At 35.6% G+C, this 72,089-nt stretch overlaps 1 protein-coding gene across 1 annotated transcript; it reads left to right on the plus strand.

Annotated features, from left to right (window-relative positions):
• Positions 1-1,684: 1,684 nt before the first annotated feature.
• On the plus strand, positions 1,685-42,811 carry LOC138709295 (facilitated trehalose transporter Tret1-like). Its single transcript, XM_069839964.1, has 6 exons — positions 1,685-1,742; positions 18,760-18,910; positions 23,170-23,308; positions 33,818-34,026; positions 36,589-36,861; positions 38,727-42,811. The coding sequence occupies exons 1-6, from the start codon at positions 1,723-1,725 to the stop codon at positions 39,588-39,590; spliced, it is 1,656 nt and encodes a 551-aa protein (XP_069696065.1). The 5' UTR covers positions 1,685-1,722; the 3' UTR covers positions 39,591-42,811.
• Positions 42,812-72,089: the final 29,278 nt, after the last annotated feature.

The raw sequence follows: 72,089 nt of genomic DNA on the forward strand, positions 1-72,089 counted from the left end.
TGTTCGCTTCTAAGAGGGATGAAATTATAGGAGAATGGAGAAAATTACACAACGCAGAACTGCACACATTGTATTCTTCATCTAACATAATTACGAACATTACATTCAGACGTTTGAGATCGCCAGGCCATGTAGCACGTACGGACGAATCCAGAAATGCATATAGAGCAGCCGTGGCGAAAATGCGACTCACGAGCACATTGTGGCTCGCAATGATAGCTGTGCATTTCTCTTGCTTCCTAATTCCCCCAACCCCCACCCTCTCACTCACTGGAGTCAAACTCCGTTCCATTTGCATTTGTCTCTGACCTGCGATTGGCGTATCGTCGCAATGTTTCTCTCGAAACCACGTACCTCTATAACAACGAAAGTTTCAAGTAGGATGGGAGGATGCAATTTTTTGCTGCCAATATGGTGAGAATATTAAATGTATGATTTGTTCACAAGTATTACGAGGAAAACGGTTGTATAACATAAAACAGCATTATACTACATGTTACTCATGAAACATTAAAAGGTTAAATATTATTATTATTATTATTATTATTATTATTATTATTATTATTATTATTATTATTATTATTTCGAACCTTTTTCAGCAGATGTACGAATAATGCGGTTAGGTCTCCGATTTAAACTCACAGATTTGCAATGTAGCCCTAATGTTACAATGAAAGCTAGATGTAAGGACTTGACAAATGTTGAAGTTATCAAATCTTTGCCAAAAAATAAATATCCTAAGCTTCGTTCTTTCGCTTGCTCAGTTGAAGCCATGTTGGCTACAAGTTACGTTTGTGAAAAATTATTTTCAACAATGTAAATAGTAAAAACCAAATTTAGATTATGACTGACAGACAAATACCTTCGTGATCAACTACGACTGGCAGTAAATGACATAATTCCTGATTTTGAGACTCTGTCGCAGAGACATTCTGAAGACAGTTAATTTTAGGTTGTGATAATGTGTCCTATGTTTTATTTCTAATTTCTTTCTTCGTTACACGTACTAAACATTAGTTTGTAACCTTATACACTATAAAATTATATTTAAGTGAAGGAAAATGAAAATCCGTTAATAAGTTATACAGTTACTTCACTTCCCCTTCGGGTGTCCGCCTCCTTCCATAGGTGCTATGCACGTTGCAGGTTACACAGGAGCTCGGCGCACGATTACATTTTCGCCACGGCTGATATAGAGTGTTAGTCGGGAGGCAGAGGGAAAAAGACCTTTGGGGAGGTCGAGATGTAGATGGGAGGATAATATAAAATAGACTTGAGGGAGGTGGGATATGATGGTAGAGACAGGATTAATCTTGTTCAGGATAGGGACCGATGGCGGGCTTATGTGAGGGCGGCAATGAACTTCCGGGTTCTCTAAAAGTCATACGTAAGTAGCCTACTCACTACCCGTTCCGCTTAAAGAACAGAGTGAGGACAAAATGGCGTAACACGAGATACGAACCCTTCCCTTTCTCAACAGCATACTGCATACAAACGAAAACAACGTCGCTGTTCGATATCTAGTTGGAAATCCATGAGGAAATATTGCATAAGAATCTAGCAGTAAATCCGCAATTAAATGGCTCTGTTTTGTGATAAGAACTAAACCTCCCACAGTGACCACGTCGTAATTCGGAGTACGTCGTATTATATAAATGCCAACAACCGAAGCAACGGTTTGAGAGCTCCAGAAACCATAAACCCACAGAGGACGTTACAGCCATGTCTCCGCCTGTATGCAGGTAAGAACAGTGGGACAGTGCCTAAGAAACAGAGGAAGTGCAATGCAATTTTAACATATTTTTCTATTGCATTATCATCGAAGTGATTAAAACGTTTACTGTAGAGAAAATTTTTGTCTATTTTTTATTTATTCAACCTGGTAGAGATAAGGCCATCAGGCCTTCTCTTCCCTTCTACCAGGCGATTACATCTACAATATTAAGAATAAAATTACAATTATAATTACAATTAATATTACATTTACAAATACAATAAAGATCAAAGTACTAAAAGATTAACTGATTAATAAAAGCTAGACAGTTTATTGTAAAAGTTAAGAAGAGAGGAGCATTTATTTTATTGATTAAGGAAAAATTAAACCTACTCTATGCAGTAAGAAAATGCTTAATAAGTTTGCTTTTGAACGCTACTAAATTCCGACAGTCTCTGATGTCACTGGGTAGGGTACTCCACAAGCGCGAGAGCAAGATTGTGTATGATGATGAATACGATGATGTCTTATGTGTTGGTATGGATAGTACGCGGCTATGATGACAGGTAACTGAAGCGGGAGGCAAGGTAGGTAGGTGTAGAGGTATGATGGACTTGGAAAAGGAGAACAAGAGAATGAACATTTATAAGTTCGTTAAGCCGTACCCAGTTTAGAGTTTGGAAGGATGGGGTAATGTGGTCAGCGCGACGGATATCACAGACGAAGCGAACACAAGAATTATGAACACGTTGTAATTTTTGCGACTGGTTGACATTGAGGTCAGTTAGTAGAAAATCACAATAATCGAAGTGGGGCATTACTAGTGTTTCCACTAGTATTTTCTTGAGTGATAGCGGAAGGAATTTTCGAATGCTGTTTAAGGAATGTAGTATGGAAAGCACATTTTTGGTAATATGGGTTACTTGGTTATTCCAGTTTAAATGCGTATCAAAGTAAAATCCAAGATTTTTAACACAGGAAGCAAAAGGGATTATTGTGTCGTTCAACTTGACTGAAAGAGCAGGAGTAATGTTGCATAATAGACGTTGATGTCCCACTAGGATTGCTTGTGATTTTCTTGCATTGAGAGTCAAACCAAACTTTCTGGCCCATGCAGATATAGATTCAAGGTCCTCGTTAAGATTGTGTATTGCGTCATTGAGTGAGTCAGGGGTTTTATGGATATAGATTTGTAAATCGTCTGCATAAAGATGATGCTTACAGCGCTGTAGAGTCGAGGGGATGTCATTTACGTAAATAGTGAATAGTAGTGGTGATAGAACAGATCCATGCGGGATTCCAGAATCAACGATACGCCATGAGGAAGTTCGGCTTCCAATGCAAACACACTGCTGACGTTCGCTGAGGGAACACTGTGCGTATTGGCTAACAGCAAATCGTTCAAAGAAAAATCATTGACCATAAAGTTTGAATAATTTTGGAATTATTGAATAGTAATCTATATATTTAATTCTCTAATACGATTCCAGTGAACGAAATTGTGACCACATTAAAGCTTGGCATATGATGTTTTACCATTCATTTTATAGCTTAATTTACGTTCTCAATATTGTGGGGATAATAATCAAATGAAATACATAGCACAGGAAAATGGATACAACCTCAAAATAATAGACAACATCATAAGGAAGACTAAACGCAATACAAGAACAAAACAAATACATCACATTAATATAGAAAAACAGGAACACATACAAGATTACATCATCTCTCAACGAACTAAAATACAACATTGCATAAAGAACAATGAACACACTACAAAAAAATCTTAACATACAGACAAGACACACAAATAAATGCAACATATCTAGAGTATACAAATTATCATGCTGTAGTTGCAACGACTTCTACATTGGACAGCTGGAAGATCATTTGAAACACGTTACAAGGAACAAGCCATAATCAAACTACACAAGAATTCAACCAACGCAGAACACATCTCAAACTCCAATCACAACTACAGCAACATAGACACAAACATGAAAATAGTAAACATCCAGCCAATAAAACAGAATCTTGACACTATAGAACAATATTAAATGTACAAACATACAAAAACACATCCTCAGCACATCCTGAACACGAAACTCAATTTCAAAACACACAACGTTTTCGACACAATCATGGACACACCCCACTAAGACAGGAAACCAGAAGATAGCGCGGGACCTTCACTACGCATTGCACACAGAAGGATATCAGCCAAGTAAGTTCCTAAAAATTTAACACAGTAAAGAAGCTGTAAAGTTACTGTGAATACTAAAAATTCAAACTTGCACATTGAGAAAAATTGTCGGTAAGAATTCTGGACATGCACTTTTTCCGCAATCCGTTATTTGATGGTCTCACTTCGGTTACTCTGAACGAAAGAGTTATCTTCGCTGCAGGCCTGTGGGTTTCCAACTGCTTGAAGAATGTGTGTGTTTAATGCACGAGGCCATGCATCAGTTTGCTACATAGGAAATGCTTATTTGGACAGTTGAACATATTTTCATATATCCTACTTTTTATTAGCATATTTTGCTCACTTTTTAACATTGCTCTAGACTATGCCATTAGGAAAGTTCAGGATAACAGGCAGGGTTTGGAATTGAACGGGTTACATCAGCTTCTTGTCTATGCGGACGACGTGAAAATGTGTGGAGAAAATCCACAATCGATTAGGGAAAACGCGGAAATTCTACTTGAAGCAAGTAAAGAATAGGGTTGGAAGTAAATCCCGAAAAGACTATATGATTATGTTCCGTGATCAGAATATTGTACGAAATAGAACTATACAAGTTGGAGATTTATCCTTCGAAGAGGTGGAAAAATTCAAATATCTTGGAGCAACAGTACCAAATATAAATGACACTCGGGAGGAAATTAAACGCAGAATAAATATGGGAAATGCGTGTTATTATTCGGCTGAGTAGCTTTTGTCATCTAGTCTGTTGTCAAAAAATCTTAAAGTTAGAATTTATGAAACAGTTATACGAGTATTACCGGATGTTCTGTATGGCTGTGAAACTTGGACTCTCACTTTGAGAGAGGAACAGAGATTAAGGGTGTCTGAGAATAAAGTTCTTGGGAAAGTACTTGGGGCTAAGAAGGATGAAGTTACAGGAGAATACAGAAAGTTACACAACACAGAACTGAATGCATTGTATTCTTCACCTGACATAAATAGGAACATTAAATCCCGACGTTTGAGCTGGGCAGGGCATGTAGCACGTATGAGGGAATCCAGAAATGCATATAGATTTTTAGTTGGGTGACCGGAGGGAAAAAGACCTTTGAGGAGGCCGAGACGTAGATGGGAAGATAATATTAAAATGGATTTGAGGGAGGTGGGAAATGTTGATAGAGACTGGATTAATCTTGCACAAGATAGGGACCTATGGCGGGCTTATGTGAGGGCGGCAATAAAGCTCTGGGTTCCTTATAAGCCAGTAAGTAAGTAAGTAAGTAAGTAAGTAAGTAAGTAAGTAAGTAAGTAAGTAAGTAAGTAAGTAAGTAAGTAAGTAAGTAAGTAATCTATATATTGAATTCTGTAAGTACGATTCTCGTGAAAGAAATTGTGACCGCATGAAAGCTTGGCATGTGATGTTTTACCATTCATTTTGTAGCTTAATTTACGTTCTCAATATTGTGGGGATATTAATCAAATGAAATACATAGCACCGGAAAATGGATACAACCGCAAAATATTAGACATCATAAGAAAGACTAAACGCAATAATAGAACAAAACAAATACATCACACTAACATAGAAAAACGGGAACACATACAAGATTACATCATCTCTCAACGAACTAAAATACAACATTGCGTAAAGAACACAGAACACACTACAAAAACATCTTAACACACAGACAAGACACACAAATAAATACAACTTATCAAGAGTATACAAATTATTGTTGTAACGATTTCTACATTGGACAGCTGGAAGATAATTTGAAATATGTTACAAGGAAGATATCACAGCCATAATCAAATTACACAAGAATTCAACCTACGCAGAACATATCTCAAACTCTAATCACAACTACAGCAACATAGACATCAACATGAAAATACTAAACATCCAGCCAATAAAACAGAATCTTGACACTCTAGAACAATATTAAATGTACAAACGTACAAAAACACATCCCCAGCACATCCTGAACACTAAACTCAATTTCAAAACACACATATTTTTCGACACAATCATGGACACACCCCACTATAACAGGAAACCAGAAGATAGGGCGGGACCTTCACTAGGCATTGGACAATGAAGAATAACACTTCGAAACTAGTCAGCCAACTAATTTCCCAAAAATTTAACACATTAAAGAAGTTGTAAAGTTAATGTGAATACTAAAAATTCAAACTTGCTCATTGAGGAACGAGGTCGGTAAGAATTATGGACGTGCACTTCTTCCGTAATCCATTATTTGATGGTCATACTTCCGGACTTTGAACGAAAGAGTTTTCTTCGCTACAGGCCTGTGGGTTTCCAACTGCTTGAAGAATGTGTGTGTTTATTGCACGAGGCCATGCATCAGTTTGCTAGGTAGGAAATGCTTATTTGGACAGTTGAACATATTTTAGTATATCCTACTTTTTTATTAGCATATTCTTCTCACTTCAAGCTTTATGCTTTCATATCAACAAAAGTTAAAAGGCTAGATATTAACTCTCAAATTTAAATTTCAATATCCATGGACGAATGTATGTTTAGATTAGATACTTCCATGAAGTACGTATATGGCAATTCCAATCATAGGAAGTTTGATTTTGACAAGAGAAGTCAAGAGTTCCGGAATATAAACATTCTGCAATACCAAGATTGTGCATGTGAAATAGTTTTGTGTAACAAGTGCGATAGGGCATGGATAAATAAATTGAAAGCAAGTTTGTTGCATTGTGCTGCGATTAAAACGACAGGTAGGCCTCGGAGACGCTGCCGAATAGTAATTGCGAGGAATGAACATTTTCGTAATCATATGATTTTTTCTTAGAATGGATGATGTCAGTGTAGAATGGGTAAACTATCCAGAAAATAATTATTTTCCGTCACACCATAGGGCTGATGGACATGGTGACCACTGTTAGGCTGCTACAATGATTGAGTTTACTTTCAAAATCCAAGGGTTAACGAAGAACTTAGAGAATTAATGTTACGTGATGGGAACTTCATGTTAAACACACGATATTGTAATAGTGCTATGTCATTTTCCTCATTATCACCGCACCGAACTCAGATTCCCGATAATGATCCACAGTATTCCAAAATTCAAGACCGGATTCATCGCTACGTATCGGATATTATTTATTAGTTGGTTATTTAACGACTCTGTATCATTTAGTCGGGTATTAGAGTCGATAGCATTGATGATAGCGAGATGGTATTTGTGAGATGAGGCATGAGATTTGTCATAGATTACGTGACGTTCCCCTTACGGTTTGGAAAAAACTTCGGAAAAAATTATCAGGTATTCAGTACAATCGGGAATCAAACTCACGACGAGCGAAACTTTGGATCGGCAGACAAGCGCTTCAGCCGACTGAGTTACGCCGGTGGTCCATACCGCATTTACTTCCAATAAGCAATACTTAACCAAAACATAATGCGGATGAGTTTCCCACTTCAACTATGATAAGCAAAGAAAGATTTTTCTCTAAATTTTCTAATATTTTTAGGATTCAAATATATGCCGTCACTGCAGGGTATAATAATCCATGTTTCTATATTCAGGGCCCTCTGGATAACATCACACGTTTCATATTACAATATGTTATCAAATTAAGATTCAATTTACATAATGTTATTGAAGTGGTTATCTCTGATTTAATTGAGTCGTTCAGAGCAGAAGTGGTATAAGTAAAAATTGGGTAATGAGGTTTAAAGTAAAAATACACAAAAATACAGCGCAAAGTAGCAATTAATATGTCCTTCTTGCTATCCACTGACTACTAATAGTTTAAATAAATTCAATATTAATTGCTACTTTGAGCAGTATTTTACAGAATGTTTACTTTAACCCTCATTACCCATTTTTTACTTACAACACTTCTGCTCTGAACACCTCAATTATTAGGCTATACTTAAAAACTAAACATGAAATAAAATCAAGTGAGTGTCTAACATTGCAGCTTCAGCTGCAGAAGCCAATAACAGTAACTATTTTAGTGGGTGTTAGTATGGACTATTCTGAATGAAAAGTTCGTAAACATATGTCTAATTTTCAATTTGGTGTGGAGTTGCTTCAGTGTTAGGTGTAACAAGTCTTACAATTGGTATGAAGGAACGAAAAATGCCTACGTACCATTGACTACGTAAAAAGTATCGCTCTTTTAAGATCATCTTAAGGCAGCAGTGTTCATTATGGGTGTAAAGAAACAGCCGTTTTTAGTTCTTTTGGCTACAAGGATGGGCAAGTTCTTCCAGCAAGACGTCGTACTTTATCCATCAGCTGAGACATAATCTAAATGTCACATACCTCGAACGATGGTTCGCAAGCGATGTTCACTGCATTGGCCACCAAGGTCACCAGATTTTTATTCCTGTCGGTTTTGTCTGTAGAGGAGAATGAAAGAAAGTAAACACAAGAAATGAATATTGGTCGTCGCATTATGAATAGTAGTGCCATCATAAAAGAACGACAAAGCGATTTCAGAATAGCAATACTTAATGTTGACAACAGATTGAAGAAGTGCATTGAACTATCGATATCATATAAATGTTTTTTCTTCTTGCCACTTCTAACGCATGTTTTGAGTAACATTCAAATAGCTGTATCTTCATACCCATTGAAAATTTGACACCCGTTACCCGTCTTTACTGAAATAGTTCACACTACCACCCATTAAATATTTAATATCCCTTCTAAATAACTCTATATATTAATTAGGTCCTATAGCATACTGCACAGAGTCCAGATGTAAGTTTATGCTAGCATTATGAACTTGTGGAAAGTTTTCCTATAATGTCGTATTCTTTGGCATTTGAAGTTCCTATTTTGTCTCAACTGCAGTATTGTTACTTTAAAAACGAGATCAATACCATACATCGAAGTCACAGTTTAGAGCAGAGGTCTCCAAAAAGCGTATCGTCATTCGTGCTCTCGGTGCTACCCGCCGAACACAGTGTGCTGTAAGACTAGAGAAGGGGAAGAGACTCGTACCTAACAGATGGGAGCGGTCAGTGGGGGGATCTTATGTTTACAAATAATAACATCAAAAGAATAAGAAATATCATACGTTTGTATATTATTTTGACATACTATGAAGTTGGAGCCCCGTCCGTTGCTATAGACACAAGCCATTGCAAATTCAACCTCTTCTGTTCTATGGTGCCTTTCAGTGCCTGGAAAAGATCTTCTCCAGTTATATTTTGTAATTACATCTAGAGGACATTCAGAAACAGTAAAATTTCATTAACTCCTCGGATGAAAATGGCTAGGTGAGTTTCGTCATTTCTATCTGTGTTTTCGTCCAATGCATGTGAGTAAGCTACGAACTGGTTAATTGTGGTTTCGACTTCAGATTTAATTACATTTGCAATCTTGAAGTTCCTTCTCTGAACTGTAATGAGAAACAATTTAATTTTCTTAAACTTTGACTTTGTTCTGGACACAATATTTTAGTAGCGTTCTGTATGCACGATTTTACAAATGATGCTTCTGTAAAGGGCTTGATTGATTTTCCAATATTACAAGCTAGAACATGGCTAGCAAGAAGGTTTTTTTTGTTTAAGACTGAGAACACATGTATGATTTGTGTTTGTATTTTCTTGTTTTATATTTATCAAAATATCAAAAATAAAATTAAACAAAAAACTATAAGTATGTAATGCGGAACTGAGTATAAACGTAGTGTAATATATTGATTATTATGTACGAGTATAACCAACAGTTATACAGATAGCCCTAAAATAAATTATTTTCACATGTCCAACATGCCTGTAATTATATAATTTTCTTTGTGAAGAGTCGAGTATTGTCGTCGCATGTTGAATTTTAACACACCCTTAAGAATTTTCGAACAAATTAAGCATTTCACATTCTCTCCACTAACACAAAAAATTTCTCTTCCTCTTCATCCTTGAATGTACTACGTCAATGATTAGAAGACATTGAATCGTTGGAACACGCCGACCAATACAGTTATAATGGCAGTCCGCCCTGCTCTTAGTTTGCGCATAAACATTGAGTACAGTACAGGTGGGGATGGGTGAGGTGGAGCGCGCTCATTACGTACTGGCTTCGGTTCCGTTCAGGGGCTTACTCGCGAGTATGGTTTTGGAGACGTCTGGTCTAGAGCCTACCTTCCATGAGCTACAATAAATGTCCTCGAGAGCCGGGCCGCGTAATGATTACCGCAGTTCTATATGTTCAGTATCCCCCAAACAAATATAAATATAAATGGAAACATGCTAAAGATCATCGAGATATTAATATGCACTCTCTCTTACACACTCATTCCCGACTACATCTTCCCTACATTTTCCCAGAGAAATAAACAAGCATTTCATTTTCTTTTTAATACTTTATTTAAACTTATTACTCATAAAAGTTTACTTCCACAAATTAGGAAACTTTTAATAAAACTATACATTTTGTGGAATATTTATTGGATGCATTTTTCGCAAATGTTAAAATCATTTGGCTCATTATTAGCGGATATTATGAATGATAGTATTTATAACCTGCACACTTTTGTTCTATTCTATCACTGTAATGTTTAATTTGTAGCCCCTTTCGACTTCACAAATGTGAGATCGAATACAATTTTTTACTGACCTCTGGGTATTCTGATAAGTTGATAACAGAAAATTTACGTTACTTCCTCCAGTCATGAAATCCCGACAGTTTGTTTTCCAGTGCTTGGTGTACCGAATTTATTCACAACGCTTGCATAGCTATTATTAACAACCACCTACCTGTAAAACTTTGTTACGTAAGATATGCGTTATCAGTCTAAAAGTCACGATTATTGAGCACGATTGCGCTGTAATGCACATAATTAATACAAAAAGTGCACGTGTACCATCACAGCGAAGTGAATGATAGCGACTGTCAAATTCAGGCGTAATACTGTATGTAGAGTTCACTGAATTAAAAAATGTCCAGATAAGAAAACAGATTCATTATGCTACTAAACACACTACGATGCACTCTTTAGAGCAGGCCTGCACAAGGTTTGCGCTCTCCGAGCCGGCTCACAGATCATGAGCGGAATGCAGATATTAGCTGCGCTGTGATCTCGTGCAAAATATGCACAAAATATACAAAAGGAAGTACTATTACGAGTGCTTATGAAATGGATTCCCTTTCAGTGTTTGCAAAACTATCTTAGACTATTATTCATTAATAAAGAAATATTTATTTTACAGAAATAATAGAAATTCTATAGCTACTTAAATGTATAATATCATTTTGTTATATTTTTATTTATCAGTATATCAAAACGGGGTTTTATGCTGTTGGCAGTTGAAAGGAACAGTAGCCTACTGATCGTAATGAAACATCAGTTACAGATGTTCGATGTCTGCCTTGATTAAAGTTGATTATAGAAAACAGTTGCTCACAAATATGTATAAATGTTGAGCCAAACATAGCAATCATTTTCACAGCCAACCTGTGTAGTCGTGGATATTATTGCTAATGTTTAGTCTTGTAAAACTCAACCTGGCTAGTAGTATTATTCAAACGATCTTTAGCCCTTAGATCACAATGAAGATCAATAAGTTCGAGCTGTAAATCGTTAAATGTTAAATGTTATGTTCCGTCTTTTAGATTCCTCCATACTGTACGAGTACTGTAGCAGTAGGTAAGCAACGTGAAACAGTTACTGAGAATAGGCCTACACACTGCACTCCACTAGATAGCTGAGTGGTCGTTTCCCTCTCCTCTACCTATAGCAAATCTATGTCATTCTGGCGTATCTTCCTCTCCGTTTCGGCGAGCGGTAAACACCGCTCTCCTGCTCCGAAGGAGCGCGCGATCTCGTTGAGGGCTGTTTGTGCAGGCCTGCTTTAGAGATTTACATTGGTATTGTCCCTCACGACTAACATTCTCATGGAGGCAGAAAAAAAAAGTTATTTCTTTTCTTATTCCTCCATGTTAATAATGTCAAAAGAAGTGCTCATACAAATTTTGGCCACTCGAGCGCAATTACGAGGGCCGTAAAAATAAGTTTCCCTGGGACCGCTTACAGAAAAAAACACAATTTCTTGGAAAAATTTATTGGAACAGATACAGCAATTTTTGAGCTATTTTTCAACACATTCCCCACTGTAATTGAAACTTTTGTCATAATGTGGGATCAAATTTTGTATCCCTGTGTCGTAGACGTCTGCCGCCTGAGATCGGAACCAGTGTATGACAGCCGTCTGCAACTTGTTGATGTATTTTTTTTTTAAAGAAATTGGGTAATTAAAATATTCTTATTAAAACCTACTGATTAGCATTCTAATATCATCTATTCTGAAATTAAAATATAGAACATTGAACATTTACACAAGTGTACATTATTGAAGTATTATCACTAGAGACCGGATTTTAAAGGGAAAATTTTTCATCAAAAAAGGACAAATAAAAGGGAAAGTTATATAAAAAAAGGACTTGAAAAAGGATTATATTACTCCCCAAAAGACACTTCGACACATTCATGGATATACATGGCACACACAATCTTACATTTATCTCTTTACAACATAAGGAAAGTGTTGTATTTAGTATAGTAAAAAAAAAGACTTCAAAAAGGACTATATTACTCCCTCAAAACGGTGCTATTTTAATTGAAAACACACTTCAGCACATTCAAGAATACACATAGCACACACAAGCTTATATTTAAGCTTCTATTTATCGCTTCACAACATAAAGAATGTGTTGTATTTGATCACATTCAACATTTCAATATGATTCTGCATCTTTGAATGCAGAATGTCTTTAAAAACAGAAAATGACCGCTCAACATCAACTGAAACCAGAGGTGAAGATTTTCTTTTTATCCTGAACTCTAAATCAGCACACTTTGTTAGTTTTTCAATGCCTGGAACAGAAGAAGAACGATATATATTTTGTGCGAGATCGTGCGTATTTGCTTGCTTTCCGCACAAAACCAATACGCAGTAAGTGTGAAATACCACATTCAGGATTCCCAACGTAACACACATAACAATTTCCCTATTCTTACCGCTTAAGCGTCATATTCATTTTACTGCTTTAGGCTTTTAACATATTATTTTTAAAGACGTTCAATATAGTAATAATTATAAATTGGAAACTTACCACTGCAATTTCACCTAAATTGCACTGTTAATTATTGTTTTTAAATATTTGTAAAAATTAAGTAAACTCTACAACACCACAAAAGTTACTGCATTTGTAATGCAAGTAACATTAAGGAAGCCGTGAAAAAATCAACAAGATTCCAGACTCATCATAGACTGGGGGAAAAAAAGACAGACGTATATCACGGCCTGTTGCAGTATAATAAACACAGAAAACATTTTATTGGAACAATGATGAAGATAGATATATTTGTTTTCCAAAGTTGCCGTCATTGAACAGAAACCAGGATGGAGATTTCATTGCAACTAATTAGAAATTCCTCTTTCAGATATGTAATAAACGATCTTCGCACAAAATAATGTACGATACACGTGCGGTATGTTTGTTTTCATGTTCTCGGAAATTAAAAAAGCTCAACTACGTTTCGCTTTTTCAATCTTTTCTTCGAACATGAAAACGTCAACATACCACTCTTGTAACGCATATTACTATTTGCTTGCTCAGGAAATTATAGGCCTATCGGAAAAATATAGGGAAATTATCTAAATATTTGCGATATTCTGTCAAAAAGGACCAAAATAAGAGATGTTTTAAAAAAGGAAAAAAAAGGGACTAAGGACTAAAAAGAGAAGAAAGGGAAGTCAAAACCACACAATTTGGTTGGTGGAAGATAGTTTTGAACATCGGAATTAATTATTTCATGTTTCGTGTTGAAATCAAAAAAGGGATTCCCTTTAAAATCCGGTCTCTAATTATCGCAAAAATATTAATTTTCTGCGGACTGGAAAAAAAAGGACTAGTGAAGTGCTATGTGTGAATTTGGAGAAAATAACAAAATAATTTTTTACATAGTAAATATCATTAAGTGTTTAATTCTTTTATTGAACTAAATAACGTAAAATGTTGAAAATTCAGAGTGATGGAATTAGAGGGGTCTAAATAATATTGAACCTAGACCAATACTATGTTTTAAATCTGCCGTTTTGAAATTTTTTGCCCTCGTAACGGTAATCAATGAAGAAGCTCTTAAGAGACTACTGAGGCTGAGCCTACCCAAAAAAATGGTATTATTACACGTAGTAATATTATGCCTATACGTTCGTAATAACGATGTATCATAGCACTTGGTTCAACTCCGATCCTTCCACTTATTAAGTTCACTGTTGACAATCATTCCACGATCCGAGAGTTAAGTGTGACGCGAGACTCGTGGCCACAGCCTCTAAAGGCATGGCTACGACCTTGACTCGTAAGCTTGAGGGTGAACCGGGGAGGGGGAATTCTCCGTGCTAAACGAGCCTAGCCTCGTAGCCTATCGTCACAGTATTACGTCCAGCTGTTATTGAGTGTTAGTTTAATCAAAAGTGTATGCGTGTGTACGAGTAGGTTACATTTTGTGTAAAATGGCTCATAATGAGAGAACATTGAGGTTATTATTATTATTTATATTTAGAATAGAAAGATAAACGGTTTTATTTGGACGTATGAAACAAAATGTGTTTACGAAGATAGAAGATCGACACTAAGTTATTGAAATAGCGAATGGAGGAAGACAAAATAGAAATTTTTAATTTTTGTGGTATAAAAAATATCCTTGGCTAAAAGGGTGCTCTGAGACAAATAAGTTACATTGTTATATCTGTAGTCTCTTGGGGTAAAAATGAGTGGTCATCTGTGTCAAAAAAAAGTATTTTGATAGAAAAGCCAAGAAACATCTCCTGTATAAAAAGGTATAAGTTAAGCAGTTTTTTAAAACCTACTCAGAATGTACACCTTAGCTTCGCCACTGATGGTAACGCGCCGACTATTTTTGTAAATTATAAGAACTTTACGATTTTGTGATATTCGTTCACTGTTTTTTGCCCAAGGACAGATCTTTTACTGCAAACCGAGAACTCTCCAATCTTTCCTATTTTCCGCTTTCCTCTTTGCCTCCGCATACGAACCATATATCTCAATGTTGCCTATGGTCCGATATCTTCTGCCACAAACTTTCCTTCTGTCCACAGTTCCTTCCAGTGCATCCTTCAGTACACAGTTTCGCTTTAGCCAGTGATTCAGCCATTTTCTTTTTCTCTTACTAATCAGTTTCAGCATTATTCTTTCTTCATCTACTCTTTCTAACAAAGCTTGTTTTCTTTTTCTACCTGTCCATTTCATCTTCTCCACATCCATGTTTAAAATGCTTCTAGTCTTTTCTATTCGCTTCGTTGTAATGTCCATACAATGGACCTTGTGATATGCTGATAGACCTGGAAAATATCAACGGATATCAACAGTTCCAAATGACAGTCATTATCGAATGCAAAGAGAAAAAATTTCGAAATGTTCGCTATTAATTTAAATTCTAAGTTACATTATTTAAAATTTATTCTTAGATTTCTGGACAGTATTCTCCAACTCAGAGTATTTCACTACTAGCCGCTACTGAACTTCATTAGGATATAAAACAAGAATATGAAGTACATTTTTATTAGTCTATTCATAAAATGTTATCATTTTTATTAACGGTTTTACTGAAATGTTAAATATAAATATTTGCATTGCCGCAGGAAATAACTAAATAACATAAGGGCTTATGTCTAAAGTAACATGGTAATTAAAATAAACCATTGTGGTCAGTCATATAATAGTAATAATTAAAGCACGGTCTTCATTGCCCGCGTTCATTAAGTTACCTGCGCTTGGATAGTGTGGTGTATGCCTGGCTTGTTGTGTGATGGGAGGGGAAGATACGGACATTCCCTCCGTTGTACAGGTTCAGTGCGGTGAAGGACAAAGTTGCACCTTCTTTACATGACAGCGTTGTTGTAAATAAATGCATTGTAAGACATGCTTAGAACTTTAATAACATTATATTATTAATAGAATGCAATACTGTACGACAGTTTTCATTTATGATTCACCTATTGGTGCGTCCACAGTTCCATTACAATAAAGAACAACACATTTCCGTAGAGTATCGAAAGAAAAACCTCTTCGCCTATCACTTAGAAACATTTTGAAATGAGAAAAAGTGCGTTCCACATCGCAAGACGTGAGTGGTGCGAAACGAAAATATGAGCTGTCACACGTATCATCTCAGGGCTCGCCATTAACCGACAAAATATCTCTTATTTCACACATTGCTGAAAATCCACAGTTATTTTTCAACACGGTCCCAAATTTCTGCTTAACCGGTAACAAACTTGGATGTGGTTTTGCTTCACACAGACTTTGGTACAAATGTTCTACGAGTCGGAAGCCACTGGACATTTCGAGGGTTGACGATTCTAGTTGTTTTATTTCTGTGGGAACATCTTTGTAAACATCTCTTATGTACAACATATACCCATATTTTATTATTTGCGATAGATTTCCTAATGCTGTTGATGACATAATTATAGCACGGGGATAAATATCTTTTGCGTAGAGTTGACTCGCATGGAACGTTTCTCCCAGTATATTTCTGCAGAAATGATTTCAAAGTAGCATTTTGTAACTTATGTAACGGAATATTGCAACTTACCATCATATTGCAGAGGTCGTTACAAAACTCTCTCTGAGTAGGCTTATATGAATTTGAACTCGATGTTGTATCATGTCTGCCAAACAGCGTTATACTTTTTTATGTTGTTTAGACTTACAGTGCTTTTGGATGAAAAATTTTCTGTGGCCTTTAAACTGTATATGACATACTTTGCAAAATATATTTACTAATTTTATAGTGAAATAATCACGGCCAAATTCTTCCACATATTTTAACAAGTTCTGTTTGTTTACGTCTGACATTACTGGCACTCTTGTTTACAACTCTGCACGGTCTACAGGTGCCCGACCAACTGCTGTACGTATTGAGAATGCGTCGAAACGCCGTACTCTTCGCGAGTGATGTGGACGTGACGTCAGACTCTCGGTATAGCTCTTGTGCAGACAACTTGTATCGCGGCAGGAGGCAATGAAAAGGCAACGAGGTCCGCGCTTTAGTAATAATATTCAATTTTATCGTGCAAAACATGTACAATTGGTCACTGACGATAATGGTAATTCATTATTTAACACATTTTCAATTAACAACTTTTAATTATGATAATACTCTAAGCTTCAATTTTGTCGTACAAAATACCTAAAAATTGTCATTGATGATAAGGGTAATTCATTATTTACACATTTTCAATTTAAAACTTTTAGTTATGATAATACACTAAGATTCAATTCTATCGCAAGAAACATCTACAAATCGTCACTGGCGATAATGGTAATTCATTAATTAATACAGTTTCAATAAAAAAAATTTAGTTGTCATAATACTCTAATCTTCAATTGTATCGTATGAAACATCTATAAGTCGTCACTGATGATAATGGTAATTAATTTTTTAACAAATTATCAATTACAAACTTTTAGATATGATAATACTCTAATCTTAAATTCTATCGTATGAAACCTCTACAAGTCGTCACTGATGATAATGGTTATTCATTATTCAACACAGTTTCAATTAACAACTTAAAGTTATGATAATACTCTAATTTTCAATCCTATCATACTTAACCTCTACATGTCGTCACTAATGATAATGGTAATTCATTATTTAACACAGTTTCAATTAAAAACTTTTAATTATGATAATAATCTAATCTTCTATTCTATCGTACGAAACATCTACAAGTCGTCACTAATGATAGAGGTTATTTAACACAATTTCAATTAAAAAGTTTCAGTTATGATAATAGTCTAATCTTCAATTCTATCGTACGAAATATCTACAAGTCTTCACTGATGATAATGGTAATTCATTATTTAATACATTTTCAATTAAAGTTATCTAATTATGATAATACTCTAATCTTCAATTCTATCGTACGAAACATCTACACGTCGTACACGTCGTCACTGATGATAATGGTAATTAATTTTTTTAACAAATTATCAATTTAAAATGTCTAGTTATGATAATACTCTAATCTTCAATTCTATCGTACGAAACATCTACAAGTCTTCACTGATGATAAGGGTGATTCATTATTTAACACAGTTTCAATTAAAAATTATTAGTTATGAAAATACTCTAATCTTCTATTCTATCGTACGAAACATTACAAGTCGTCACTGATGATAAGGATGATTCATTATTTAACACAGTTTCAATTAAAGACTATTAGTTATGATAATACTCTAATCTTCTATTCTATCGTACGAAACATCTACAAGTCGTGACTAATGATACAGGTAATTCACTATTTAACACAGTTTCAATTTAAAACTTTTGGTTATGATAATACACTAAACTTCAATTCTAACGCAAGAAACACCTACAAGTCGTCACTGATGATAATGGTAATTCATTGTTTAATACAATTACAATTTAAAATCTTTTTAGTTGTGATGATACACTAAGCTTCAATTCTATAGTACGAAATATCTCAAAGTCGTCACTGATGATAATGGTAACTCATTATTTAACACAATTTCTATTAGAAAATTTGAGTTTTGAAAATACAGTTACTGGGCGATAACAGAGTAGTGAAAGTATAATAATACGAAGAGGTTGAATCCAAATTGTCAGAGGAAACCTGTTCACAATGTTTTGTTTACGACATATTTCACAGGGTCTAACACGAAACGAATAGTAAGAATCCATCAGCTAAATAATTTATTAACGAATGGGTTTTGATCGAAAAAATAATATATTTAATATTTTTTCTTAGCAATGTAATGAAATATTGATAGTTTTTTTTCAAAATAATGTTTAATATTAAACTTTCCAGAGAAATAGAAGAAGAAGAGGAGGTGCCGTTCCTAGGGCTATTCAACTTTGGAACCAAGCCCAGTATTAAGATGCCAGATGACAATAGCTTCTACATTTCTCAAGATAACTACGACAATAATAAACGCAAGAATCCACCTTTACGACCACAAGTAAGTCTATGATTCTTCGGCGTCAGTTTAACATGTTCGCTATTTAAATCTGAGGTTTACGACTTCAAAGCTTACCATGAGTATAAATATTTTTATCAGGGCTTCCGGTTGAATAAAAATAAACACAGGAATTTTATGTCGTAAAATTATTCCAAGTAAAAGGTCACGCTTATAAATGAGAGACCTAAAATATTTTAAAAGGAACCATTGAGACTAGTATTTAAGGTAGGTACAATTCCCTTCAAAAATAAATTCATGAATTTTTGGTAGCACCTTGTAATGGATAGATGATTCATTTGTAAACAACAGAATGTGACGATAAAGAGAAAAAATTAAATATAACATGTATAAAAATCAAAACTGTGTTATTTTTTATGAGTCATGATCATACTAACTCCAATGACATTGATGAAATCAAACGTCGGCCTGGGTAGCGCAGTTGACATAGCGCTGACCTTCTGTGCTCGAGGTTGCGGGTTCGATCCCGGCACAGGTCGATGGCATTTAAGTGCGTTTAAATACGATAGGTTCATGTCAGTAGATTCAGTGGTATGTAAAAGAACTCCTGCGGGACAAAATTCCGGCATACCGACAACGCTGATATAACTTCGGCAGTTGCGAGCGTCGTTAAATAAACCAATACTATTAACTCTAGATGAAATCAAAATTATTCACTTTCATAATTAAATTATTTACACTATATAGGGTGGAAATAGATCGATGACCCAAAATTTAAGAGGTGATTCTAGATGTTAAACAGTCTATAATAAAACTTTTATTACATTTTTCCTTTGAAAAAGCACCGTTAACCCTTTGCAGCATAGTGGTTGTTCAGAAGAACCACAGTTTTCTTTCTTTCTCTACAATTATTGGAAAGATGTTTCGTGGAACCATATCTTGAGGATACATAAAGGTGACATATGTGTTTTGAAATTGTGTGCAGAGTTAAAATTTTGAACAAAATCGAAGCTTTGTTATGATCCATGATATGAAAAACATAAAAAGTTTATATTTGTGCTCGAAAGGGTTAAGCAGAAAAAATAGCCTTTGCCCAATGTTTGAAGCTCTCTATTGCGGTAACGGCCTGAGAGAAATGATTGATTGCTATACAAACAGATCGGTAGAAATAATCTGAATATTTAGTGTCTTTAATTTTTTTTGTTTAGTAATTAAAAAGTTTAGCCATGAATTTCAAGTAAATAATTGCGAAAAATCGTTAGAATTAATCTTGCAGCGGAGCTCACTCTCTCGTGTCATCAACTGAGTAAGCAGAGAGGGAGAGGAAGGTATGGAAATGCAGGCCGAGCTTGTTAGAGTTATTGCAGTAGCCGTCATGTTTCCAAATGCTTCATAGAAACATAACGATTTTCTCTAAAAAGGGGATTGTTAGATAAAGAATTGATTTATATTTTTCAAATCTCCTCTGATGTTCTATTACCAGTTCCATTTTGGTGCAGAGGTTACCATTCATTCTGTATACTGAAGAACAACTTCAAATATCTGAAAAGTATAATTTTGGATGCAAAGAAGCGGCATGAAGGAGAATTTTCTCGTAATATCACAGTTTCACTTCGTCGTTGAGTTTATGAAACCTCCTATGTGGCAGAACAGAAAATAATTTTTCAGGAGGATGGAAAAATTAATTACATATGAATAGGCCTTCACTGATCCTCGATTATTCATCATACAGGGTCGTTCATAAGTAACGAGTCTATCGAAAAATCAACTATTTTGGATAATTTTTTGAAATGGTGTTCATCTTATCGAAAAAGAACACTTCCCGGTGTCGTATAGTCGATTTGGAAACAAACACCCCCTGTCCTCGCCGCCAGAGTTATTAAACGAAAGAATGGTTAGTGTTTTAAACCTTTATTAAAACACATAAAAGTAAAAACAGTTTCAATTGTTGACAAATTATGTTATACAAATTTTCAAAATGTCTTCCGCTCTTCTGAATGCACAAATGTAAGCGACGTATCAACTCTTCATGCATTCTGGCGAGCACGTCAGGCATAACCATTTGTATCGTATGTTCAGGTCATTCCACTAATTCAGGAATGGTGCATGGCTTAGTCGCATAGACACGATCCTTGATGAATCTCCAGAAAAAGAAGTCCAGAGTAGTCAAATCAGGTGATCACGGAGGCCAACAAACTGAGCCTGTGCGACCAATCCACCTGCCTGGAAACACTTCGTCTACGGAATAAACGCTTAATATGAGCAACACGTTACTTACGAAAGACATTGTATTAACCAACGTTTTATACTGAATTATCTAATATTTTTCTGTATGCCTCTTGATATTTAATTACTTTTTCCTTCCTTCTGAAAAACTTATGCTCTATACTGTCACATAAGATGTTTATAAAATCAACGACCATTTATTATAATTTGCCAATATATTTATAACTCGTAAGTATTTATTATTCTTTGGAATGAGTAAGCCGGCAATAACAGAGTTCTTGATGAAGCTACCTTCAAATTTATCTTAGATTTTCCTCGAAAATGTTTAGATGTCGCTAGCTATATTTTTGACTTGGAGTTATTGTACGAATATGTATCATCAACCACCAATGTTAGTTCTAGAATTGAAGTGTTGGCAGAATACATCCCCGCAACGTACAAAATATTATAACATGCTCACAAAGCTTTCCTTCTATCTGGCATACAATGTTTGTCCTTATTATCATTGTTGTATACAGGGGTGGATGCAAGGGGGGATTAAGGGGATATATCCCCTCCCGAAATTTTGAGAAAAATACGAAACACGAAACAAAAATAATATTAATTTTAATTCGTGAATGTACATAGGAATTAGAGAGTTTTCCACGTAAATTCTCTTTGCTAAAGTGTTAAATTCCAAGAACTCCAGGAAGACAAACACAGCGTTCTTACTTCAAGACAGAGAGTCATGGAGGGTATTTTAGGCTTTTAATTTTCCTTCTCTTCTTAGACTATTCCATTGGTCAGCTCAAGGACAGGTTTTAAATCATAAGGAAATCCTAAAGTCCATACAAACTATTCTGCCTAAAAACATAGTGCGAGCATCAGATGAAGATTTAGAAACTGCTGTTCAGGCTGTAGTAAATCAGTGGCCCAATGATGTTGATGCGTCACCAGAGTCTTTCTTCAATGAATTGAAGATGTGGAGAAGAAATTTCCTTGATCAGAAAAATCTTTACCTAATACCTACTGATTTTATATCATCATTGAACAGGTGCAATGAAATTATTTTTCCCTGCACTCGCAAGGTGCTGAAACTTTCCTGCACGTTGCCTGTAACTACAGCAACACCAGAACGGTTGCTTTTAGAAAAGATCAAGAAATTATTGTAGAATCATTTCTGAAAGGGACTGAAGTTTCAGTAGGAGTTATTTCCTGGAATCAGGAGGGCAGGTTATATTTCATATTAAAATTCAAGAAAAGATGTTTTGATAAACATGCGAGAACATTTTTATTTGCCTAGTTCCTTTTAAAATCTTAACAAAGATTTAATAAGACTTATTTGAGGAGCATGATGGGAGCAGACAGATTAAATGGACTGGCCTTGATGTATATACATAAAAATTTAGAAGTAAAAGCTTATGAAATACTGGATGAAATGTCTAAAAAGCCTCGTCGCCTTCTTCTGTAAATGTCATTCTGTCATTGTTTTTGTATTGCAGTCATTGTAGATGTTAAAATTAAAAAATTATGGTTTATTTAACAATTGCCGAGGTTATATCAGCGTCGCCGGTGTGCCGGAATTTTTTCCCTCAGGACTTCTTTTACATGCCAGTAAATCGACTGATATGAGGCCTGTCGCATTTAAACACACTTAAATGCCATCGAGCTGGCTTGGGATAGAACCCGCAACTTCGAGCACAGAAGGCTATACCGACTACGCTACTCAGGCCAACTTGTAAATGTTTGTGACTCGGAAACAAATTGTGAGTAGGCTATATAAACTTATTTCTCATTACTCCATTTTTACTATCTCCTCAAATCCCTCTCTGAAAAAAATCCTGCGTCCGCCCCTGGTTGTATATGTAAGAAATTAGGAGAAATTTTCTACACAATAATATCTTTATAACATAATTTCTGTCTTGTGATTAAGATCTCCCACGAAATAAGTGGCCAATATGGAGAACCTTACGTCTAAAAGTGAACTTCAAATGCTTAAGAACATATTGTTTTGTCAAAGGAAGGTAACATGTCACTGGTTGTTAATCCCAGATAGAACCTTTAAGTAGCCTACAGATTTAAGGTTTTTATTTCAGATCACTCTCATGGCCGCCAGCTTCATCTGCACTCTGGTGTCAGGATTGTCCTTCGGCCACTCAGCTGTCCTGCTACCAGAACTTCAGAATGCGAACACCAGTAGCATTGTAGTCGATGAAGACACAGGTTCTTGGATAGGTGAGTGAACTTAGATGTGAACTAGCACCACAGTCATTGAGCGCGTTAATTATTGTGGCCATAAATATACATGATAATTTTTTAAGTTAATTTCCGTCCACAAAATAATAAATGGGCTATTCTAATTCTCAAAAGGACAAATAACGTAAAGCATACCAATACGAGAGAGAATTATTGGATAATAACATAAATATCTGCACATAAGCAAAGCTATAGAGTAAAAGCAGGTCTTACTGAGACAAATAAGCTTAAACTCTAGTAATTTATACTGTTCGTTATTTAATAAGTACTCGATTACGGAATGTAGAGAATGACCGACTGATGTGCTTGACTGACAAGAGAAAGTTGCGATGTAAAATAGAATTTTTTTCATGAAAATCATACCAAACTGTAGCTACTTTGAAATTTACAGCGAGGTTGTGATAATATACCGCCAGCGTTTTTCCCAAAATGTGATGTCTATACTTCGTCTGTACTTTAGGTACATCAGGAGATGTACCTAAACATTGCCAGCAGAGGAGGAGATCAGTGGAATTCTTTTCCAACTAATGTCAGAGGTCAAATTCCACGCCTGACTTGAACTTGGGCGGTCTGGAGCGTTCTACCCCAACCCAACTCCAAAACAAGCGTGGAATGAGACCTCTACCACTAGTTGAATAGCAATTGAAGGGTTCAGAGCCATAGTGGGCGATTAATTTGCATGCAACAACGACTCAAGAACACTTGGTAGTATTTCATACTTTATTTTTTACGAGTAAACTAGGGCCTATGGGAGTGAAAGCCGAGACATGGGTCGTTTTATTTTTAGTGTATTTTCACCAAACAAATCCAAATACAAAACTGTGACATCGATCTGACAACCTCTCCTTGTAAGTTTATTTTCAATACATTTCTTGAACAAAGACCCTGCTTATTGGGGGCCTCTATATCATACATTGCTCCGTTGATTTAGTAGAAGGTCAATGTTCACCTACTTAGATATAGCACGCTGAGCAAGTCCCCTGCAATCGGCAAGCATCATCTTTTGATAAGTACTTAGTGGTATTCAATCCATGTTACGCGTACCCCAGGGATACGCATCCCACTGATTACGTATGTAAAAAATCTGATATTCATGTTGTTATACTTGTTCATAATTATTGCATTACTATAGTTTCTTTTGTAATATCAAGTCTTGTTCTTCCTTGCTTGAATACCATTTTACGTTAATCATTGGTCTACTATTATTATTGCATCAATTAATACTATATAATAATACTAATAATAATAATCATCATCATTATAATATCAATAATAATAACAATAATAATGATTATTATTTGTTTTTAGTACAACATCAATCATAGTATTTTGTTAATTCTTATACGGGGACATTATTTTATTTTTACTTCAATTTTTATTGTATCTGAGTTTTTGAATGTACTCCACTCCCATCCCTTCTACTAATGAAGTTCAACCGTACTCCACACAGATCCAAGACCGCATATACAGTCATAGTAGCCTTATGGTCATAGTAAACAATACGTTCCAAAATATGTTCGCGTTTTCCAGTGACGAAAGAGCTTTCAATATTGAATCATTTTCGCACAGGTACTGTCGTCCATTTCCCTACGTCGTATTCCGGTTTCCCCCACCAGATTTTACTCGCCAGCTAGTGGCTGGGCTGTCTTAGCTCTTTTCTGAGCACATTAATTTCTGTTAGGAATTGGACGTCTACGTAATATTATACAACTGTTTAAAATAACTTAAATAAAAGGGCCTAGTTAAGTCATTAACTGTCACGTGATTTCCCCCTTTCTACGACCCTACGACATAACCACTTGGACGGACATTAGATAGTATGTCTGAGTACTTTTATCTTTTCGGATCGGGCGGAAGTGAAGATTGAATTTACAGTACGTAAGGTACTCTTTTATAGAGTAGTTACAGAATTATTTCAACATGAGTTACTAGTACGAAGGACGAAACTGGTAATTGGGATTAAGTACAATAGTCTACAGTGCGACAATATGCACATTACCTATCACGATAACCCTTTATTCAGGCACTCTATTTTTGTTCTTTTAAGAGAACCTTTTCTTCATTGGTTCTATATTTCTGGTTTATGGTAGATTCTCTTACTCATTGCTGGTAAATCGATTTTTTATTAATATAAGGTATTATAGGCCTATATAAATTAATTGTTTAAATTAAATGAAATTAACAGCTCCTAGAATTGAGGATACACCAGCAACTGAAGCCTGTATCGAAATGAACGGCCACCATTTTAAAAAATATGTTTAAATATCCATATCACAATTATTTTTCAATTTAACTTCATTCTCTATATTGTACGCTTATGTGCTGTAGACAGTATAATATAGGCTATACTGCATAATGAAAACGTCCGCATGGACAGCTCAGTTCGTGAGTAAAAGCACTCATTGTTAATACTGTACTGTATTTAGATTAAACAAAAATCTAATGAAAATGATCAAACTCAAAATCGCGATATTTCCTAGTTTACGTAAATGGATGAATTACTTTTCTTCCCTCCTATACCTAGTGAAGTGATTTGTTTGTACATTACGCCAGTATCATCGAACTCCAGTGGGTGAAGGGGGTAGCAAATTGCGTTGAGCCAAAGGTATAGCCAGGTTAATATTAAAAATGTTAGTAAAAATAAAATGATGTCCCTGTATAACTGCAATCCAATTTGGAGATACAAATATATTTTGGGCGTTCGCTAGCCAAAGAGATTGAATACCAGCGAGGTAGAACAAGAAAGTGTAGGAATATTATGGACAGAAAAAAATCTATAATACGGGAATGGGTATTTAGGAGTTGTTAATTCATTATAAAATCGAATCTGATACAAGGTTAATACAAATTAAATTTATTTCCTGGAATACACATATATAAAGGAAATACAATAATAAATTATTACTGTATGTGAATAAACATGTAATTAAATAAACTGATAATAAATAAATAAATAACTAAATAAATAAATAACTAAATAAATAAATGAGTGAGTGAGTGAGTGAGTGAATGAATGAATGAATGAATGAATGAATGAATGAATGAATGAATGAATGAATGAATGAATGAATGAATGAATGAATGAATGAATAAAGAAAATATTTAATAATAGATAAATATTACCTTACTCTCTCCAGCAATATTCTTAACATTTGTGCCGTTTTGAAGGCATTGAATAATATTTACTTTGTCAGAAATACTCAGACTTGGAAGTGTTTGTGACACGATCCCTTATCGGTAGGCGGGGGCTTGGATTACCGTCACAACAGACCACGTTGTACTGCTTTCTGTTTTCTAATAACTTAACTTCTGCATCCAATACATAACATCTCTTATAAGTATCAGTTTGAAGGTGATGAAGATGAAGATTAAAATAATGTAGTATTGCAAATTTTACGAAAAATAAATAGTGCTACAGGATTCTTGCCATTCATAGTGCTTATCATTTGATATTTTCCATATTTAAGGTAGAACCCAAGAATCTTCTCTCTGGATTCCTGTGGCGAGAATAATGAGATTCATATCCTGGTAACTTTCTAATGAAGTTTCACAAATCTTGCTTTTATTGTGGGTTACGTTGTTTATTAAACTGGTCCATGTATTTTTATTGAACTATCATGTTATTGGTCCCGCGCCGTGGCGTCGTAGTCTAAGGCATCCTGCCTAGGACTCGCGTTACGGAATGCGCGCTGGTTCGAGTCCTCATGGGGGAAGAAATTTTCTCATAAAATTTCGGCCAGTGTATGGGACCGGTGCCCAGCCATCAACGTGATGCACTTGGGGAGCTATGATAGGTAGCGAAATCCGGTTGCGAATGCCAGCTATAACGGCTGGGGGGATCATTGTGCTAACCACACGATACCTCCATTCTGGTCGGATGATCGTCCACCTCTCCTTCGGCATGTGGGCGTGAGGCCAGCAGCCGGCTGGTCGGTCTAGGCTCTTCACGGGCTGTAGCGCCACGGGTTATTATTATTATCATCATGTTATTGACTTCTCAATGATTTGTGAGTACATCCAAAATAAACTTTACACACAATAGGTAGCCTTTATCTATGTCTCTGCCATTTGGAAAAAAATAAATTACGACTAGTGTCATGATTTGTCTAGATGGTCATTGTTCGTGTATTTGCGTCCTACAGTGGCAACTTCTATCTCATCCATAATATAAGTACTTCTCCTTTTCCAGTTTATTATTTAGTGTAGGCCAATAGACGTCAGGCTGGTCTTTTTTAAGTTTGTCTTTTCGGATTTTTATGTTCTGTTAATTTAGAACACTTTCTCGGCTATGTTCCCTGAAGAATTAATCTAGTGTATACTTTTACGTAAGCAATAAATACATGAAATTTATTGAATACTGCAACATTACAAAACTTTGTTTTTTTCTGAATAATTTATTTTCCTTACATAAACTTTAATCTACCAGAAAGAAAACTGCGACATTTTTTTTTCAATTATAAATATGGTTAAGTTCTCAAAAGAGTGTTATTCAAATAACATTAGTCATTTTTATATCATATGCTGTGTACAAATTTTTTTAATGATTTATAACCCCTTATTTACGACCAGGAACGTGTTTCGTAAAACTGGAAGTCTAGTTGTCAAGAGGGTAAGACTCATAATGTAGACGACTAATTGTAGAAACTTGTTTCATAAAAATAGCAGTGTAAAATAGTAGTTAGCAGTGCACGACTCATATTATGTAGGAGCATTATTTAACACTGTAGTTACAAAGTTGTTTCATAAAATATGAGCGGTGCTAATTTATATCCATTATTAATAGTCTACTTCATCAGAGACTGATAAAAGCGAGTAGAAGAGTGAAGAATATATTTATGAGTAATACACAGTGCCGGATTTAGGCCTAGGCAATCGAGGCAGTTGCCTAGGGCGGCAATTTCCAGGGGGCGGCATTCTCTCTCTCTCTCTCTGACTTTCTCTCCCTTTTTTCTTTCCTTTTTTTTTAAATCTTCATTTTGCAGTGAAATTTGTTTTTAAACCACTTGTTGGTAAATCTTTTCTGAAGTTTGTTCTTGAACACCTTGTGGAAGTCGGATATTGTTTTGTTATCGCATTGCCGCGGTGGCTGTGAGAGTAAAAGGAAAGTGTACAACTGCATTAGTAATATGCGTTACAAGAGCGGTATGTTGAAGTTTTCATGTTCGAAGAAAAGATTTAAAAAGCGACACATAATTGAGCTTTTTTAATTTCCGAGAATTGAAAGAAAATATACCGCTCGTGTATAGTACATTATTTTGTGCGAAGATCGTTTATTACATACCTGAAAGAGGAATTTCTAATTAGTTGCAATGAAATCTCCATCTTTTGGTCTGTTCAATGACGGCAAATTTGCAAAACAAAAATATCTATCTTCAACATTGTTGCTTTAAAATGTTTTCTGTGTTTACTACACTCCAGCAGGCCGTGATATACGTCTTTTTTTTCCCCAGTCTATGATCAGTCTGGAATCTTGTTGATTTTTTCACGGCTTCCTTAATGTTACTTGCATCACGAATGCGGTAACTGTAGTGGAGTTGTAGAGTTTACTTAATTTTTGCAAATATTTAAAAATAATAATTAACAGTGCAATTTAGGTGAAATTGCAGTGGTAAGTTTCCAATTTATAATTATTACTATACTGAACGTCTCTAAAAATAATATGTTAAAAGCCAAAAACAGTAAAATCAATATGTCACTTAAGCGGTAAGAATAGGGAAATTGTTATGTGTGTTAAGTTGGGAATACTGAATGTGGAATTTTTAATCTTTCCGCGGATTGGTTTTGTGCGGAAACCAAGCAAATACGCACGATCTGGCACAAAATTATATTGTAATGCGGGTATCTAGTTATTATACGCGTACTATGGAACTGCTTTATTTAACTGCTTCTACAAACAAGAATTCATTGTTGAAAATCAAATTGGATGTGAGTTTATTATTTATCGCTAGAATGGTAACCACAATTCTCAGTTACACTTCCAATATAATATATCGTCAACAATACTATTTAATCACTTTCTAGCATGTGCACTATATAATTCGATATGAAGGGTTTATTCGGCAAATAGTTGAAGTTTATTTTTAAATTAAATTTATACTTCCTATGTCCTGCGCCGTGGCGTCATGGTCTAAGACATCCTGCCAAGGAATCGCGTTACGGAATGCGCGCTGGTTCGAGTCCTCATGGGGGAAGAAATTTTCTCATGAAATTTCGGCCAGTGTAAGGGACCGGTGCCCACCCAGAATCGTGATGCACTTGGGAAGCTACACTAGGTATCAAAATCCTGTTGCGAAAGCCAGCTATAACGGCTGGGGGGATCATCGTGCTAACCACACGATACCTTCATTCTGGTTGGATGATCATCCATCTCTGCTTCGGCATATGGGCGTGAGGCCAGCAGCCGACTGGTCGGTCTGGGCCCTTCACGGGCTGTAGCGCCACGGGTTATTATTATTATACTTCCTATCGAAGCAAGAAATATTTCTAATTATACCACCAACAAAACCAATGCTAAAAAATAAATCACAGCCTATCTTTCACAAATCAAATTTGTTTCAACAAAGAATAAGTGTGAATTTATATGTTTCTTTGCATCGAGTATGATGTCCTTCGTCAGATCGACTTGATGACATCATCAACGCTTTCTCTGTGAAGAAAGTCCGAAGGAAATCTTTATAATTCATAAGATGCATGTATTTTGATTCCAGTAATTTACTGTTTTCTGAATTGTAACATTTTATTTAAAACTAAATTAGATTAAACATCACCCGTATAATACCCGTATAATAAACTGTTTGTGGGAGTTGGGGGCGGCAAATTTTAGCACTGCCTAGGGCGGCATTATACCTAAATCCGGCACTGGTAATACACTACATTTATTTTGAAAATAATTTTATAGAAATGCATCCCTCGTCTAGTAACGAACAATACATTTTTCTATATACACTTTCAACACTTATATATCACTGATTAACTTTCCAAATTCTTTACTATGTTACTATTTAGGAATTTACGTGGCGACTAGTTTCGTAGTGTTCTTCTTCATTGTCCAAGCCTTATCCAAAGCCTAACCTGTACAGGGCTCCTACAAAAGACCTTTCCGGTTTCGAACATATGTAATTTATGGGGTGTGGAGGGCTTCTACCGCGTTGTCTTGGTGTTAGTGGCTGACGTTTCGACCAAGACAACGCGGTAGAAGCCCTGAAGCTTATCCACACTCCATGTACACCAGCCGCGGAAGCCTACGCGAACATATTATGTAATTTATGTTCAATGAGTCTGAGATGCATGAAAATAGCACCAATGGAACGAGAAACTCAAAAAGTTTAATTTTGGTAACATTGCTTTTGTAGTTGGTAACACTGTCTCATAATAGCATATATATATATATATATATATATATATATATATATATATATATATATATAATTATTCATTTTTGAGGCGAAATGGCAGCTGAAGAGGACAGAAAAGCTTGATTTTCATCTGAACCAGTCTGTTATTAATGTGCAACGGCATTACCGAACAAAGTTTGATGCAGATCCGCCCAGTGGGTCTACAATCCGCAAATGGTACACTGATTTTAAAACAAAATTCAAGATGTTCAATGTGTCTCCACTAAATTTTACGTGCGAATGTATATAAATTTTACCCATTCATCTGTTTCATGTCTTTTAACTATTATTTATTAGACTTCTTTCGTGGACTTCAAACTTGAAACAAATAAATATGTAAAATCATGTAGAGTAGGTAATAAAAAGTAAACAAAACACTATCACTAACGAAACTTTACCACAGATGCTCAAAATGAAAACCATTCACAGTCGAACAATGTCCATTGTGTGCGATCGTATGGAGAGAGACGAGGCTTCTTGAATAAATGGGTATTTTCTGACGCAGCAAACGAAGGATATTCATGATCTCAGAGCAAAGATTTTCTCAGTTTTTGAGAAAAATAGCCCTGAGGTGCTAGACCACATATGGGAGGAAATAACTTCAAGATATGAACTGTGTCGTATTCGTAATGGTGGGCACGTTGAGGTCTAATTTGGACAAAGCTTTCATCCTTCTAGAAGGCAGTCGGCCTGAGTAGCGTAGTCGGTGTAGCGCTGGCCTTCTGTGCTCGAGGTTGCGGGTTCGAACCCAGCCTAGGTCGATGGCTTTTAAGTGTGCTTAAATGCGATAGGTTCATGTCAGTAGGTTTACTGGCATGTAAAACAACTCTTGCGGGACAAAATTCCGGCACATCGGCGAGCTGATATAACCTAGGCAGTTGCGAGCGTCGTTAAATAAATCATAATTTAATTCAAATGTAGAATGCATGTACAAATTATTTAACAATAAGTAGGAATAGTTCTCATTTTATCACATTTTAAATTTATGTCTTGCCAAACGAATCACTCTGTACTACTACTGCTATAGCTACTAGAATCACTATCACGACCACTACTATACTGCTACTACTACTAACTTTTCCTATGAGACTACTCCTTACTTATCTATACCTTCTGAAGATGAACCAATAGAGGGTTCTTGGACTTTGTAAACTTCTCTATTGATAGTGTGCATAAATAACATTTACCTCCAGTCATTTTTATACAGGGTGTCTCTAAATTAGACTGACAAAATTAGGAAGCAGATAGATAACCTTCGTGGAAGCGACGCTTCGCTTCAGTGCAAGAAGGAATTAAGGTCGGGATAAATTAAGTAGGTATGTGTAAATAACAAGCGATTCTGTGTCACATGATTCTGTGTGTTAATCCAAACAAAGGAAAAATACGTACAGAAAAACGAAACCAACGACGCATTAAACTGTACTGACATTACAACAGAATGAGTTCAGTACAAGTACTAAACTACGTAGACGAATAACACGGATAACAAGAGGTCGTACCAATGGAAGTAAACAAACGTTCTGTAATCGATACTGGGCTCCGGACATAAACAAACCGAGTGATAGTAGTAATGACCAGGCTTAGGTCCTGGGCACAGAAACGCATGAAGTTCAGAACGCAGGAACGATAGTGTTGTGTTGGTCGAGTGGAGTGGGAGATAGAGCGCGCCGTTACTTCGTGTCTCAACATGTAAACAGTCCGTCACAGTACGGCACAAAATATATTTCACCCTGTACAGATGCATTATATACAGTACAATCCTAGTGTAGAAAATAAATGTCTAGCAGTAAAGTATTAACGTGGATAACCTTCAATCAGGTGTCTCTACGCCGAAGCCTGTTACACGTACCGCAGCCAAGCAGTAATACACACAACGGTAATGCACATTACGGACCCAACTTTGCTGTTGCAGTCACCCCTCCACCCGGGTCATGACGTCATTTATACTCCGTGTACCGTACTCTAAACCTCATACTGGTTACTCTGTGTCCCTAGGCCGAACCCTGGTAATGACTAGGGTACGGATTTTTAGGTCGTTAAAATGTAATTTTAGGTGCCTAAAATAGGCTTAAAAGTGTAGGAAATAGTTTCTAAAGAAATGAAAATAGGTTCTAACAAACAAATAATGTTTTGTTCAAAACATGTTCCAAATCATCAGGAATTTACTTCTGGAATTTAATAATTTTAAATGTTTATACACCGTTACCATCACTACTACTAGTACAAGAACAACAAATATCTAACAGACTAAACAGTTAAATGTGAAAAATAAGTTTTAGACATAAATTCAGTACACAAACATGTCAAATACAATCCATTTTTACCAAGCCTTGTCCGTTAACGTCCATAATTAGCTTATATAAATTACTAATACTTTTTCTAAATTTTCAACTAAAAAGCAACACAAATTTGTATGGTGAAAATGAACGCTCCAGATCCACTGAAGTAACAGATGCGTATTTCAATTTTGACACTAGATGAACAGGAATGTTACATTGTAAATCCGTGTTCTTCCCTGCTAGGATATCTGAAGCAGTACGCAGGTCCTTCAGTCCTACATTCCTCTGCAGAACTTGCTCCAGTTTATCCCGTACTTTAATTCCAGCAGAACCAGGAACACATTTGGAATTTAAAAAAAAAATTTTCGAAATAAGAATAGTTGTTCTGACCTATTAGAAATAAAACGTACTTAATAGGTCAAAATAGGCTTTGTCGTCAAAATAGGCATTTTTAGGTGCTATTAAAATATCAATTTTAGGCATAGTTTTATATGAAACGTATACTTGCAAGTTTTTATGAACTTATCTTTTAAGGATTAAATAGATTTTTACTTAAAATCCGAAGTCTAGTAATGACACAACCCTCTTGGACTGAAAAGAGTGATTATCTGTTCCTACCTTCTTGCAATGAAACAAAGCGTCGCAGCCCATGGATTCCTTAACAGAATATGCTTCCATGAAGATTATCTAGCTGCTCCCTAATTTTGTCGGTCTAATTTAGAGAGACCCTGTATATTGTGAAATGTTTCGCAGCCAACGACTACCTCATTAACAAATAAAGGTATTTCACACAAAACACGTTTTTTCTTCTACAGCGAGTGTGTATATGCTGGCGGGGCCGATGGGAGCGCTGTTCTCCGGGGTGTTCGTGGACGTGTTCGGCCGGCGCTGGGGTAACCTGCTGGCCAGTGTCTGGATGACGGTTGGCTGGGTGCTCATCATGATGGCGCAGAATGTCAGCATGATCCTGATCGGAAGGATAATCGAGGGCTTCGCCAAAAGCATGGTGCTCACCACGTCCGCGGTATGGACATTAAGTGATTATAGACTAATGAAAAATTCATGCGACAGGAAAAGTATATAGGAGTTAACTCCTGAGAGGAATGGAGGGGTATGGCACAGAGGAGGTTAGGAATTTGGAAATTGACAAACAGAAGGGGAAACATAGGAAAGGATATAGCTATGTCCGTTCTGTATACACAAAAGGACGCCTTGCATAAACTATTATCTTACCCTGAAAATTATAGGATAAATAACATGTATTGAAGAGTCAATTTTAGAATTAAATTTAAGAGTAGCTGATATGGAATTACGTAGACCGGTAAAAGAAAGACACTTGCAGAAACTAAGAAAATGTATACAAACACACACACATACTGTATAAAGAAGAAATGGGAGGAAAAACCTAAGTTATAAGTAGGGGTCAGAATTTTTGGATTTTAGGTGCTAAAAATTGGGAAATATTTATTTTTTATGTCCACATATCAGTAAAATATGTGAAAAAAATTTAATTATGTTTCAATTATTTTATGTGAATATAAACACTTGAAGCAAGTAAAGAGATAGGTTTGGAAATAAATCCCGAAAAGACAAGGTATATGATTATGTCTCGTGACCAGAATACTGTACGAAATGTATATATATATATATATATATATATATATACACACACACACACACATACACACATACTGTATAAAGAAGAAATGGGAGGAAAAATCTAAGTTATAAGTAGGGGTCAGAATTTTAGGATTTTAGGTGCTAAAAATTGGGAAATATTTATTTTTTATATCCAAATATCAGTAAAATATGTGAAAAAATATTTAATTATATTTCAATTATTTTATGTCAATATAAACACATGAAGCAAGTAAAGAGATAGGTTTGGAAGTAAATCCCGAAAAGACAAAGTATATGATTATGTCTCGTGACCAGAATATCGTACAAAATGGAAATATAACAATTGGAAATTTAATCTTTGAAAAGGTGAAAAAATTCAAGTAACTTGGAGCAACAGTAACAAATATAAATTATACTCGATAGGAAATTAAAAGCAGAATAAACATGGAAAATGCGTGTTACTATTCGTTTGAGAAATTTTGTTATCTACTCTGCTGCCAAAAAATCTGAAAGTTAGAATTTAAAAAACAGTTATATTACCGGTTGTTCTGCATGGTTGTGACACTTCGACTCTCACTTTGGGAGAGGAACAGAGTTTAAGGGTGTTTGACAATAAGACGCTCGGAAAACTATTTGCAGCTAAGAAGTTACAGGAGAACGGAGAAAGTTACATAACGCAGAATTGCACGCATTGTATTCTTCACCTGACATAAGTAGGAATATTAAATCCAAACGTTTGAGATGGGCAGGACATTTAGCACGTATGGGCGAATCCAGAAATACATATAGAGTGTTAGTTGGGATGCCGGAAGGAATAAGACCTTTGGGGAGGCCGAGACGTAGATGAGAGGACAATATTAAAATGGATTTTAGGGAGGTGGGATATGATGGTAAAGACTGGATTAATCTTGCTCAGGATAGGGACCGATGGCGGGCTTATGTGAAGGCGGCAATGAACCTCCGGTTCCTTAAGAGCCAGAAGTAAGTAAGAATATAAACACTTTGCAAAATTCAGCAGTAAAAATTATGATGTCTCGTCAACTAGTGAAGAAATACACTACACAATGAGATTGATCTCCAAGTTTTCCATCACAAATGACTGACGATTGTCGCGGAACACTCCCTTGTACTGGAAAAAAGAGCGTTCTGGCCGTTGAGATACAACATGCACTCCCTGCAGACATGTTTATGGTTGGAAACGAAAATAGAGGCAGTTGATGTTTATGAAATTATAATTGCTTCCTGAATCAGCGTTATGATAATTTACAAAGCATTCCTAAATGACACAACAATGTTTATGTGTGTTAGTTACAGTAGAATCTTTTAGTGGTGACAGCTCTTATCGCTTGTAGCAAGAGAGCAGACTGCATCGCACAGGTCCACAGATAGTTAATTCGAGAAACAGTTGCCACGTCTAAGCAACTGCACTGAATATCCGGGTGATGATTAATCCGAAATGGGGCTTTTGTTAAAAAATATTTTATGAAAACTCAATTTTATGCGTTTTATGTGAATATTTGAAAATATATATTTATGTAGAAAATTCAAAATAATTTCTTATGTGAAATAAAATTTAAAATATTTATGCTCAGGTGACCCTGTCCGAAACTTAAAACACAATTACGAGTTTATATTACAGTGCAAATAAAATATTTATTTATCTAAGTATCCTAGCCTTAGCTACAAGCATGCTCATTGAGTTAATGATTATTTAGTGAGATGAAAGACATAATTTTTAACTTAAAGCATAAGGACTATCATAAGATGAATATTTTGTTGTTAATATTTTGTTAAGTTGAGTACCTGGAAAAAAGAAATGTGACAGGATCATTATTAGCTGATGGTGTTTATAATATTGTATATGTAAGTTACTGATATGCTATTCTCTTTTCTATTAACTCATAATTTATGTACCAAATCAATACTATCTTCAACAATGTCTTGAGTGTGATACATATGGTTGCAGGTGACGGTGGACGAGCTGGCGGATCCCCGGTTCCGTGGTTCGATCATAAGCGTGAACTCGGTCTTCATTGCTACGGGCATCTTCCTGGTGTCTGCCCTCAGTTCGCTGCTGCCTTGGCGCGTCGTTTGCGGTATCGGCGCCGCTATCTCCGTCGTCTGCATCACGGCGTTCGCCAAAGTGCCAGAGACACCGACGTGGCTAGTTAGAAAGAACCGCCTATCCGAGGCTGAAAACTCAGTGTTGTGGGTCTGGGGCCCCAACAACTCCGCCAGGGTGAGTCAATCAGTAGCAAGCGAAGTGTATTTTATATGGCTCCAATATAGTACGAGGCCCACAGCTAGCAAACCATATGTTGCGCGAAACGACTGCGTCTACGTGATAGAGTAATATACTGGCATGGCGCATGCGCTAGCGGAACTTCCCGAGTGCTCTCAGTAGCTTTGTTGCATTGGTTGAAGATAGACGCTCCTATTCCAGCTCCTGCCGCGTGTGAAGTGAAGTCAGTGATAAAGTTTTTGAATGCGCAGGGCATAGCGCCGATTGAAATTGATTGTCAGCTGCGTCACGTATGTTGCTGCTGTAGACAATTTTCATCAGGACGCCAAAATGTGCATTACGAGGAGCGCAGTGGGAGGCCAACCATTATCACAGACGACCTTGTGGAGCAACGCACCATCTGCTTCCTCATGACGTTAGGCCCATAGACCTGGCACAGCTGACGATCAATTTCAATCGGCGCTATGTCCTGTGCATTCAAAAACTTTATCACTGACTTCACTTCACACGCGGCAGGAGCTGGAATAGGAGCGTCCATCTTCAACCAATGCAACGAAGCTACTGAGAGTACTCGGGAAGTCCCGCTAGCGCATGTGCCATGCCAGGACATTATTCTATCACGTACAGGCAATCGCTTTGCGCAACATATGGTTTGCTAGCTGTGGGACGAGCGGGAAAGATACTTTATGGACGCGTCTCGTACATTTTTGTGACAATCCAGTTATAACGACATGCGTTTGTATTTCATTGGATATATTACAAAATCTTAATTGCCATATGAAATCACATCACTAGAGACAGGAAAAATATAACATTTCTTATCCTAATTTATTTCTGCTAGTAGTATGATAACAAGAATTTTCATAATTCACGTTGTGCTCAGTCCAATTAACTCCAAAAGAATTCACTTTTTTGTTTCGTAAAATGTCCATATTTCATAAAAAAACGTTCACATTTTCCATATTTTTCACAATATTTTCCCTTCGTTAATATTTCTATAACTATCACTGAACCGGAATTTCCAAATATTATAAGGAGACAATAGAGATATTCTCCACAAATCAATTTAAAACCAAACCCGTATGAACTCACACCACTAAAGACAGAGAAAATTTGACATTTTAAACATTTTGAAAAGGGGCCGTCTCCACTTTCTTAAATTTTACAGGAGAAGCAAAAAAAAAAAAAAAAATCCCTTCATAATGCCGAAAAATCAGAACAATAATTTTGTATTATTAAAGGATATTGTGTCCCGCGCTGTGGCGTTACGGAATGCGCGCTGGTTCGAGTCCTCATGGGGGAGGAAATTTTCTCATGAAATTTCGGCCAGTGTATGGGACCGGTGCGCACCCAGCATCGTGATGCACTTGGGGAGCTACGATAGGTAGCGAAATCCGGTTGCGAATACCAGCTATAACGGCTGGGGGGATCATCGTGCTAACCACACGATACCTCCATTCTGGTTGGATGATCGTTCACCTCTGCTTCGGCATGTGGGCGTGAGGCCAGCAGCCGGCCGGTCGGTCTAGGCCCTTCACGGGCTGTAGCGCCACGGATTATTATTTATTAAAGGATATTGTAAAGATATAACAAAACCTATATAATCATTTTTGACCATACAGGATGCCAGGAAAATTATTTCTCTTTCATGGAAATGATCCGTTTTCAAAATGAATCTGGGTTTGTGAAAGATTAGGTCAACTTTTATAATTAAAACTTGTACTTTTATGAAAACTAAGCTTAAAAACTCAAATAGATCTTTAAAATCTTCCTAAAACAACATTAAATAGACAAAATAAGTGTTAGGAGAACTATAGTTCTTCAAGAGATTCGTGCAAATGACGCTTTTTCGATATTTACAGGCTCAAAAGGAGCTACAGGAACTGCGAGAAAGGTACCAACCTCGCAACGAAAAAGATTGCAACAATAATATTGATCTGAAGACGCGAACTGTAGCGGCGATCAGGAGCTTCTTCACGGCTCCCGTACTGAAGCCTTTCCTCATCATCCACATCTTCAACATCGTGCAAGCGATCTGCGGTCACAGTATCTTCACTTTCTACACCATCGACTTCCTGTCAAGGATGAGGACTTCCGCCAGCATGGACGAGAATCTGCAGACAATTCTCATCTCCGTGGTTAGGATCATCGGAGTCATCCTGTCATCCATATCCATGTTCCGCTTAGGACGACGGAGAGTCGGTTTGTTGTCAGGCGTGGGGGCTTCTGTTTCAGGTATAGCACTCGCCGGAGTGCTCTACCTCAAGACGAAGGAAACAGGTTCTCTCGTCTCTTTGGACACGGAGGCATGGCTATTATTTGCCCTCATCGTCACATTCGTAGGTAGTCATGCCTTCGGTTTCTACCCGTTGCCTCCAGTGATGATAGGGGAGACCCAGCCTGCACACATCCGTAGTGTGCTCTGCGGGTACATATTCACAACCAATGATATTGTCTTCGGTATCATCTCAAAAAACTACATCTCCATGGTAACAACCATGGGAATTCATGGACTATTTATTTTCTTCAGCCTCGCCTGTACAGCATGCACTGTATTCATTTATTTATTTTTACCAGAAACACAAGGAAAGAGCCTTATGGAAATAGAGGACTACTTCAAACTCCCGAATTTAATGTGGATCACGCGACATAAGTACGTGAAAAATGACACGAAACAAGTACAGGAAAGCAAAGACTGTTGTTTAGAAACCCGAGTTTCAGCCTAGAGAATCCCATGATTCTTTGTCACAGAAAAGTATTACGCTATAGACACACAATAGTGTTTCATCTTCAAGATCTGAGCTCTCAATGTGAAGATCCGTATTTGCTCTGTGGTTATATGAATTATTTTGTAGCAAATTAAATAGGAATGAACTCCTTTATATTCTCATGAGTTTCTACTGCCAATTGAAATCAAATTACGACTTAATTTTCATTGCAATAGTCTCACAGATAGTTTGTCTGGTCGTAACAAAGGTAACAGGAAAAGAGAGCTTGATTCAAAATAAGTATTAAGTATAAGACGCCGTACGAAAGTGATTGCAAAATTATTTTTACAAATATTGTAATTTGATGGTGCATATTATAACAGTTTCTCAAAATAATCAATCACTACTACCACACCGATAACAATCATAATGCTCCTTTATGACTTTGGTTAACATTTTACTGTGAAATGTCAATTTTATACACTAATTTATTTTATTTATTTAAAGTAAGGTAGCATTAGTGTCCTAAATCACTAGTCCTTCTCAACTGACGTAAGGCTTAGGAGATAGTAACGTCAACAGTTAGAAATATGTAAATAGCTAATATATTCATAGAAAAAAACAGACGTCAGAAAATTTTAATAATATTATTCCTATAAAACCTATTAAGAGATACGTAATACGAATATAAACAACTCAATTTATTTAAAGATTTTCAAAATTCTTCGTATAAAGAAAATATAATTTTTATCTATTTTCAAATAATTTTAAAAAAATTAGTACAATTTTTGTCACTTCTATTTTTTTTACATTTTCCTTTATAGTACTTTGTGTTTTCTTCTCGAGATCTTGTAACGTCTTATGAGTGACAAAGAATGCTGAGGATTACGTCAGCAATCTCGTCTTGGTTAATGACTCTGTATTTTGATGAGAGTTGAAGCAGGTTGCCTAGAGTACTATAAGTATTCCACATTTTTCAAATTCTCCTAACCAGATTTTCCATATAAGTTCTATGGTATTTAAATCTGGACTGCGCGCTGATCATTCTAGGTTAACTTCCACCTGTTGTGCAAATTCTTTTACGATTCTTGTAAAATGTTGACAAACGTTGTCATGGAAGTTTTTCCTATAAATCAAGGAAACTGAATTAATAATGCGATCTTGTAGATATTCCGTAATATATCTTGACGGCGTAAATAATTTTTTATCGATAATCACCAGCTCAGTACGAGAAGCGATACTGATGCCTGTCCATACAATGATTGAACCTTTATTAAAAGTTATTTTACAGGCATATTATATGGGTTTCGATAAGCTGAGATACAGAAATTAAATTATGTGTTTGCCGTTGAAAAATTATTTTTCTTAGTCAATTTCATTTTCCTTTTTCTAAAAATGTTTTCTACTGTTGATTTGGCAATTCCTCTTTCTTTGATTTTTTTCGTTTGAATATTTGCAGTTGCATATGGCCTGGTTGATTTACACAACTTGCAACGATCTTCTTTATGGAAGAATATGTTACTAACTTTAGTTACAAGAGTCAACAAATGTGCCACGAAAACAAACAGCTAAAAACTATACCTTCTGTGATACAACACATTAAATGGAAGCTTAATTTTCTTCATTTTTTATTGTTACATTTTAAATAATCTATTAATTAGCAGAAATTATTTTCATATAGTTAAACTATTTTATATGTCAACTGATTTTAACTGATCATACCTAAATGATCAGAAGATGGCAAAACATTGCCGAAAACGTTCATCTATGTAACATTGTTATACAAATTATGCTAATTTAGTGAATAAATTTCACTTAGCATTTGATAAGCTATCTTAGACGACAAACACATAATAATTTAATTTCTTTATTAAAAGATTTTCTGTGCGTGATGGCACAGTGTGCTTACCGCTGTCCAGGTCACCGCCATAACTTCTCTCGCTCACCTGCATAACTTAGACAGAAATGCGACTCATCTGTAACAACACTGAGCACAATTCTTCGTCTATCCATTCGATGTGGTGACGTGCAAAATGCAAGCCGGCAAGCGGGCTATTCAGAGAATGAAGAGCAGTTCGGGTACAATAGAGATAGTTTTCTGATGTGCAGCCCATGAACTTTAAACCTTCTCCTAACAATTTAGGCAGAAATATTTAGGGTAAAGTTGCCTATTTCCGTGATACCCCTAATCTCGTGATACTTTTTTTTTAAATTGCATGTCAGTCAAAGCTTTGCCGTTCGACCATAGAGCCAGACATCTTTCTTGAAAGATTACATCTTTCGCCTACTTTTGAGACATTAGTGAACTTACTAGCAAGATACCGAATCCCGTGACATTCAGTGAAAGAAACGAATCACGGAATTAGGCAACTTTACCCTATATCTCTTACTGTTAGTAGGCTGTTAATAGGCCATGAACAAAAATTAATGATAATCTTAAATGGTTACGGAGCACTGTTGACAAGAAATGAGCCATCCCGTTAGTTTTATAAATTTGGTTGGACTGATCCAGATGTTCTGATTCGGTCAACGTCTTTTCATACCTCGACAGTATTGTGCACAGTACTATAATAGGCTATACCTAAATTGACAGCGATATACATGAACAAAGACAATACCAGAATATGTAATTAGTTCAGGACTATCAGCGTGATATTGGTGAAGATACTCCTGTGAATACTGAATTGACGTTTGAAGAAGAACAATATGGCTTCAGAAAGGGAGAAGATACGAGAGTGTACTATAGCTACGGATCTCTTCCCTTAAAGCAGTAGTTCGAATAACTTCTTCTGGAGAAACTGTTTACTTCTTCAGGGTATGTTGGTTCTTTTAACAGATATAATAGTTCAACATGAAAAAAATATCACAAAGAAATGTAATAGTGTTTCTCAATTCGTTTCTAATCGCGTTAATTTTGGAATAAACGGTTTCATAAAGGGAAAAAAATAAAACCGTTCCTTTTTATTTATTTCAAGGACTTCAGAGCCCTTAAAATAACTTTAACTTTATATATTCGTAATCAATATGTAATAATAGCTTGCATGGGGGCCAAAAACGTCAAGGAGTCTGTTGTTTTTATTTGCCAATATTATGTAAATAGCTACTTTCAGTGAAAAAAGCTTATCATTTCCCATTTTACAAACTACATGAAAACGATTTATTTATATTTATCATCTCAAATTGTGATAATATTTTGTACTTGTGCGTAATTTTAAGGTTGTAATAAAATATTTTTCTGAGTTTGTATGTTTTTACTTTGTAAATTCTACCTATATGGATTGACTAATTTAATATACTTACTTACTTACAAATGGCTTTTAAGGAACCCAGAGGTTCATTGCCGCTCTCACATAAGCCCACCATCGGTCCCTATCATGTGCAAGATTAATCTATTCTCTATCATCATATCCCACCTCCCTCAAATCCATTTTCATATTATCCTCCATCCACCACGTCTCGGCCTCCCCAAAGGTCTTTTTCTCTCCGGTCTCCCAACTAACATACCATATACATTTCTGGATTCGCCCATACATGCTACATGCCCTGCCCATCTCAAACGTCTGGATTTAATGTTCCTAATTATGTCAGGTGAATAATACAATGCGTGCAGTTCCGCGTTGTGTAACTTTTTCCATTCTCTTGTAACTTCATTCCTCTTAGTCCCAATTATTTTCTTAAGAACACCCCTAATCTCTGTTCCTCTCTCAAAGTAAGAGTCCAAGTTTCACAACCATACAGAACAACCGGTAATGTAACTGTTTTATAAATTCTAACTTTTAGATTATTGAAAGGAATCTGAATTGAAAAAGTGCAATTTTAGTTTATTTTTGAAACTAGACAACGTCCGACAGCCTCTGACATGTCGTGATAGGGAGTTCCAGAGATTAGCCGCAGAGACGGTGAAAGATGAAGGATAGAAGGATGTTCTGTGTTTAGGAATGGAGAGTGTGATATGATGTTGTGAGCGAGTAGGCCTAACAATTTCGTGATATGAAGACAAATGTTGAAAACGAGAAGCTAAGTGGCAAGGGTTAGAGTTTTGAAGAATATTGAAGAGTAAAGTGAGAGAGTGAACAGTTCTTCGCTCTTTGAGACGGACACAGGACAGCTTATTTAGTGAAGGTGTGATACGGTCAGATCTACGAACGTTGCAAATAAATCTAACACATGCATTATGAACACGGTGTAGTCTGTCTGTCAGTCTCATGTTAAGGCCAGTGTAGAGAGTGTCACAGTAATCAAAATGAGGTATCAAGAGCGACAGCACTAAATTCTTCTTGAGAACCAACGGAAAGAAATTTTGAAATCTTTATAGTGTGTGAATTTTCATAAAAATTATTTTACATGTGTGTGTGATTTGAATATTACAACTTAAACTTTTGTCCATACAAATTCCCAGATTTTTTACTCTATCATTGTAAGGGACAATAGTTTCATTCATTTTAATAGGATATAAGTCACCTGTGTTTAATTTAGGGGAGTTAGGCCTAAAATGACATACTTGGGTAAAATGACATACAATGTGCTTTGTGAAAACACTGTAAGCTGAGTTTGAATTTACAGCTCCATAGAGCACAGAAGCTGGAAACAGTGGTTACATCCAAGTTTTAGCAAGCGAAGGCGCTTTTTGGTGAAGCAGGTGCAACTAAAGGAAAAAAGTGCAAGACGATATAATATTGTTGAGATATGTTATGTATTTTTTGTCCTTTTAAGCTTCAGATATTAGTGAAATAATGTTCATGACTGAATACATGAATATTTCCCTCTATAAAAAGCATTACAATATCCAAATTCATAAAGAGGTTACGTCGTACTAGCACTACTTCTTATTCTTCTTCATTCCGGGTAAAATTACATACTATGTCATTTTAGCCAAGTGCATGTTTCTGACTGGAAATGAGAAGCCATATATTATGGGCGATAGCGATTTGCAAAATTAGTGTCACATTTGTTTACAATGCCTGATTAGTGATTACTTCTGTGAAATTATGTAATATATAGTGGCATCTCTCTCATTGCTCGACTGAATTTTTCGTAAAGCTAACTGATTTTAAAATAGGTGAGATGGTGATTTCTTTAAAATATATAAAATCCTAAAGTTTCTAAAATAAATATCAATATTTATATGCACTGAATTTTGTTACTCTGATTTATCCTCTTATGAATGAGCTAGGCTTGGCGAGTGTGAAGTTTACTTGCATCTACTTCACCAAAACGCGCTTTTGTGGAAAACATCGTAAGATGAGTTTGGATTTACAGCTCTATAGTGCACAGAAGTTGGCAACAGTGATTACACGTTATGTTAGCCTTCCCTCGTCACTGCACCCACCGACTCCAGCCACTTGATATCTCTTTCTTCGGGCCTTTGAAAACATGTGATCAGGCCGTTACAAAGTGGCTGAAGAACCATCCTGGATGGGTGATTACACAGTTTCAAATTGCGGATTTATTTTCTGAAGTCTATGGAAAAGCTACAACCATCACCAATGCATTGGGTGGATTTTCTTCAACAGGAATTTGTCCACTCAATTCGGACATATTTCTTGATCACTTATTTAGTCCTGCAGCGCCCACAGACAGACCTCTGACGAATGCAGTCCCTACAGACGGGCCAAAGGGCGCAACACAGAATAGCAGTTCAACAACAAGAAATGCAAAAGAACATATGATAGAGCCATCACCACTAACTGCTCCAGCAGCGGAAACGTCACAAACGAGGTCTTCAACTCATGTGACATACCAAGAGATCTCCCCGATTCCCTCTGGCACTAGATCTGTGGCGAGAAGAAAGAGAACACGTGAAGGGTCCCAAATCGAGCATCTCTTTTATTAACCAATTAAAATTAAAGGAAGCTGAAAGAAGAGCTGTAGAAGAAAGGCGTTCAGCAAACAGAGGAAAAACACAGCTTCAGTTTGATCTAAGTAATGGGGACCAAGATGAAGAGAGTGACTTCGATGGTGATGTTGAGAACGATGCATTTTGTCTGTACTGCAATGAATTTTACAGCCAATATAAACTAGAAGAGACATGGCTACAGTGCAAGAAATGTTTCTCATGGGCACACAATGAATTAGCAAGTGTATCTAAGAGAACAATTTTTTTTTTAACTATGTAAAAATTAACTTAAGTGTGTCATTTTACCCTAGTAACTTTGGTAAAATGACATAGTTTGTTTATTTTCAAACATACATTTCAGTTAAAGATTGTCAGTATTTTCCACTTTCTGTTGATCTTAATATATGTGTTAATATTGTAGTATCAGTTATATATAATTGGCCAAAACAAATTTGGTAAGAATACATATATTTTTCAAGATATCCTTAAGGTATGTCATTTTAGGCCTAGTTCCCCTACTTAACAGTCGTTTATGTCTCATTATAATTGTTTGTGATTTCTCAGAGTTCAATATTAGTCCAAATTTTTTCGTCCATGAAATAATTGATTTTAGGCCATTATTAACTTCATTTATTGCGTAATTTAGTCCGATGTAGGTGCAGATATATATATATATATTTAAAGGGAGTTATAGTGAAATTCATTTAACAAATTGATTCAGGCAGTCCTAAGTCTGCAAAATAGGAAGGCAAATGTTGCAAATCTAGTCTTTCAGGTAAAGCTCCCTGTAAAGCAGATTTGAATAATTTCAAGGGAAATATTGTTCCGGGGCCGGGTATCGATCCCGGAACAATTTTTCCCTTGAAATTATTCAAGGAAAATGTTATTTGTACCACACTGAAACTTCAACTGTATCTCAAAATTTCAGGGTCCGCATCTGAATCATTAGCTAAAACTTCCGGCGCCGCACATGAACTATAAAACAGAATCTGGGCAGCATGTGGGCATCTCCGATTGAGAAGCATATGAGCCATAGTGAAGAACTTAAAAAGAGCATGAGAATGCAATGGTAAGATACCTAAAAGTAATCATATCTAAAGAGTTGCAATTGTGTATGAGTCTATACAAAACTCCTTTTGTTTCGTGACGTTGAGATGAGGTATGAAAAGGGAACCATGCTTGGGTACTCAAATACGAATTTAAACTAGCGGAAAAATTACACAGTAGCGCAAAATAAAATGTTGATAACGATATACTACAATCGTTTTCTAATTAAGAGATTAATAAAGCAAGAGTAGAAGAAAAATAACCATCTCATCACATTTCATAACTGAATCGGTTATTTTTGATACCCCATAAGCCAAGAATTGTAAACGTGTTGGAAAACGGAAAAAAAAAATCTGTGGTGTTCGGGTAGAGGCGGTTGTCATGTTTTTGTGTAGATGGAATTTTGTTCCCCAGATATACACACAAGTTAAATTGTGCAAGTGGGTGTGCAAAAATGAAAATAATACTAACATTGGATGTGTTTTATTTGCGTAGAAAGATATTTGTAATAAAAGTTCGAAGTTTAATTTTAATTTATCTCCAAACTCATTTCTATGACTTAGCTCCCTTTAACCAAAGAACACAGAATTAATAAATTAGGATGTAATTTTTTTTTTTTTTAATTTTGTTTCTGAAAGTTAAATCTTCAGTGAAGAAGTCACGGAAGCATGCCATTAACTTGTAAATAATATTTCATTTGCTGCTATACAAGTTAAAATGTTCATTATGAGATTTGAAAAAACGCAATGCAAAATATTTTGTTATTATATTAAGAAAACCAATGAATTCAGATTCTATTTATAAAGTAACATATGTTTGTTGCAATAACTTCTTTATATTATATTGTGCAAATGTAGAAAATATTCAAATATCTTAGAGCAACAGTAACAAATATAAATGACACTCGGGAGGAAATTAAACGCAGAATAAATATGGGAAATGCGTGTTATTATTCCGTTGAGAAGCTCTTATCATCTAGTCTGCTGTCCAAAAATCTGAAAGTTAGAATTTATAAAACAGTTATATTACCGGTTCTTCTGTATGGTTGTGAAACTTGGACTCTCACTCTGAGAGAAGAACATAGGTTAAGGATGTTTTAGAATAAGGTGCTTAGGAAAATATTTGGGGCTAAGCGGGATAAAGTTACAGGAGAATGGAGAAAGTTACACAACACAGAACTGCACGCATTGTATTCTTCACCTGACATAATTAGGAACTTAAAATCCAGACGTTTGAGATGGGCAGGGCATGTAGCACGTATGGGCGAATCCAGAAATGCATATAGAGTGTTAGTTGGGAGACCGGAGGGAAAAAGACCTTTAGGGAGGCCGAGACGTAGATGGGAGGATAATATTAAAATGGATTTGAGGGAGATGGGGTATGATGATAGAGACTGGATTAATCTTGCACAGGATAGGGACCGCTGGCGGGCTTATGTGAGGGCGGCAATGATCCTTCGGGTTCCTTAAAAGCCATTTGTAAGTAAGTAAGTAAGCGGGATGAAGTTACAGGAGAATGGAGAAAGTTACACAACACAGAACTGCACGCATTGTATTCTTCACCTGACATAATTAGGAACATTAAATCCAGACGTTTGAGATGGGCAGGGTATGTAGCACATATGGGCGAATCCAGAAATGCATATAGAGTGTTAATTGGGAGACCGGAGGGAAAAAGACCTTTAGGGAGGCCGAGACGTAGATGGAAGGATAATATTAAAATGGATTTGAGGGAGGTGGGGTATGATGATAGAGACTGGATTAATCTTGCACAGGATAGGGACCGCTGGCGGGCTTATGTGAGGGCGGCAATGATCCTTCGGGTTCCTTAAAAGCCATTTGTAAGTAAGTAAGTAAGTAGAAAATATAATAAATATTTAAATTATTAACAAGTTGTTCTGGGGCACACAAAAAAATAAAATATTTCATGAAACTACACAGAAAATGTATCATTTACCTCATTGTCATCCACTGAAGACATGTTGGCATAGTAAAAGAACAGAACGAATGTTAGAACAAAATAAACAACTTTATTTACTGTATGAGTGACTGTGAATTTATCATCAGCTGACATAAGAAATGCTTGCAGTGTTTCAACTCAACTCAGTCCAGGCTGAGTCAGAACTCGTAAGAAGGGGGAAATATGACGTCAGCCTCACTCCACTTCTATTGGAAATGATCGAATTCCGCGAAGAGTTATTTACCTTGTCTTGTCGTCAAAGGTCCATCAGTGGTGGCATGTAATGTTCAAAAAGGAGTGTAATACATTCATTGTTTTTATAATGCGTTATCTCGTTTCAAGTTTTACAATTATGCTAGGTTTCCTGTCGGTAGTTTATTTGAGATTTCTTTGCACCTAACCTGTTTCAGATTTTCGAAAACTTTCCTCCTATCATCACCTACGGAAACATAAATTTATAGCATTTAAGTAATGAACCTTGAAAGTCACTATTAATTTCAATTCAAAATGAACGCCACGAGTGAAGTCCTTAAATTAACAGTATGTAAATAAATACTCAATATACAGTTCGTAATAATGACCTTACCCGAAAGTTTGTGCACTCCATAATTCTTAATATGGACTTTGTTGAAATGTAGTTTAATATTGAAATGACGAGTGGAAATGAATTGAATGGGACACAGTAAACAAGCAATTTTTTCGTCTTCAACAACAAAATAATCATATTAGTATTTCCTTTGGAAGTAATTTTCCTTCACGGGTTTAGATTTTGCCATGTTCCAGTTCTCTTTAAACTGCAGTACGCGTATTATTTGTTTTTTTTTGTTTGTTTACTTATTTACTTACTTACTTATTTACTTATTTTCATATTTACTTCCTTATTTACTTATTTAGGCCTACTTATTTACTTAATTACTTATTTATGTATATATTTATTTATTTGCTTCTTTACTTATTTATTTACTTGTGTATTTATTTATTTACTTATTTACTTACTTAATTCCTTACTTATTTACTTATGTATTATTTATTTATATATTTATTTGGCTGTAATGCATTACAATGTTGAATGACAGCATTGAAATCCGGTCATATAGCTATCACTTACTTATCAACGTACAATTTATTTATTATTATTAGTAAAACCAGTTAAGACCAGTAATACAAGTTTTGTAAAAACAGGAATTAAAACTTTATTAATGGACAAAAATCATAATAAATTCTTCAAATAAAGTAATTGATTTGTTGCCTGCAAGCAACATTTCGGACTTATTTCATTTTAGTAGAATACAGAGCGCGGAAAGACATGTCAGGGATTGCACTTAACTTATTTTACATAAAAAGTGGATTTAATCGGCTTTACTAGTAATAGGACGATATATATATATATATATATATATATATATATATATATATATATAGAGGTAGACCTTCTTACATTATTAGCACACATACATTTTAAAATTTATTTTACTTGTCTTTTAATTTATTTATTTCCCTCATTCATTTTTCTCTTATTTTCTAAAGGTATGTTTCTAAGGATTTTATTATCTGTTCATTTGTAAATTCTTGATAGCGTATTGTATACCTGCCGCCGAGAGAATTATTGTTGTTGCAGCCGAGCGTAACTAGAACGTCATGATCGTGCTGGTAGAAAAGGTGGGTGGGGTAAAAAAGGGGAGTATAGCAGTGCTCTCATGAGCTACAGTTCTGCAGGCCTGCTCTAGACTGTGACTTTAATTTTTTTATCTCATAAAACGAAAATAACAATATGAGTGACTGACGGGTCTTTAAAAGTAACCAAACGAGATTTAATGAAAAATAAAAGCTACATGAATTAATTTATAATAACCGATACCAAATAAGATCAGCAATGGCGTAATTTTGGTATTGTCGGTTACTCAAGGGAAGATGAGTGGAAGGAATGCGAATTTGACTGCGGCTACTGATTATGATAAACTTCGCTCGGACAAGCATCCCACGAGTAGATAATTACACATGTCGAAGATATTACATGGGTCGTTCAATAATTAGTGGCAACATTTGAATTAACAACAAAGAAATCATTTTTGGAACCGTCACATTGTTGCAGTGCTCAGAAGTAATCTCCTGCAACATGAAGAACCCGCCTCCACACCTCAGGGAGACGACGGATGCCATGCAGAGCGTCTTGTTGTACTAATCTTCGAACAGACTGCTCTACTGCTGCTATAATTGCCTGTCTGGTTCTAAAGCGAACTCCGCTAAATGGTAATTCAGTTTTCAGGAAAAGGTCTAAATCACATCGATTCGTATCTGGAGAGTATGGAGGATGCTCCAGAACTTCCCAGTATCATCTGTGAAGTAAATTAACCACAGAGGTAGCTATGTCAGATCTAACACCATAGGATGAGAATTCAGGAGATTTGGACGTTTACGGCGCACCGCTTGTTGTAAATGGTGTTCCAGAAAGTAACTGTACTATTCACCATTCACACGATTTCCGACACGAACTGAATGAATGAGGATTCCGTCAAAATCATAACCAACAATGGCGTTCATCCAGTAGCGCTCTTGCAGCGTTCACTAGCCGATTACGGTCTGCCAGCTCCACAATTTTTATGAACATATTCCCTCCCGCTGTGAAATCCATGCGCCCACTCAGGGCCGCCGAAAAAGGGGGGCAAAGGGGGCAAGTGCATATGGGCATATGGCCCGCAAGCATTTCCTTTTTTGTCTAATTATTTATGTTATTATTTTGCTCCTATTTTTAGATTATTTTTGTCTTTATTGGTTTGATTTGTAATTCCTTATTTTACTGGTTTTATTTCTTTTGAATTGGGTTTATTATTTCTTCTTTGTCAGATTAAGTAGGTCTGATTACTTTTCATTATCACGAATATTCACAGATACATACCGGTACTACAAAATTTTGTAAAAACATTTGTTACATGAATCTGACATATTAACCAACAATAGTAGAATTAATACAAATTACCACTTCATTACCGGTAATGTAGGCTAAATGTTTAACGTATATATAATAGAATATCGGTTTCCCACGTTAACAATCATCGACACGACACTTGAGGGCTCCGGAATTTGCCTGAAATATGTTACCGTCGCTTGTACCGAAGACGTTCAATTGGCTTGTCCTCTTAACTAACAACCCCTGCCGGCCCACCGCAATATGCTAGTGGACTCTCCCAAATCCAAGCCGCTGGATCACGTTTCCTTTTCAGTAGGGTCTACATAGTATGTTCGTGACGAAACTTTCGTCTTTTCGTTGTCGTTTTTATAGTAAATTGAGGAGCGTTTTTGCAAAAGTCGATAGATGCAGAAATCAATATTTTACAGAAATTACACTAAGTGACAGGATCTATCGAGTTTTGAAAAAAAACCTGGAAGGTTTGGTAGTCTCTGCATACGGTATGAATCAAGTTTTGGTAAATCTGATTTCATAGATCGATTCCGGAGGTAGAAAACATACGATATCCATATGTAACTCACTTTCGAAAATTTCTGCATCTATCGACTTTTGCAAGAACGCTTCTCAATTCTGTTCATTAGTGTTATCAGTGGACAATGGAAAGTAGAAACATAAGTCGGGAGTTGAGAAGCGCAAGGAGAGACAGAGAAATTGGAAGGCATTAAGAAAGAGAGTAGAACTTTGTTTGAAGTTTGAAGAAAGAGCAGTAAGCAGTATGTAGGCCTAATTACATAATAATTAGTAATTACTAATTACAATGACGCTCCAGCTAATTGATTTAAATATATACTCACACGATGTATACATTTTTAATGTTCTGCAATTGCTGTTAAGTGCAATAAAATAAACACTTTATTGACCACTGATTTATTGCATGAAGTCATAAAAATTAACATCACTACTGTTCATTGCAATCCATGATTTTATTTTTGTCGTTAGGGTTGAAGATACAGGGGCCATTTTAGTTAGTTAAAAACAGTAGATAAACTCACTTGCACTTTATAGGTACTGTAAGTACTAAAACTAGAGAACTGAGTGAAGTGAATGACACAACAGTACTACAAGCTTTACTGGATTAGGAGAAAATAAGAGGAGATGCGGAACACATGCATTTTATCTGCTCCCTGTAAGAAACAAAGCACCTACTAAAACCTCAAACTATAGGCATTTACATTCCTGTTTCATTAAGAAAAGTAGGATCATTCCAGCTGAGAACTATACTTTCTAATTGCTTGGAAAATCTCAGTTTCGTATAGGTCTACTAAAATTTAAAGTAAACACGTCAAACAATAACTTGAAAAGCTATTTATTTTAATCTTTCAACATCTTTCCAGTTCGTTTCTTTAGTCCAGCTTCTTTTCAAAAGTCGGCTACATTATTGTGGCTCATGTCAGACTTGACACGGGTTTTCCCTGGAAGGATTAGGAAGAGGGTGCGTAAGGTTGCAAATTGCATGAGAACAGCTCATTAAGACGTGTGTAGAACAATTATAGTTCGAGACAAATCATGTCATCCTCGTCCCACTCCACCGCATGAAGGCAACGCTACTTCCTCAGTGATTTTTACAATACAAGGTAGTAGTATGAGAAATGTTGCCTTTGTTCACTCATATTTACAGTGGGCGATATGGGGTGAGTGCCTCTACTACCTCTTGGTACTAACGACGTTATGTTTCGTCCCGAAATATATCCTTTCTTGGGTAGGTAAAAAGGCTTTTTAAATCTGTGTATTTCAAATTGTAAACTTCCCCAGCAGAGGTTTTTCCCCCCTTTTAGGGAAGTAAAAATGAATAAAACCCCTAAATATGTAGATTTATGTAATACCAAGCCATAATATGTAATGTGGGTAAATATGTAAAAATATGTAGGCCTAGTATCAAATTTTAATATATTAATGGTAATTACTAGATTCGCAAAGATTTGTTATTTATTTACGGCTGGGTTAAAAGGAATATAATATATAATTACATAAAAATCCGGTCCCTCACTTATACTATACCGTGTTTTAGTCTGTGTCACATGTTCTGAATCTTAATTTAATTAAGCGTTATGTACAGTAATGTCGCAAAAACGGAAAAACTTATTCACTGAATGAAAAGCTTAAAATAACTGAACTTGTAAAAGCGGAGAAACAATGGCAAAATTGTCGTGGGAATGCGGAATTCCAGAAGGTACAATTAGAAGGTAAAGATATCATAAATATTATACAGAATGGTGGCGAAAATGAAGAAAACGACGATGAAGATGTCGGTGATGAAAATGTTGTAAAAGAGAAAGACAATATTCGAAGTGTTACTGAAGTGATATCTCATCTAAATAATGTAATGCCTTAGTTGGAAATGCAAAGTGAACCAAACAGTGTTCATCTCGTCTATCTTGCTAGTATAAAACATACGCGAAGAACAAACGCAGTGATTCAGTCCGCCAAGCAAAACTTACGAACTTTTGTATGTCAGTGTAAAATTAGAATAGTTTATAAACAGTGAAGTAAACTATTGCCAAAAACAATGCAATAAGAAGTAACATACGCGAAGAACAAACGCAGTGATTCAGTCCGCCAAGCAAAACTTACGAAATTTTGTATGTCAGTGTAAAATTAGAATAGTTTATAAACAGTGAAGTGAACTATTGCCAAAAACAATGCAATAAGAAGTATTATGGAATAAATTGCATAACTGGTGAATGTTTAATTTAGACTATGTTACAGTACGCATTACATTATTCATATTCATGTAGAGAGTTATAGTGCATTAAATTACCGGCTTTCCATTTGACTCGTCATTTCTTTAACACATGGATTATAACCTCTTCCCATATATTGCGGTTGAGCTGTAACGAGGGAGTTAAATATGTTTTCCAAACATCCGCGCTATATCGGGCTTTTAATGCAGTTAAACTATGACAAATGTATTACTGTTTTGAAAATATAATGACCACCAAACGTATACAGGGTGTTTAAAAAATACGGGGCATAATTTCAGGTATGTATTTCCCACATGTTGACAATCAAAATAGTTCATTACAACATGTGTCCGGAAGTGCTTCATTTCCGAGTTATGGACTTCACAACATTGAAATTCACCAGAACGTTTTTCTTTCCGCAGGTCGTTGTCATTACAGAAGATGTTCAAAATGTCCACCTCCTGCTTGAATACAGACCTCACATCGATGTCTCATTGACCTGCGAACACGATCCCAAACTCCAGGAGTGTTGCGTATGTCCTCAGAACATGCCACAATTCGATTCCGAAGGGATTCCAAATCAGGCACCGGAGATGAATAAACCAATGATTTTAAATGGCCCCACAAGTAGAAATCGAGAGGGTTGAGATCAGATGAGCGTGGAGGCCAAGCAATTGGGCCACCTCTACGTATCCATCGATCAGGAAACCTTCGATCCAAGTACCGGCGAGCCGTACGACTGAAGTGTGCAGGAGCGCCATCATGCAAGAAGTGAATGTGTTGACGATTGATCAGTGGAGTGTCTTCTAAAACATGAGGTATGGTGTTTTCCAGGAAGTTTGTGTACGCCTGCCCAGTAAGTCTGTTTACAAGTACATGGGATCCAACTAATCGATCACCAATGATACCGGCCCACACGTTGAGGGAGAACCGCACCTGGTGATGAGATGGAACAGTTGCACGTGGGTTTTCATACGCCCATACATTCTGATTGTGGAAATTTGTTATGCCATCTCGTGTGAACTGTGCTTCATCTGTAAATAATACTAAGGCAGGAAAATTCGGATTTACACCACACTGCTGCAAGAACCACTGACAGAACCTAACTCGTGCAGGGTAATCTGCCTGTACACGTTGCAAATAATAAGGATACAATTGATACTCTTTCAACAGTCTCCAGACAGTCGTATGAGGAACATTGACTTGCAACGCTACCCTTCGTGTGCTGATAGAAGAAGTCATGTTCACAGCCCTCCAGAATCTCCTCCTGTACTTCTGGAGTTGTAGATCTTGGTCGTCCCCTTCCCAAACCAGGAGAGTTAAATTTTCCATACTCGCACAGACGGTAATGGAGACGTACAAATGTCTTCCGATGTGGACATTGTCGCTGTGAGTACCTCTCCTGGTACAAACGACGAGCCAGCGCAGCATTGCCGTCCGCCTTACCGTACAATGAAGTGTATCCCTGCCAGCTCTTGATTTGAATACATGTGGCACAGTCTAACGCCTACACAACACTGAATGTAACCTTCGCCTCGGAATGAACTGTCAGAGTGCCCTCTTAATGTCTCCTTTGACGGCAACGACCTGCGGAAAGAAAAGCGTTCCGGTGAATTTCAATGTTGTGAAGGCCATATTTCGTAAATGAAGCATTTCCGGACACATGTTGTAATGAACTATTTTGTTTGTCTACATGTGGGAAATACATACCTGAAATTATGCCCCGTATTTTTGAAACACCCTGTATACAATATTCTGAACTTGTGATAGGTACATAAATAAGAATGTCAAGATTATGTCAATTAGAAACCAGTTTTCATTATTAATAGTGGAGAACATAAACTAATTTTGATGCTAAACGAAGTCAACATAATTTTACAATGTATGTTGGAGTTTTGTGACATTTGTAGAACAATGCATTTCAGCTTTTTGTTTTGTTTGAGCATATGTAAGGCATTATAAGTGGAATCCTGCGTTTCGTTACTTTTGGCCTCCAAGCAACCCACAACAGACTAGGTATGTATTGAGTATAGATTGACGACATCCAACGCTACTTATTAGTATTACCCGTCAAAGGAGAATGAGGACCTGGCAGATGAGCGCGCCACTTGTCCTGTTTAGAACGCAGGCGGTACAGTCACACTAGAGGTAATTGAAGCACTGGATACTAACGCAGCGTTATGTGATGAGACAATGCGAAGTATTTATCTGGATTTCATGGCATCATTTTTTGCTTGGATATAAGAAAAAAGTCTTGTATCATTACATAAATAAAATTACAAAGGGTTATTATTAGTCACATACTTAGTTACACATAATTTTAGTTACTTGATATAAATAATATATTTCACTAAACAAAATATGAGCCGTTCAGAGCATAAGTGGTCGTCGTCTTTCTAACAAGTATTAGGCCGAGTGGCCTGTTACGGTCTCAAAATAGAATTTACGTCCATCTCTTCTTCGGACGACCTAGAGATCTTTTGCCATGCGGATGGTAATGAAATATTTCTTTTGGATTTCTGCATCGATCCATTCGTTCGAGATGACCCTTCCACTGAAGTTAATACTTGCTGATGAACTGCATAATGGGTTCTACTTGAAGTTCTTGCATTATGTCCTCATTTTTTTATGATCCCAGCGAATATATCCAGCTGTTGCTCTCATGAACCTCACCTCACTTGCTGTTATTCTACTGACATCTTTATTCTTCACAGTCCACGCTTCACTGCCATAGCTTAATACTGACTGTGCTAAGGTTTTATACAAGCCTATTCTTGTGTGTCTTTGTACTAGTGCAGGTTTCATGATTTTAATAATGATCCCCAATGTTTTATCATACTTACATATTTTGTCATCAATGTCTACTTCATCATAAGACGATAGTGTATAGCCAAGGTAAGTGAAAGTATTTACTCTTGCTATTATTTTATTATTCAAATAGATTTTACTTGGTACAGGTAATTTCCCACAAAATTACATGATCTTCGTTATTTCAATATTAATTTCCAGGTTATATTTTTCACTGATCATATTTAAATTGTGTACTCAATATTGTAAATCATCTTCAGTTGATGCTATGAGAACCAGATCATCAGCGAAAAGTAAAGCATCAAGCTGCAAATTTCGATTAATTGAATAAATCCATGGCGTGTCTGTCGCCAATGTAGAGCAGAATTGGTGTAAGTCAAAATTGTGTAATGAGCTTTAAAGTAAAAATTCTGTGAAGTACAGTGCAAAGTAGCAATTAATATGTCCTTCGTGCTATCCACTGACTACTAACAGTTAAAAAAACTGAATACTAATTCCTACTTTGCGCTGTATTTTACAGAACGTTTACTTTAACCCTCATTACCCATTTTTCACTTACACCACTTATGCTCTCAACGGATCCTATAGGCCTATAGCGTTCCGCCGATGCATTTATACTCGTAACACAATGTCACACTATAATTATGAATATTATCCTATACTTTGAACATAATTCACTGCATTAATATTTAATACAGGGACATTATTTTATATTTACTTGCATTTTTATTGTACCTGCATTTCTGAATGTACTTCACTCTCACCCCTTCACTAATGTCCTTGCTCCCGTCAGACACACAAACTTACGGCCGCTGTTGCATCATTCGAAGTCTTCAAGCACTGAAGTAAACACTGCAGTGTATAGTGTGTTTCATAAATGTGATTGCGTTTTCTATAGAAGAAAGAACCTATATTAATAATATCGTACTAAAAAATTATATTCAAGAAACGATAAATTCAATTTCAGAGAATATACTTCAAAATGTTTTTAATAATATGCGTACTGAATTAAAGCCTGCATTGTAATGAACGGCAACCATTTTCAGCAACTTGTTTAAAAATTCAGATTAGCTTTTTTTGAATTGAGGTGGCTAGAAGCAAAGGAATGCTAGTGACATTTGTAATAACATGAGTTAAGTGCATCCAGTGTAAGAAAAAGTATCTAAAATTTTAGTGGCAAAGGGATATTTTAATCGCATCACACATTAAAATTTAAATAAAAATTTCACCGATTTTACGAAAGCTTAAATATTTAAACCCCATTTTCTCAAAAGTAACTTAAGTGCACTTACAGCCCTTTACTTATGACCTCCTCAAATTAAATGCACTCTCTATATTGTATGTTAACACCAACAATTAATATGCTAAATAAAGTAGACATTACATAACGAACATAGCCGCCTGAAAAGTTGAGTTTTTGAAAAAAAAAATGTTACTACTCTACTGTATTTTGATAAATTCCGTAAAAGTGGTGATCAAACTGAAAATCGTAATATCGTATTTACCTACAACATAAATGGATACACTACTTTTCTCTCCTCCTATACCTAGTAAAATGATTTGTTTACATATTGCACTAGTAACATCAAACTCCTGTAATGGAAGGGGGTAACAGTGTTTCCGAGTATAGCCAGGTTAATGTTAAAAATGTTGGTAAAAATAAAGTGATGTCCCTGTATTTTATATAGGCACAATAGTCTCTGTCACACCTAGAACGAAAAGGTTACATACCATTCTCACGTTCGCGAACTGTCCCAGTCTCTGGCTCACAAAATGGGACAATCTGTTGCTCTTCAGTGTATATGCTGCCGATATTCCATTTTCGCTTGCAGTTTCATTCAATGGGAATATATCTGAACTACTGTTGTCCAGTTTATCCTTTCGCTGTGGTTTGTCTCCGAACCAGCTGTTACGAACGTTATTGCTTCATCTTCCCCTTGTGATTCCTCACTGCTAGTGATCCAAACATTAATAATAATATTTTAAATTCCTTCTTCTATCACTGCATCGCATCTGAATTCAGTGCATTCAATATTTTCATGCATTAATTGTTATTATTAGAGGGAGGAAAAATGTGCGTTACGACGCGATACAGGTTAGTTTAGTCTGAAGTATGGATGACGTCACAGGTACAAGCGCAGTAACATAAATGCACTACGAGAGGGCGGCAGTACAAGTAGGAACCAACAAATGACCATCATTGTCAACTTGTAGTCGTATGGGAAAGAAAGCCAAGTGTTTACAATATTGTTTATTGCCTTTGTGCAGGTGGTAATGTTGTGTAAAGGTGATTTAAAATACCGAAGTCAAAGGTTTTGGGATTAAAAAGTCTAAGGAATAAATTCGGAAGAGAGATTTTGATTCCGTAAGGGGAAAATAGTTTTTGTACCGTGCGCAAATATGAAATTAAAATACTTAGGAAATATTACATAGAACAGCATTATAACAGCACCGAAAACGTACAAAGGTCTTCGATATCAAATAATGAAAGACATACAAGATCAGAATTTAATGTGGATTTATGTAATATGACGATTTCTGCAAATATTCCGTTCAAGAAACTTGATAATCTACTTGAAAAATTTCACAAATTCTGAAAAAAAGTACCGGTTATAAAGTTATGTGTAACATTTTGAGTGGAGGGAAAAACGATGATATTACTGCGCTTTTTTCATTTGCACCTCTAACATCATGTGACACGGAAAGAAACTTTTCGAAGTTGAAAACTGTTTGAGTCAGAGATGTCGATCTTTCTCTTTCGATAATTTACGGATGTATATCGTGGTTCAGTATAATGCATCCTTTAATCATCCAGGCGGTGGCAGTTAACATTTAAGGTAAGTTTTTAAGTCATCATAACTATATTACAACTTCATTCCAGTATTTATAGATCGATAGAATGGAATGATGAGATTCTCATTACCAGCCTGTACTCTCTTGCCGTTTTTACGTGAGTGAATGACAATAGTATAGTCCGATGATACTGACTTAAGGCATAACGCACATTTTTCCGCCCTTTAGGTATTATTAATTTGTATTAGAAGTGAAATTCGAAGAAAATTATGTTGCAGTATACAAAAAATAACCCATATGCAACCGGTTGTAAATAGTTAATAATACTATCAGTCACTAAAATCATGATTTTAATTTGATTCTAATCTATAGAGCGAGTCAATTTGCCTATTTTATATTAAAATAGACATATCTACAGAAAATACTCCTATCAAAAACATTTACCTACCTTTATTGCTTTTGTACAAGAAGAACCATTTCCTTTCTATTATAGAAAATCTTAATAACACTCGCAATAACTCGTTGAAGCTATTCCTTCATATTCTAGAATGTAACAACAGTGGAAATATGACTTTTACAGGTTTCCTCATTACTATAGTGATGGCACCTGTTAGTTTAAGTAGAGACGCAAAAAAAATCTTTAGTGGTCAACATAATATTTCTCCACTGTATCATTTAGTGATGATACTGAGAGCAAATGTCGAAATAAACCGTTAATACAGACAAAATTTTAGAAAATAAGACTTAAGACAAAAGGATCATTTTAGTGTATTATGACTTGCATTGCACCCAGACACAATCCGTAATACCAAATGAAATTTAAGTTTTTCTTTTTTAGTAGCTTTTCAGAAAATAAAAATTATAGAAAAGAAGCCTCATTGACCATGCACCGAATACTTATGAAAATAATAAATAATAAATAAAAATTTTACTTTAGGTGGGCCTATACGATAATCTTTAGATCTTCTGGGGCTCGGTAAAAAATGTAATCAGACACCAAGGATTTTTACAGGTTACAGTAGAGACTACAAGACAACTTTTGTACATCCTTACGTTTTGAATTTCGGAATTTTGTCGATACGCTCTAATGTACAGGCCAACTGGGAGGGAACACGAATGTACTCAAAGACATAGCAGATAAACAATTTAGTTTTCAGAACCGGCGGGTCGTCACTCGTATTCGCCGGGTAATAATTCAGGTTTGTTTACAAAAACAAAACACAGCTAGACGGTTGAAAATGAGTGCTCCAACTGAAGAATTTGGTAGCGAGCACGTTATTAGGAAAGAAGAAAATGTGTTTTATCAAAGAGAAAGAAACATTTTTCATTTGAAACACTTAATATGTTTAAAGTCATTGATAATAATATGTAGACACTAGTGCTGTCGACCGATCAAAATATTTAATCGATTAACTATTTGAATTTAATCGATTAATGGATATATTAATCCAGTTCTAATCGAGTTGAAAAATGTTTTAATGTACTGTAATAACAATTATTGTTAAATTTAACTTGTGTTCGGTGATAGGCATAAGTATTAAATGTTGTATATCTGTATTGTATCGTTATACAGAGACATCATTTTATTTTTACTTCAATTTTTATTGTACCTGAGTTTTTGAATGTACTTCACTCCCACCCCTTCTACTAATGTAGTTCAACCGTCATCCACACAGATCCAACAATGCATATACAGTCATAGTAGCCTTACGGTCGAAGTAAACAGTACGTTCCAAAAATATGTTCGCGTTTTCCAGTGACGAAAGTGCTTTCAATATTGCATCTTTTCCATTTGCTTACGTCGGATCCTGGTTTCCCCCACCTGTTTATATTCGCCTCTCTTAAATACTAGTGGCTGGGCTGTCTTAGCTCTTTTCTGAGAACATTAATTTTTGTTAGGAATTGGACGTCTACGTAATATTATACCCACACAATTGTTTAAAATAACTTAAATAAAAGGGCCTCGTTCAGTAATTGACTGTCACGTGATTTCCCCCCTTTCTACGACGCTGCGACTTAAACACTTGGACGGACAGTAGATAGGATGTCTGAGTAATTTTATCTTTTCGGATCGGGCAGAAGTGAAGATTGAATTTACAGTACGTAAGGTCTCTTTTTGTAGAGTAGGTAAAGAATTATTTGAACATGAGTTATGATACGAAGTACGAACCTGGTAATTGGAATTACGTACAATAATCTATAGTGCGATAATATGCACATTAGAACTGAAGCCTGTATCGAAATGAACGGCCACCATTTTAAAAAATGTGTTTAAATATCCATATTATGATTATTTTTCAATTTAACTTCATCCTCTATAGTGTACGCTAATGTGCTGTAGACAGTATAATATACACTGCATAAAGAATACGTCCGCATGGAAAGCTCAGTTCGTGAGTAAAAACACTCATTGTTAAACCTGTACTGTATTTGATTAAAGAAAAACCTAATGAAAATTATCAAACTCAAAACCGCGATATTTCCTAGTTTACGTAAAAGGATGAACTACTTTTCTTCCCTCCTATACCTAGTAAAGTGATTTGTTTGTATAGTACGCCAGTAACATCGAACTCCAGTCGTGGAAGGGGATAGCAAACGGTGTTTCCTGTTCTTAATCGTTGATCCAAAGTTATAGCCAGGTTAATATTACAAAATGTTAGTAAAAATAAAATGATGTACCTGTGTTACAAAACAACTATTTTAATTACTTAATAACACATTGATTATGAGGTTTATAATTTACTGTGTCAATAAAATTACTCCGGAATTTTTTAGTCAAACCTAAATAACAAAAAGTATGAAGACTCGCCTAGTTAATACTGTTCAGCCATGATTTTAAACATGTGAGTGCATTCACATACTCCAAATTAAATGCGCTCTACGTTTAGTAACAATATTTCCTGCATCACTAAACACGAAAAAACTTTTTGTCTGTCAAGCACTTCTCCACGTTCGTTCAATTTAAATCAAAACATTTCACCGAGTTTACCTCTCAAATTCTCATGTGACATAATGGAGTTTACACTTTTCACAGACGACAGAAAACTGTTTTTTTTTTCTTTATCAAACCAAACACACAACCGTCATATACAAACTGCAAGAACCTGCAAAAGTATAGCGGTCGAAACAGAAGTCTGGTAATCCGAATTACCAGATTTTAGAGAATGAAGAAGATAGTTACGCTCTCACTTACAAACAGTGTAGACATGGCTATTTTATAAGGAATGAGGGGGACGAATCCCAGAAAAGTATGTATTTCATATGCTAAGAAGATGAGTTGACAACAAGGTGGAAGTTTTCTTGGAAAACCATAAAACTTGATAAGGATTTCGCATTGTGTTTCAAATTTCAATAGAGGTAGACTACAGTAGGTCACTGTCCTCATATCTCCATCTCTTTCTGAAGTGTTTGTGCAAAGATTTTCCCTCCACTACCTGGTTTACAGTTAGAAAATAACAGTGCTTTTAAGTAATGAATTTCCAAGAGACAAATATTGTCGGAATTTATAGTATGAATTTGTATTTAAAAAATAATAATTAATATCAACTACAACAGATGAATTTTAATCGACTCGATTATTCGATTAAATATTTTTGATCAATTAATCTTACAACAGAAATTGATCGATTAATCGATTAGCCACAACACTAGTAGAGACTCATAAAGCACGCACTCATAATTTGATTTATTTTAACTTTGTGCTTATATTTACATTTTTCTCTTCTTAATTTCAAACTTTAATTAGATATAAAGTATTCAGATGCGTTTTGATTTTTGTAAAAACCAGGAGTATAAAATTCCGGGCGTCATGGTGACTAAAAAATTTCTATGTGGCATCTGAATTGTTTATTGAGTTGATAAGTTTTTAAGATTCGATTTATTTTATTTCTTAATGTTAACAAAAGCGGTTGGAGGAAGAAACTCGAATGTACTTCTTAAATTCATATTGTTACAATTGTTGCCCATCTCAAGATATTACATTGCTTCAGAGCGTCTCAGAGAGCGTGTGTTTGCAATGCACGGATATTTAATATTGTTTAATATATTTCAGTAAATATATTTTCATCTAACCTCGAATGATTTCTCATAGCATGTGTGGACACATTGTGGCCTGGCTTCTGAAATTTTTTACATTTATCTATTCTTAGTAACAAATATATTTTACTGCATATAAGCTGCTTTTAAATAAATAATTTGTTACTGTTGTTATTAAATCCAAGTGGTATTTTGTATGTGAGTACTACTCCTGTTCACCGACTTATAGGCTACATACAGGTATACATATAAACAGATGAAAAAACACACAGTACCGTAGTGTATGGCGAGACTGATGAAATGCACCGTGAACTGTTGACTCGCAACTTGCTCTCCGTACCAAGTAAAGCTAATTTGATCGATGTACACCAAACTTTTATTTACAGTGACCAAACGCAGGAATATAATTATAACAATGCCAAGAGCGCATCATTATAATTAATTACCGATACTTATACAAATACTTTGTATTCTATTGTCTCAATGAGATGATATAATAAAACTTAAACTAGTAGATTCAATGACTCAGCCAGTTTAATAATGCATTACAAATTTATTACACAATATACTTAGAGAATATTCATGAGCTATTTGTTATTGCGTTTTCACTATCATTTTGACTGAATATAGTATGTACTGAGATAGAATAGTCCTACTGCATAATATATTATACCTTTCATACGGTGTCTCTTACATTTTGTACCATTTATATATGAAAATAACGCTGCTTACAGATAAATAGAATCGAAAACTTATACAATTAGAGCAACATTATTTATTCAGACACATCAACATAACAAAGTTAATATTTGTGGCTTGGGATATCTGAACAACGTTTTCTTGAAGAACTACGAGGGCCATTTCATAAATAATGCACAGGTTGGGAGAACTGCAAATGTAGTAACGCAACAACAGTGAAAATTACGTCAGTTGCTGTTGAAATCTTGATGAAGAGGCTCATGTTTTGTTTAATGAATAGCGTACTCTGTGTTTAAATAACGAGAGCTAGAAATGGAACCTGCATGTGTCTCGGGTACTGTTACACTTGAAGCTCAAAGGTCATACATTAAAATCCAAACTTTACGTAACAAAAACCGCACAGAAAACCACAGTGAAGTTTGTGGTGAGTTCACAATGGACCGTAGCATAGTTTCTCGTTGTGCTCATCGTTTTCGTGTTGGTCGTATGATCATAGACGATGATCCAAGACCAGGAAGGCCGAAACATCAACAAGTGTGATAATTGTGACAGATGTTCTTGAAGAAGAACACAGTGGGTGCGACATGTGGCACACTTTCTGAAGCGACGGAGATTCCACCAACGTAAGTATCCCGTAAACGACTTAAAGAAGAGAAAAATTTCTGCGCGATGGGTCCTTCACTATTTGACTGCTGAACAAAAGCAGAAATGTCTGGACATTGCAATTTTACTGAAAGTAAGGTTCCACGTTGAAATTCAGGCATTCTTTGGTTGAATTGTCGCTATTGATGAAACTTGAGTTAAAGACATTGAGATGGAGTTGAAATCACCGATGTTCTTCTTATTTAATTTATCAAACAAATAAATATATAGCAGATGTATTAAAGTTAGTTTATATTACTGAGAACTTTAACAAATCTATACCATATTTCGGAACAGATTAATGACATCTTTCTATACCGTCTACCTGGTTGGCAAGTTGGTATAGCGCTGGCCTTCTATGCCCAAGGTTGCGGGTTCGATCCCGGGCCAGGTCGATGGCATTTAAGTGTGCTTAAATGCGACAGGCTCATGTCAGTAGATTTACTGGCATGTAAAAGAACTCCTGCGGGACAAAATTCCGGCACATCCGGCGACGCTGATATAACCTCTGCAGTTGCGAGCGTCGTTAAATAAAACATAACATTTAACATTCTTTCTATACCATATTTTGGAACAGAGGGAGTCACTAGTTCAACTCAAGCGAGACTGTAAACGTAACGGCAGGAGGATAATATGAAGTAGTTTTCGTGGTTTCCGGTAGGTTGTGACATTTTAAAGAGAGAAAACCACTATTTCATACTGACCGATTATTTCATAATACCTGAAGCGCGTCTATAATGTGATTCATAAAAGGAAAGTCCCGAGTCTTAAAAAACACTTGTTCTTACTTCATCTTGCTATTTCTCTCATCTCAAAGTTATAATAGGAAAAAACCAATACTGCGCTAGCCTGGGCAAAATGCAGGGTATGTGACCAACCTGACTACACTGTATATAGTAGGTCTACTGGGTTTAAAGTCTAGTAAATGAAATAAACGTTAAGGTATGAAATGCAAAGTCAGCTTAATTGTGAAAAATGTATATAACGTATTAAATACTAAAATTTCATTACATTGCAAAGGTATTATGTCTAGAAAATAAGTAACTATTTTTGTGTTTCAGCTAACGTACGAATATTTTTTGCAAGATTATCACCAGGCACTATGTTGACTGTTGCTGATCATTTTGCCGTTGTAACATGGGTTCTACAAATTGTTCCATACGGTGATCTGTGAAGACGGTTTTAGCGAAAATTTAAGAAGACTGGACCAAGGAATAATTTGATATGGAGACTGTTGAATAAGTTTAATTTAATTTGTTTAAAACAGGCACAGTCGCTGGTGAGTGTCGACTAGGTCGGCCTTCCTCTGATGAAGCCGATGTTGAAGCTATACGCGAGTCAATTGAATGGAGTCCTGCATCTGTTCGTGTGTTCGATCAACAGTGTTCAAAATGCTACAATTCGTCTTGAAAAAGCGTGCTTATCATTTGCAAGTGTTATACTAAATGCATGAAGAGGACCTTGAGGAACGTAAGGCATTGTGCATGGATTTGTTGGATTCTGTGGAGACAGACGATTTAATGAGACATGAGTTTCAACGATGAGTTTACATTGAAACCATCGTATCTGTCGCATTTAAGCACATCAGAGGTAACTCAAAGACCAATGTGTAGCTGGGAATCGCGCAGACGAAGATCTTTTTCCAAGAGAACACCATTAATGGGGCCTCCTACTTGGATATGCTGACAGAATTTCCGCAGTCACAATTGGAACAAGACGGTATTTTAAATAATGTTATTTTCCAACAGCACGGTGAGCCTTGTTTCATGCTTTCATTGTTAGAGATTACTTGAATCAAGTGTTTCCAACTGGTGGATAGGACGAAGAAGCCGTAGACCATAGACGTAATATCTCTGGACCTTACACCATTAGATTTTTTTTGTGTGAGAATTTGTTAAATCCAAGGTTGCACACAAAACGTGGCTGACTTTGCTGAACTGAATGTAAGAATTCTTAAAGCAGCATTACTAATCTCACCATGGCTTCTGTAAAATGCATTTCGTACAATCCTAGACAGATGGAAATTGTGCAGAGACATAAATAGAGCACACGTCGAAGGAACCAATGGCTATTTTCACATGTAAATGCTGTTGTAACTTGAACACGATCTCATTATGTACACAAATTAGAAGTACTATGTCGTTTTCATGAAAATAGTTACAGAATTTATAGACGCCCTGTATTTCCCAGTGTTACAAAGTTTCTCTTTTTCAGGAATATTGCTAAGCAGCATTAGTACTATGAAATATTTGGCATTCCTTTACGTTTCCTTGTAAAACTCCTGTAAGTGCAATAATATGTATAAGAAATATTACTTATCTATCATCACTGTGGCACATCATTTTATGATTTAATATTACAAACAGAAAATGTTGTTCAACATATATTTTTATGACACGAAAAATAACCCAACAAGTAATACCTTATAAGTATACTATAAAATAAATTGGTCTGTATCTTTCAATATATATATGTTTTAAATGTCATTACCATAAACGATGTTGTCATCTCACTGAGACAGAGTATTCACAAGCAAGTTATCTCTTACCAATAACATTAATAAACTTTTTGGGGTAACTCATATAATGGCATGCTTCAAATCCATAGGTACCAAAACACATATGAGATAGCATTGCAAGAAAAAGCAGATACTACGATTAACTGTAATGGCTGAAACAGAACAACATGTCGATGAAGAAGAGCTTACGACTTTGTCACAGGAAGATAACTGCACTTCAGCCAAGAGGCGATTGTTTCCACAGGTGAAGATAAACACATATGTATGTATGGATATATGTATGCGTGTATGCTTGTATGTATTTTTAACGTATATTTCAACATTCCCCATTACATAGTTTGTAATATTATATGTTTTGAAATTTGTGGATAACTACATTTCCATACTAACAAATATACCATTTGCGTAATCAAATATCTATATGATAACATGCACAAGTAATTAAATACCATTCCAAATTACAAATTTACAAATAATATAAGGATTAATAACAATCAATTATCAAACTGCGTTTTCCAAGTTAGAAATGTTTCAATTATATTAGCAATAAATATATCAACGGCCTAGATCCAATACGACGCATGTGATTTTTCCAAAATTTTCAGGAGAGACATAAAACTGTTTATCATTTATACATTGTATCGTTTTGAACCATTTAAAAGTACAATAATCAGTAAGAATGTTGAAAACCACAACAATCAGTAAAAATACTAGATTCTTACTGATGATTGGTGCTTTCAATGGTTCAAGTAGATAGAATGTATAAATAATAAACAGTTTTATGTCTCCCATGAAAATTTGGGAAAAGCACATAACTGGTATTACATCTATGCCATCGATATTTCAACGATATACCAATTTCAAATACAGCAAAATCACAATAAAGACATTTCAACATTACCCCACGCCCTACATTTTCATACTAACAAATGTACCAAAAACACAATCAACAACAACTCCAAATTATTTCTATTGTTACAGATTCATCAATTTGAAGCAATAAAGAAATCTGAAGAATAACATCCAAGAAAAAATGACAATAATAGTAATTTATAGTATAAGAAAGTAAAATTATTAGATTTTATGCGCGAGAAGAAAGTTTAGAGCCAGAAGTGAAGCCGAGGGTAATAATTTCCACGAGGACATAAAATCTATTTACCCTCCTGTGTTATACATTATTTTAGCCATTGTCGGCATCTAAAATTAATTATCAATATTTAAATTGAATTTTAAATTGTACGCCTTTTCTTTGTAATGCTTTTGTTGCGAAGAAGATACAAATGAAAGAATGTAGGATTTTATTGTTGCTAATGTGTTGATTGTCAAGGAATATGTTTTTAATTTAAACCAATAAATTAAAAAATTTTAATTCACTGCTGTGAATAGGATGTTACTAAGGATGGTGAAATAAAGACCAGTTTAGATATTAGTCATGGATAAAATAAATTATTATATAATATCAAGCCCTACATTTAGAACAAAATCCAAATAAATTACAAATTACGTAGAACAAAATCATTCTAAATTAGAAATCAAAATTATCAAACCCTCATTTAGAAGTACCATGAACTCCCTGAAGCTTCAAGTATGGCAATCATACAAGGATGTCATTAAAAATTTTCGGGGTAGTAATAAGAACATCCAATATGAACAGATTGTGAAAGCCGTGATCAAATTTACAGGCACTGGGTTTTAACATAAGCTTGATATTACATTTTCGGCATTTTCATATGGATAAATTTTCATGAAAACGTAGGGCACGAAGTGAAGAAATATCATCAGGATATACATATAATAGGTGAAAACGAGATACCAGGGTAAATAGAATGTCTCTATGATGGCTGACTGTGGTTGATGATTAGTAAGAAATATAACCCCATCTGGAACACAAATGCAAGTCAAATCGGGATTCTTTACAACAAAAAAAGATTAAGGCTATTCTCAAGTAATTAAAAGAACTTTAAGCCCACATGACTCATTTTAAAGTCTTGTATTCTCATTATAATATATTCAAGCTATTTTAGCCATTGTTTCTTGCTTGTATATCGTATGATTATAAATTACAAATCAGTAAATCATTAAACAGGTTAACTTTATGCCTTATGTAAAATAACCTTGCTTGATACGGAAATCGAAAAGCAGATTCCATTTCAGCACATCAAAATTAGGTTTAGACACATGTTGACTTTAATTCTACAAAATAAAATAGCCTAATATTTTCTCAGACCTGTGAAGTGAATAAAATGAAATAAATTTCAATATAATTACTCACTTATTTATAAATGACTTTTAGAGAACCCGGAGGTTCATTGACGCCCTCACATCAGCCCGCATCGGTTCCTGTCCTGTGCAAAATTAATCCAGTCCCTACCATCATATCCATCTCCCTCAAATCCATATTAATATTATCCTCCCATCTACTTCTCGAACTCCCCAAAGGTCTTTTTTCCACAGCTCTTCCAACTAACACATTATGCATTCCTGGATTCACCCATACGCACTTCATGTCCTGCCCTAATCAGACTTCTGGATTTAATGATCCTAATTATGTTAGGTGAAGAATACATTGCGTGCAGTTCTGTATTGTGTAACATTCTCTATTGTCCTGTAGGCCTAACTTCATCCTTTTTTTGCCCCGAATATTTTCATAAGCACCGTATTCTCGAACAACTTTAACCTCTGTTCCCCTCTGAACTTGAGAGGCCAAATTTCACAAACATACAGAATAACCGGTAATATAACTGTTTTATGAATTCTAACTTTCACCATTTTTTGAAAGCAGACTGGATGACAAAAGCTTCTCAACCGAATAAGAGCAGTCATTTTTCATATTTATTCTGCGTTTAATTTCCTCTCGAGTGTCATTATACTTGTTATTGTTACATTTCACTGTAGCTGATAGACTTATACTAGATTTATTTACAGAAAGAGAATTTAACTATTACACGTAATAAATAGCATAGCAATTCTTAATGTTCCTGTTGGGGCGTAGGGTCAAGACAAACATGAACATTTCTTTATTTTGTTGGCAGATCGTCATGCTCATATGTGTAGACTTCGGCTTCTTGGTGTACGGTATGGGTCTGAGTCACACCGCCGTGCTTATCCCTCGTCTAAAGGAAGAAAACAACACCTTCACGTTCAACGATCAACAGGCTGCATACATAGGTACGTACTGTTCTCCAACCAGAAGATCAACCGTGAAAGGAATGTGCTTACTACTGCGTCGTCTATTGAAACGAAGTAGATAGATAATATTACCGTTATAACGTCAGTTTAAATACCATGCGCTCTCCTGCATATGTTATTTCCTGTATGGAGAAATTAAAAGACCAGGAGATTAACAGTGATCTAATTTTGTAACTAGGGTAGTATCAATATGTGTGTATCAATGGTATTGTTTGTGCTGTGAGAGCTCGCCCATAACGATACGAGTATCCACGTGTGACCTTATGACATCTTATGACATCAACATTCATTCACAGCATTACCCCGCTTCGTCTCATTCCCCAAAGTTTTTCTCATGGTTAGAGTGCAGTATGTGTATTAAAATTACTTAAAATCTTAGGCTTTGCAGTCTGTTCTGTTATTTGCTGTAAAGTTTTGAGTTATTTACTTTTTAGTTTATTTGGTTACACATAGTACGTTACAAAGTTGAATGACAGCATTGACCTTCTGTCATTTAGCTGTCATTAGCTTATCAACATACAATTTTGTACATACATAGGTGAGTCTATTTCCATTTTACACTGACAATTTAAAATTTTATTTCACATTTATTTTAACCGAAGCTGTGTTGGAAAGAGTGGATGAAGAAAGAATGATGTTGAAACTGAACAGGAAGAGGGAAAGGAATTGGCTGGGTCACTGGTTAAAAATAAACTGCCTTCTGAAGGATGCACTGGAAGGAATGTGAACGGGAGAAGAGTTCGGAGCAGAAGAAATCAGATGATAGATGACATTAAGATAATTGGATCATATGAGGAGACAAAGAGAAAGGCAGAAAAGAGGAAAGGTTGAAGAATGTTGGGTTTGCAGTGAAAGACCTACCCTTTGGCAGAACACTATGAATAAATGAGTGGATTAACTTGATTATTTAGTTTCTTTCGCCTTTTTTGTACTTTCCAAAAATATACTAAGGAATATTATCATTTCTTCTGTAATTCTTGATATTTTCGCTAACATTATTTCGTTACAGGAATGTACCCATTCTTTTTCCACACAATTGTGGTCACTGCAATCTGTCTTAACACTTGTTAAGACTATGTAATATATTTTACATCTTCCATTTCGTCACTTATTCAACAATACTTGTACATCTCTGAAATTCTATATCACCCCTAAAACATTTGTTTGCTTTATTCTAATATTATGTATAAATTAAATAATCAGTACAAAGAAATATTGTACAAATTCCGAATATATTAAAAATGAAAATGAAAACAAGTTCTTATTTTATAATTGAAGCACCTGTTGCAAAATTTAAATAATATTCTTGTATAATGGGAATATCTATTAAAAATATCACTAC

This window comes from Periplaneta americana, chromosome 11 (genome assembly GCF_040183065.1).
Source record: "Periplaneta americana isolate PAMFEO1 chromosome 11, P.americana_PAMFEO1_priV1, whole genome shotgun sequence".
NCBI classification, from domain to species: domain Eukaryota; kingdom Metazoa; phylum Arthropoda; class Insecta; order Blattodea; family Blattidae; genus Periplaneta; species Periplaneta americana.

Coding starts and splice junctions, on each gene's coding strand:
- LOC138709295 (XM_069839964.1), top strand. CDS start 1,723: ATGTCTCCGCCTGTATGCAG. Junction 1,743..18,759: donor ATGTCTCCGCCTGTATGCAG/GTAAGAACAGTG, acceptor TAAACTTTCCAG/AGAAATAGAAGAAGAAGAGG. Junction 23,309..33,817: donor AGACACAGGTTCTTGGATAG/GTGAGTGAACTT, acceptor TTTCTTCTACAG/CGAGTGTGTATATGCTGGCG.